At 49.0% G+C, this 65,736-nt stretch overlaps 1 protein-coding gene across 8 annotated transcripts; it reads right to left on the reverse strand.

Annotated features, from left to right (window-relative positions):
- Positions 1-241: 241 nt before the first annotated feature.
- On the reverse strand, positions 242-35,997 carry CEP72 (centrosomal protein 72). 8 transcript variants are annotated; one of them, XM_043887760.1, is made up of 12 exons: positions 35,887-35,997; positions 28,941-29,068; positions 27,930-28,122; positions 25,306-25,414; positions 17,815-17,993; positions 16,289-16,450; positions 11,646-11,920; positions 9,730-9,868; positions 9,078-9,274; positions 2,360-2,486; positions 1,501-1,612; positions 242-647 (listed from the first exon to the last, which is right to left on the reverse strand). In XM_043887760.1, exons 1-12 carry the CDS (start codon positions 35,963-35,965, stop codon positions 473-475), a joined length of 1,875 nt encoding a protein of 624 aa, XP_043743695.1. In that variant the 5' UTR covers positions 35,966-35,997; the 3' UTR covers positions 242-472. The 8 variants fall into 8 exon arrangements, with proteins under 8 accessions (XP_043743695.1, XP_043743691.1, XP_043743689.1 ...); XM_043887756.1 differs by having other exon boundaries at positions 1,442-1,612; XM_043887754.1 differs by having other exon boundaries at positions 1,442-1,612; positions 16,289-16,453.
- Between the last annotated feature and the right edge of the window lie 29,739 nt (positions 35,998-65,736).

The following is a 65,736-nucleotide window of genomic DNA, read 5'->3' on the forward strand; positions in this document are numbered from 1 at the left end:
GTTTCCATACTCAAAATCTAACTCTGCTCTGTTAGGACGCAATTCTCAGAAATGCCCCGCAAGTAAGAGCCAGCGCTCACGCAGGCATTCCCCCCGTGGGACGCCAGCTCTGCAGACAAGTCTCCACAGCCCTAAGGGCGCCTTGTATTCAGTCTGGGTTCTGACAGTTCCTGCTCATCAACCGTGGAGCACAGCTTATTTCATAACAGAATTCATTGTGAAACTCAGTTACAATTAGAGCCATTTTCTAGAACAACGTGTTTATTAAATAAGATTGTCTGTTACACAATAAATTATATTCTTTAATCCTAAAGACCTACTTTCTTACATGTTAGGCAGAAAAATGCAACATTTTCTTTACCTCAAGATAGTTGATGAAAAAGTAAAGATCTGACTGTCTGACACATGAAAGGCGTGGATGAATCTATCTTTTTAGGACGCTTCAGGCCCTGAAGACATGGCGGAGAGGGGCTCATAGGGCGCGCGGCTGGGAGGCAGGCCTCGCGTCTCGGGGGCTGCTGGGGAACAGCGCAAGGGTCTTCTTGAGCTCCTTGTAGCTCCAGTGCAGCTGCTCCACCTCGGCCTGGTGCTGACCGCGCATCTGGTCCAGCTCCTGCAGCAGGCGCGCGTTGGTGCTGACCAGGGAGCTGGAGGGGCATGGACAGCACTCAGCCCGGAGCCCGTGTGCCCTCGGGCCCCCTGCCTCCCCTGCCTCCGCCCAGTGCCCCTCGGGGCTGGGTCTCCTTGGCCCTGGGCTGGCGGGGGCCCACTGGCCTGTGGGCTGAAGGGGTAGGGAGGGCCCTCAGCACTGACAACTGTTTCACTTCTGAAAAAGGCTCAAAGATGGAGACTCTTCTAATTCCTGGTCACACACAATCCTGATGTGGACACAGTAAACTGGAAGTCCTGATTCTGGGTCACTGGGGCTGTCTAACTCTGGAGGGATCTCAGGAGGAGGGTGGGGGTGGACACTGCCGACCAGGGCCGTCACTGACTGAGGGCCTTCATGGCATCACTAGCAACTGATGGCGCAGGGCCATGTTCTCCACAGAGCTGCCCCCAGGGACAAACCCTGCCTGCCAGGACAGCAGAGAGCCAGGTGGATGCCCAGCGCTGCCCGTGGCTCCCAGAGGCACCGCAGCCCCACCTGCCCACACTAGGCTGTGGTGCTCCGTGGCCAGGACCTGCCTGGCCCTCCCCTCTGGGCAGGGGCTGGGGTGGGCAGGGGCCGTGGCCCTCCATCCCCACAGGGTCACGGCCTGGCTCCACTGGCCACCCCCTGGCCGGTGTCCCCTCTGCAGACCTCACCCCATCTCCCCACAGGTCTCGTCACGAAAACTGGGCCAGGGAGTGAGGTGGGATCTCCATGTTCCAGGAGAACAGTCGAGAACCACACTAGGGGCCACGTGCAGGCCACCAGGCGGCACACTCCCCCCCGCACCCAGGAGGCTGCAGCAGGAAGGGCCTCGTTGCTCGGGGGCCGGGGGCCGCCGGCGGCACCTGTGGCTCTCCTGCAGCATCTGCGTGAGCTCCTGGATCTTGTCGTAGTGCTCCAGGTGCTGCTTGAGCTCCACGAGCTCGCCTGAGAGCCGCTTCACGCTCGCCTGGAGTCCTGACGAGACAAGGGTGGCCGTGCTCAGGGAAACCACTGCTGTGCTGGGAGACTAGACGGTTCTAGGGCGTCAGTGAGCCCGGGGAGCGCGGGGCGAGGTCATCGGGGTGGACAGCGTGGCCCCTCCTCCTCCTCGTCCTACCAGGCTCAGGGCCAGCCCTGCTGGGGCGAAGCCCCGGACCCCACCCCCCTGGACACCCCTGAGGGGTACGTGTGGCAGGAGCAGGGAAGGGCAGAGCGGGCTGGATCAGTTGGACGGGATGGCCTTCAGGGAGAGCCCAGAGCCAACATAGCTGGGGTGAAGGTCGGAGGGGTCAGTCACCGAGCAGGCAGGCCCGGCAGAGCCTCCGCTGTGGCCGTGCTCATGCCGGGGATGCATCTGCCTGGCCCTTCAGGGAAATGCTTCGGGCCTCTGAGAGGTCAGAACGGAGCAGGTGCTCAGGCTGAAGCCCCCCAGGGGACCCTGCGATACCTCACCTACCCCAGGGCAGGCCACACCCCAACTCCAAGTCCCAAGGGCACACCTGCAAAACTGGCAAAACAGAGTCCAAGAGAGGGAAGAGAAGAAAACAACATTGACCTGGGTACGGACAGAGCCATGAGCAAGGAGCGCTGGGCAGGGTCCTGCAGCCTCTCGGGGTCAGTGGGCTGGCCCTGCACACGCCCGCCCAGACGCGCTCATAGCTCCTGCCGAGCCTGGGCCCAGTGACACGGGGCTGCACACACGGAAGAGAGCCTCGAGCTCACCGGAGATCTGCAGGTTCAGCGCGGACGGAGCATCAGCGGTCCTCACGTCTTTCTTCATGCTGAACAAAAGCGACTTCAAGCTACTGCTCTCCTCCAGAGATCTGTCCAGATGCTGCCTCAGGTAATCCTGGACGGAGCAACACATGCAAACAGGTCAAACTCTGCCCACCACACGGCTACAAGGCCGGCACCCCGGTCGGTCTGCCTGGATGCAAACGGTCCCAAACTGCACAGGGTGAGGAGGGGTGCCAGCTGCTCATCCGCCCAAGCCTCCAGGTCCACGGTCCTGCTTCCAGGCCGCTCTGCCCCAGGGACGGCGCGGGAGCCGCTGGTGTGCAGACACCCAGCGGCTGCCGGTACCACGTCACTGCTTTCACGTGTCCCTCTAAAAGAGGCTCTGTGTGGGGTCTCTGTCTTGATACAACAATGAGCACCAGACGTTTCTGACACTTGTCTCCAGCAACCTCCTGGCTACTGTCCCTCCTGTTCCACAAACGAGGGGACGGAGCAGAGGGTGCTCTCGCCCTGGGAGCAGCCCCTCTAAGCGGGCCATCCCCACCGCACACACAACACGCACCCTCAGGGTGGTCTTCCGCCTCAGCATCCTTGTCAGCAGCTGTTGCGCTGTGACTCCCAGGACTGCCTGGAGTTAAGTGCAGCGGACCCACACTCCCTTGAGCCTTCGGAGGTGACCATAGCCCCAAGTTACAGCCTGATGGCAACTTCAGGAGACCCTGAGTCAGACACAGAGCTCAACTGTGTTGGGCCCTGACCAGAGACCACACGGGGAAGCATGTGCTGTCTGAGGTGTGACCAGGGGGTAACTCACTGGGCAGCAGCAGACAACCTGACACAGAGGGTTCGGCGCCTGCTGCCTGCCCCACGGCCCATCCTCTCGACCACGGGGCAGAAACCGAAAGCTCTGCACAGCCAAGGACACCAGCAACAAAATGCAAAGCCAGCTTGCAAACTGGAAGAAAGATATCTGCAAACCATTTATCTAATAAGAGGTTAACATAAAAAATACATAAAGAACTCACACAACTCAACAGTGAAAAAACATCTGATTTAAAAATGGGCAGAGGATCTGAACAGACATCTTTCCAAAGCATACAGATGGCCAACAGGAACATGAAAAGACGCTCAGCATCACTGATCACCAGGGAGATGCAGATCAAAACCTCAGTGAGGTACCCCCATCCTTGTCAGGATGATCATCATCAAAAAGACAAAGGATAGCAAGTGTTGGTGAGGGTGTGGGGAAAGGAGAACCCTCCTCTGCTGCTGGGGGGGATGTAAATTGGTACAGCCACTATGTAAAATTGTATGGAGAGTCCTCAAAAAGTTAAAAACAGAGCTACCAGCTAAAGTAATTTCATTTCTGGGTATTCATCTGAAGAAAACAAAAACACTAATTTGAAAATATATGTGGACCTCCATCTTCACAGAAGCATTACTTAATTCCCAAGATATGGAGCAACCTAAGTGCCCATTAACAGATGAATAGATAAAGATGTGGTATAAATACAATGAAGAAAACAAATACCACACGATCTCACTCCTACATGGAATCTAAAAGAACAAACAAAAGAAGTGAAGTTCGTGGATGTAGAGAACTTGGTAACTGCCAGAGAAAGAGGACAGGGGTGGGAGAAATGGGTCAATTGTTTTGGTTTTCTAGTTTAAATCAACTGAATTTTTAAAAAATGCTACTGCAAAGAAAAGGCAGAGGTTGTTAATTAGATAAAAACAAAAGACCCAAGTGTATGCTGCCTAAAAGGAACCCACCTTAAATATAAGCACTATGGCAACACGAAGGTGGCAATGCTAACTAACATCAGACAAAGCGGAATAAGACAGCAAGCACGTGCGGGCACAAAGGGGAAAGCGTGAGGGGGAGGACGGCACTCTCAGGGCGCTGACGGGAGTGATAGCAGGTGGGAGTCAGGTGACAGCGCCGCACCGAGGGAGAGGCAGAGAGGGGCCTGCAGGGGCACACACGGGGCGGCAGCTCCCAGAGGACTCTCACTGCAGACACCAGGCTGAGCACAGGGGTGGCCACGGCAGCTCGCCCGCAGACGGGGGCACAGTCGTGGGCCTGGCCGCACGGCACAGGGTAGCCAGACTCACACCACCAGGCAGCCTAACTCCAGCGCCCACACACTCAACCGGACGACACCCGAGCCTGACCACAACAGCAATTATAGTGTGTGAGTCGAATCTACTTTCTTGTTATAAACTATAAATAAAACTGAAATAACAGAACACTCTAAATAGTTCCCACACCATTAGCCTGAGCCCTAGTGATCGGAGGTGAAAGCCTCTCGCACTGAGCGCATGATGGTCTCCCTTCCAAACCGCACGCAGTCGAGGCGACCCGATGACATCACGTGATCTGCACGTGCAGTGACGCAATCACCACAGACAAGCCAGCGCACACGTCTCCTCACAGAGCAAACATATTTTGGAGATGAGAGCACCAGGACTCTGTTCTCAACAGAGCTCCAGGGTCAATGTGGCCTGGCTAACATGACTGTCAGCCACGCGTTAGAGCCCCGGACTAACCCCTACAGAACTGCCGCTCTGCCTGGGCCCACAGCTCCCCCACCTCCCACTGAGGGTGACCATCGGTCTACCGGCTGCTTCTATAAACTCAACTCTTAGATCCCAGGTATGAGATCACGGAGGTTTTTCTTTCCATGTCTGACTAACTTCACTTAGACAATGCCCTCAAGGTCCATCCAACATGACCAACTCAAGGGACACAAGTTTGAGCAAGCTCTGGGAGATGGTGAAGGACAAGGAAGCCTGGCGTGCTGTAGTCCATGGGGTCGCAAAGAGTCGGACATGACTGAGTAACTGAACAACAACAAAAGCTGAATAACTGCAGTAGGAAACGGCAACCCACTCTGGTATTCTAAGCTGGAAAATTCCGAGGACAGAGGAGCCTGGCACATTACAATGCATGGGGTTGCAAAGAGTCAGACATGACTGAGCATGCACACACAACAACACAGCTGAATAATATCCCATTGTATACACACATCACCTTTATCTATTTATTCATCAAAGGCCTCAGGTTGTTTCACACTCAGGCTACTGTGAATATGCCGCATGAACATGGCAGCGCATTTCTCTCTCTGAGATCCTGATTTCACCTCCTTTGGATAAACACACAGAAGTGGGATTGCTAGAGCATATGGTAGATAAATCCTGAATATTCACTGGAAGGACTGATGTTGAAGCTGAGGCTCCAATATTCTGGCCACCTGATGTGAAGAGCTGACTCGATGGAAAAGACCCTGATGCTGGGAAAAATTGAGGGCAGGAGAAGGGGATGGATGACAGAGGATGAGATGGCTGGACGGCATCACCGACTCGACGGATACGACTTTGAGCAAACTCTGGGAGACAGTGAAGGAAAGAGAAGCCTGGCGTGCTGCAGTCCATGGGGTCGCAAACAGTAGGACACGACTTAGTGACTGAACACCATGATGGTTCTACTGTAGGTTTTTTGAGGAATCCCCACACTGTTTTCCACAGTGTCTGTATCAAGTCACATTCCCGCCCACAGAGCAGGAGCGCTCCCGTCTCCACACCCCCACTTGCTGCCTCCTGTCTCCTGACGAAAGCCACTCTGCAGCTGTGCAGTGGCATCTCGCTTTGGTTTTGACCTGCGTTTCCTGATGATTAGTAATACTGAGCATCCTTTTCATATGTCTGTCTGGCCACACCATGTGGCTTGTGGGATCATAGTTCCCGGCTGGGGATGGAACCCACACCCCCACAGGGGAAGCAGAGTCCTAACCACAGGACTGCCAGGGACTCCCTTCCAGGAGTTTGACAGTTTCAGGTCTTATCCTTAAATCTTTAGTCCGTTCTGAGTTGGATTTTGTGTGTGCTGTTTAGACAAGGGTACAAGTTCATCTTCTGCATGAGAACATCAAGTTTTCTCAACACCATTTACCAAAGAGATTACTCTTTCACCATGGTGTGTTCCTGGTGCCTTTGCCAAAAATTAGTTGACATCTATGTGAGGGTTTATTTCTGCGCCCTCTATTCTCTTCCAGCAATCTATGCCTTTTTTTATGCCAGCACCATATTGTTTGATTACCACAGCTCTGTAACATAATTTTAAACCAGAAGTGTGATGCCTGAAAAATGATCTTTGGTGATTTGGGGTCTTTGTAGAACTAGAAAACGAAAAATACAAATGATAAAAAAAATACAAATTTTAGAATTGTTTTTTTCTGTTTCTGTGGAAAATGCCATTGGAATTTTTACAGGGATTACACTACATCTGTAGATGTCTTTAAGATCTTTAACCTTCTAGGTTAAGTTTATTCCTGTTTTATTCTTTTTGACACTATAAATGGAATTGTTCTGGAATGCTCATTGGTATAAAGAAATAAGAATGATCTCTGTTATGCTTTGTAATCTATAACTTCACTGAATTTATTCTAATTTTCTCTCATGGTATCTTTAATGCTTTATACATCATTTACAAGCAGAGGTAACTTTACTTCTCCCTTTCCAATCTGGATGCCTTATATTTCCTTTCCTTGTCCGCTTGCTCTTGTTAGTATACCTGACCCCTGAACAATGGCGGGTGGAGAGGGTAGGGGTGCCAACTCTCCTTGCGGCTGAAAATCCACAAATAATTTCTAGTCAATTTATAGTCAACTGCCCAAATCTGCAGTGCTGTATCCAAAGATGCAACCAACTTCCAATTGTACAGTATTACTGTATTTACTGGGCCTCCCAGGTAGTGCAGTGGTGAGAAGTCCGCCTGCCAATGCAGGAGACATAGGAGGCACAGGTACTATACCCCGAGTTCAGACGATCCCCTGGAGGAAGAAATGGCAACCCTCTCCAGTATTCTTGCCTGGACAGAGGAGCCTGGCAGGCTATAGTCCATGGGGTCACAGAGTCGGGACACAACTGAGTGAGGGAGCACAGCACATATACCATTTACTAATAAAAACCCTGCACATAAATGTATCCATGTAGCTCAAACCCACATTGCTCAAGGGCCAACTGTCCTTCCAGTAGAAGAGACGATACAAGAGTGGACATCCTTGTCTCATACTAGATCTTACAGGAAAAACTTTCAGTTTTCTCCACTGATTGTGAGGTTGGCTGAGGGCTTCTCATAAACAGCCTTTATCATGCTGAGGAAATTTTCTTTTACACCTATTTTGTTGAGTTTTTTAAAAAATCATGAATGGATGTTGAACTTGGTCAGATACTACACCTGCGTGAATTGGGCCGACAGTGTTTTATCTCTCCATGTGTTAATGCATCTGTGTATACAGCTCCCTCAGGGGTGTGTACAGTCTTCTTGATGTGCTGCTGGACCTGGGATGCTAGTCTTCTGCTGAGTCTCAGACCCATTAACACGGTGTGTCTGTGATGGTAACCCACTGTGCTCCCCAGGGGACAACCCCTCGGGGCTGGGTACAGCCTTGTCCATGCGCTGCTGCACTTGGGATGCCAGTCTTCTCTTGAGTCTCAGATAGCGTCTGTAGTTTCTCTTCTTGTGAGTCTTTGCTTTGGTGTCCAGGTAATGCTGGCTTCATAAAACAGTGTGAAAGTAGGCTCCCTACTTCTATTTTTTGGAAAAGTTTGAGAAGGATAAGTATTAATTTTTCTTTGAGTATCTGGCAGAATTCAGCCATGAAGCCGTCTGGCCCTTGCTTTTGGGGCTTGTTTTCTTAAGAGGTTGATTACTGTTCCATCTTATCTGTTATTGACCCATTAGGCTTTATTTCTTCTTAACACAGCCTTAGTAGGTTATATGTTTCGAGGAATTTATCCATTTCTTCTAGGTTCTCCAAAATGCTTGTAAATAATCATTCCTTGACCTCATTTCTGAGGCATCCATTCTAATGTATCCTCTTTCAATTCTGATTTTGAGTCCTCTCTTAGTCTACCTAAGAGTTTGTCAGTTGTGTGTATCTTCAAAATCCAACTCAGTTTTGCTAATTTTTTCCTGTCCTCTCCTACTCTCTACTTATTTCTGCTCTGATCTTTATTATTTCCTTCCGCTTACTTTGGGTTTAGCTTCTCTCTAGTTCCTCGAGTTGTAAAGTCAGGTTGTTTATTTGATATTTCGCGTAGGCATTCATGAAGACGGTCTCATGCTGACATTACAGAGGATGAGGGTGGCCTGCCCGGCTGGAGTCGGGCCCCACTGCCAGGTCCGTGCCACGCTGGCTCTGGCTGCCCAATGGTGCCACCTGGTGGTGGAGCCCTCGCAGGTCCAACAGGACACCCCAGCCGCGCGCTGGCCAGGGCAGGCAGGACAGCAGCAGGGACCCAGGTCACCCAGGTCCCTGCAACCTCCTTACCAGTCGTCCCAGAGCCTGGGCCAGGGAACACCGGGACCAGAGAATCTCCCCCACAAGCCCAGCCTCGCCCTCTCGCCTCTCTCAGAACAGAACGAAGCTGCCCGGGACAGGCAGAGCTGGGATTGGCGGCAATGCAGACGTCTACAGCCACTGCCATGAGGGGTCCTGGAGCGAGAGCCAGGCTGCGCGCCTCAAGGGCAGCTGGCGTCCTGGACGGGGAAGCCGGGTAGAAGAGGGGACTCCTGTTCTGCACAGGCAGCAGGGGCCCCAGGGTGCCCGACAGCTGCCAGGGGAAGCAGAGCTGAGAAGCTGCTCTCACTCTGTGAGGTCAAGGCCGCCTTGGCCCTACTGGGAATAACGGAACTGACCATCTCCTTCCGCGTGTCGCTGAGTTCCAGCACCACCTCAGTCATCTTCATGCCGTACTGTTGCTGCAGCTCAGCAAGGCGACTGTGCAGAGACTTATTTTCCAGAGTCAGGGAGCTAATTTCTTCATTCACAGTTGTTGAAGTGTCCTGAGTGGTTGTAAACTCTTGAACAGATGACAAAATGTGTCTCGCCTGAGCTAGAAGATAGATTGTTGAGAGGATGAGTGTAGACAAAACGTGTTCAATGCATTTTGAAAAACACAGGCTGCACACCTCAAAAACACTGACAGGTATGAAGACTAGAAAAGGGACATGTATGCCATTGAAATGACCTTGTCAGGTCTGTTTACCCCCAGGAGTGGATGGGGACGACAGGCAGACAGCAACAGCTCTAGGGACCCAGAGGAAGGAGCCAGCATTGCTGGCTGCCGATGCCTTCCAGGAAGCTGGGCGCCAGCAGGTGCGGAGCAGCAGCCACTGGCCACTGGCGCCTCGTCTGCCCCTCCCGACACCCAGATACCCTGAGCAGGGCCCTCGGGACACCACCACAGCCCAGAGGGCAGTGAGGCCAGGGATGGGGCCAGCAAGGCCAAGGGACCAGGGCCCAGCAGCGGGCACAGGCGCCAGCCTGCGGAACCCTGGGCCAACTCACCAAGGAAGACTTCACTGCTGTGCAGGGACCCGCGGCCGTTCCAGTGCATGTCCACCAGGTCGAGGAGCGCTTCCAGGAGCAGCATCTCCAGGGTGGCCTTCTTCCTGGGCAGCACGGCGGAGTGCAGTTTGGGACATGCCTGCCCGGAGACAAACCCACCCTTGGCTCCTATGCCCGACCCAGCAGGTGCGATGCAGTGTCAGACTGCCACCTCGTCCGCTGCCTACGCCACGGTGGAGGGTCACACCGCACACACCTGAAGGCGTGGTACATGGGACTTGCCTCCCTACCCTCCGCATGCCTGTCCATGTCTGTGGGGCGGGAAAACCATCCCACAGCGGGAGGAACGGCTGAGCTGTGGCCTGTGTAACAGTCAGGAAACCAGGTGGTTCTGAGCAACGGCATCCTGGGCCCTCCTGACCAGCCCCCGCCACTCTTGCGGGGTGGGGAGGAGGCAGTCTCAGCCCAAACGCTCACTCAGAGTGAGCTCACTGGAAGGCCCGAAGTGTGACCAGCGCACACAGACCCAGAGGGAGGGCTGGCTGGGCAGGTGCCGCACCAGGCTGCCAGGCAGAACCCTCACGGGCCCACCTGGGCCCGACCATGCTGGGCCCACAGTCACCGAAATTTCCATCAGTGCTCACTTATCTTCCCTTTAGAAATCATGTCATCAATTTTAAGGGATTACTGCAGAAAGGGAACTGGCTTCTGCCCTCCGGCCCACTTTCTGAGTGTCCAGGGAACATTTCCTGAGAAGCGGGGATTTAGTGAGTAAACGCCAGCAGGGCCAGAGCTGGGATGAGGCCCGGTGCCCTCACTGTTAGACAAAGCAAGGGTTTCCTCATAAAGAGCCTCTGGGACAGCCAGCCAGACCCGGAAGGGGGTGTGGGAGCCACCGGACCCCTCACTCCCGCCACCCCCCACCCGCGGGAACCCAGGGTATGGGGACGCACAGGCCCATGAGGGGTCATCGGGGCTGGGCAGCTGTCCCCTGGGGCTGGTCGGTGTGGAGACGCTGAGGCCAATAGCTGGCCACAAGCAGCGGAGGGTGAGAGCGTCCAAGGGCACCAGCATCAGCACTTCCGTCAGAAGCTGCACCGACGCAGCCTCAGGCGCGGGAGCAGAGCCCAGTGGGGTCAGGCTTCTGCCTCCCAACTGAGGAGCGGGGGCCAAGTCCTCTCCAGGACAACCACTCGGGGCCACAGTGCTGGAAGGAGGGGCACTGCAGGCAGCATCCCCTCGTGCAAAGTCCCAACCCCATAGTGAGCGGGGTCCGTCAGGGCGGCTCTGCCCACGGTTAATGTCCATTCGGGGATAGGAAAGCCCCAGCACGGTCCCAACTCACACAAACCTCTATTTTCTCTCCTTCCCTCAGTCCAGTGAGTGACTGAAGACGCAGCCAGACCAGCCGCGGAAGCAGACCTCAGCCCACGGCCTGTGGCAGCCACCCAGGAGTCACCCAGCATCTACAACCCAGCGTCCTCTTAGCTGGGTGCTCTCCCCTCCTCTGCCCACGTGGGGGTGCTGTGGCAGGGCTGCCCGCCCCCCGTCCGCATGGCGGTCTTCACTCGAGCCTCAAGGCTTTGAGAACATCTCAGTCTCCAACTTGGCCATAACAGTGGCAGCGAGCCACCGTCTAAGACTACTCTGGGACAATCTGGGGAGAACCTCCTCTCGTGTACCAGAACCACAGAATGCACAGCCGGGACTGCGTTCACGACAGCCCCGGTGGGGCACCAACCGCGGGACGAGAGGCCGTGCGGCCGGCAGACCCAGACAACACCTCGTGGCGCCCCGCACCCGAGGACAGCCCGGAAGTGCACTTTCTAATGACAGCGGTGATGACACGACGGAGGCGTCCACGTGAGGGCCGTGTCCACCCCGGGGGCTCGGCGCCTCGCCCCACACCGGCTCACCTCGCTTGCGCTGGGCGGCCTTGGGGTCTCGGGCCCCGGGGTAGCCGAGAGGGAAGAGGCGGCCTGGCCCCAGCCCTCCGAGCCGCTCCTCCGGCTCACATTCAGGCTCCCCTCCAGAGAGCTGAGACACGCCTCGTCCATGGGCACCTGGAACCTCCCGCCAGGCATCCTCCGCTTCCTGTACTTCTCAGGAGCAGGTAAGGGGTTTAACATCTTTTGTGTCGACACACTGGACTTCTGAGAAGAAGCGCCTGAGTCCTCAGTCTCCGTGGAGTCTGTAACAGAGAAGTGGGCAGAGCCCTCCCCATCAGGCTCCCGGGGCTCAGGGACCAGCACTGCAGTTGTGTGCACACAAATACGGGAAATTAACCAGAAAGGGACAAAACTGACCAATTACTGTGTCTTCCTGCCAAAACTATGTATTACAAACTCGGTCAACTGGGTCTGTAAGTGGATGAACCACTGTGGTCCGGCTGCCCGGGTCAGAGACCACCTGGACACCAATGCCCCTCGGTTCCATGTCCGTCACCAAGTCCACCTGACCAGTGTCAGCAGGCCACCACCGCCGCCCTGCCGGGACTGGTCTGACTCACCCCAGAGGGACCCAGCACCCGCCTTCCACGCCCCAAATGCACACCAGTCACCATCCATGCGGCACCCCCACCACATGACACTGCCCCATTTCCCCCTGACCTGCGGCAGCCCGGGGCTTCTGCACGAGCCCACCCCCCACAGCAGCGCAGCCGAGCCTGGCCACGAGCAGCCCGCAGGGCAAGCCGCCTGGCACTGAGGGCGACCCCACAGAAGCACAGTCTGAACGCTTCAAAAATCCAGAACAGACTCGACGGGAACTGAGGACGTGTTCCTGCTCGGTAAGCATCTGAGACGTGACAGGAAGAAACTCCACATGCACTGGATGGATCCTGGACCAGAACACGCACACAGGCACCCCCCACATGAATCCGTGTGAAGGAACACGTGTGAGAGCTCACAACACAAAGTAAATGAAGCTGGCGCAAGAGGCCTTGACTGTAGTCCACAGGCACCAGGCAGCCACCACCACGACCTACCCTGCCTCCAAGGTCCCCACAAGCTCACCTGGATAAAACTCAGGAAGGGACTAGGTTTGCTCACACTTGGGAGGTTTTGATGCTTTTTCCACATTCACGCAAACAACACTCTCAATTAACTTATTTAGCTTCCCTTGTCTTTGTGTTATTCAGTTGCAAAGTTGTATCTGACTCTTTGTGACCCAAAGGATTGCAGCATGCCAGGTTCTTCTGTCCTCCAGAGCAATCTCCGAGAGGTTGCTCAAATTCATGTCCATTGAGTCAGTGATGCTATCTAACCATCTCATCCTCTGCTGCCCCCTTCTCCTTGTGTCTTCAATTTTCCCAGCATCAGGGTCTTCTCCAATGACTCAGTTCTTCACATCAGGTGGCCAAAGTATTGGAGCTTCAGCTTCAGCATCAGTCCTTCCAATGAATATTCAGGGTTGATTTCCTTTAGGATGGACTGGTTTGATCTCCAGGCAGTCCAAGGGACTCTCAAGGGTCTTCTCCAGCACCACCATTCAAAGGCATCAGTTCTTTGCACTCAGACTGCTTTACGGGTCATACCTGAATGGTCTAGCGGTTTTCCCTACTTTCTTCAATTTAAGTCTGAATTTGGCAATAAGAAGTTCATGATCTGAGCCACAGTCAGCTCCAGGTCTTGTTTTTGCTGACTGTATAAGGCTTCTCCATCTTTGGCTGCAAAAAATACAATCCATCTGATTTCGGTGTTGACTATCTGGTGATGTCCATGTGTGGAGTCTTCTCTTCTGCTGTTGGAAGAGGGTGTTTGCTATGACCAGTGTGTTCTCTTGGCAAAACTCTATTAACCTTTGCCCTGCTTCATTCTGTATTCCAAGGCAAAATTTGCCTGTTACTCCAGATATTTCTTGACTTCCTACTTTTGCATTCCAGTCCCCTATAATGAAAAGGACATCTTTTTGGGTGTTAGTTCTAGAAGGTCTTGTAGGTCTTCATAGAACCGTTCAACTTTAGCTTCTTCAGTGTTACTGGTCAGGGCATAGATTTGGATTACCTGATATTGAATGGTCTGCCTTGGAAACAGAGATCATTCTGTCGTTTTTGAGTTTGCATCCAAGTACTGCATTTTGTACTCTTTTGTTGACTATGAGGGCTACTCCATTTCTTCTAAGGGATTCTTGCCCACAGCAGTAGATATAATGGTCATCTGAGTTAAATTCACCCATTCCAGCCCATTTTAGTTCACTGATTCCTAAAACGTAGACATTCACTCTTGCCATCTCCTGTTTGACCACTTCCAATTTGCCTTGATTCATAGACCTAACATTCCAGGTTCCTATGCAATATTGCTCTTTACAGCATCGGACCTTGCTTCTATCACCAGTTACATCCACAACTGGGTATTGTTTTTGCTTTGGCTCCATCTCTTCATTCTTTCTGGAGTTATTTCTCCACTGATCTCCAGTAGCAAATTGGGCACCTACCGACCTAGGGAGTCCATCTTTCAGTGTCATATCTTTTTGCCTTTTCATACTGTTCATGGGGTTCTCAAGGCAAGAATATTGAAGTGGTTTGCCATTCCCTTTAGTGGACCATGGTTTGTCAGAACTCTCCACCATGACCCATCTGTCTTGGGTGGCCCTACACAGCATGGCTCATAGTTTCATTGAGTTAGACAAGGCTGTGGTCCATGTGATCAGATTGGTTAGTTTTCTGTGACTGTGGTTTTCAGTCTGTCTGCCCTCTGATGGAGAAGGATAAGAGGCTTATGGAAGGTTCCTGATGGGAGAGACTGACTGAGAGGGAAACTAGGTCTTGTTCTGATGGGCAGGGCCATGCTCAGGAAATCTTTAACATAATTTTCTGTTGATGGGTGGGGCTGTGTTCCCTTCCTGTTGTTTACCTGGGGCCAAACTATGGTGGAGGCAATGAAGATAGTGGCAGCCTCCTCCTATGCACACACTGCTGCACTCAGTGCCCCCAGCCCTGCAGCAGGCCACCGCAGACCCACGCCTCTGCTGGAGACTCCCAGACACTCACGGGCAAGTCTGGGTCAGTCTCTTGTGGGGTCACTGCTCCCTTCTCCTGGGTCCTGGTATGCACAAGGCTCTGTTTGTGCCTCCAAGAGTCTGTTTCCTCAGTCCTCTCTGTGGTGGGGTTAATGGTGACCTCCTCCAAGAGGGCCTGTGCCATACCCAAGTCTGCTGCACCCAGAGCCCTCGCCCCTGCGGCAGTTCCCTGCTGACCCGCACCTCCACAGGAGACGCTCAGACACAGCTCTGCCTCAGTCTCTGAAGGGCCTCTGGGTCCTAGTGTGCACAAGGTTTGCTTGAGCCCTCTGAGCTTCTCTGGTGGTGGGTGTGGGGTTTGATTCTAAATGTGATTTCACCCCTTCTACCGTCTTGCTGGGGCTTCTCCTTTGTTTCTCCTTTGTGTAAAGTTACCTCCTGGATTATTGGAAAAGGATGTTTGCTATGACCAGCATGTTCTCTTGACAAAACTGTTAGCCTTTCCCCTGCTTCATTTTGTGCTCCAAGGCCAAACTTGCCTGTTACTCCAGGTATCTCTTGACTTCCTACTTTGCATTCTAATCCCTTATGAGGAAAAGAATGTCTTTTTTCAGAGTTAGTCCTAGAAGGTCTTGTAACTTCAGCATCTTCAACGTTAGTGGTTGGGGCATAGACTTGGATTACTATGATAGTGAATGGTTGGCCTTGGAAATGAACAGAGATCATTCTGTCATTTTTGAGACCACACCTAAGTACTGGATTTTTTATTCTTTTGTTGGCTATGAGGGCTCCTCCATTTCTGCTAAGGGATTCTTGCCCAGAGTAATAGATAAGATGGTCATCTGATTTAAATTTTCCCATTCCCATCCATTGTGGTTCACTGATTCCTAAGATGTTAATGTTCAGTGTTGCCATTTCCTGCTGACCACATCCAATTTACCTTGATTCATGGACCTAACATTCCAGGTTGCAATGCAATACTGTTCTTTACAGCATCGGACTTTACTTTCATGACCAGACACATCCACAGCTGAGCGCTGCTTCCAGTTTTGCCCGGCTGCTTCATTCTTTGTAGGGCTATTAGTAATTGCCCCCCAGCCTTCCCCGTAGCAGACTGGATATCTTCCAACCTGCAGGGCTCATCTTCCAGGGTCATGTATTTTTGCCTTTTCATATTGTTCGTCCATGGGGTTCTTGCAGCAAGAATACTGGGGTGGGTTGCCACTTCCTCTTCCGGTAGACCATGTTTTTTCACAACTCTTCACTATGACCTGTTCATTTTGGTTGACTCTGCATGGCATGGCTCATAGCTTCATTGAATTATACAAGTCCCTTTGCCACGACAAGGCTGTGATCCATGAAGGGATTTCTAATTGTAGCTATTGTCATAGGCCCATGATATATTTACAAAAGAAAGTGCATGTGAGTTCTAAGTGTGTTGAGAAAGTACCAAAGTACTCACAGAGCAGGAACCTAAACCACAGATGTTTTACAAATGTCAGCTTCCATTTGTAAAGGAGCTTCTTCCCTTAACACATCTCAGGGCCACACACACACACAGCCGAGAGAAGAGGACCACAGCACACCCGGGGGGGGTCACCTGGGGCGAAGTGCCGCGGGGGGAGCTCGCCGCAGCGCTGGTCCTGCAGCCTCGGCTCCACGCAGCCGGCCCTGGGGCTGCTCCTGCGCCTCTCGGGGCCCTTCCACAGGGCGTCCCCGCACTGGTGCTGGGCTGACTGCGGGCTCAGTCGGTGCCGCGACTCTGCTGTATTAAAGAACAGTTAAAAAGTTTATTCCATTAAAACTTACACGTCAGGTTTCTGACAGTGTAGCATACGTGTCAAGCACACTCCTATGTGGGGTAAACAGGGAAAAAAGCTGAGTGGATAACACAGCACCAGCCACCCTATGAGGAACCTGCAAGCGTCACTCCCACAGCACCCAGGCGAGGTGACCCAGCCCCACATCCAGCGGGAAACCGCATCCAGCCGAGGAGTCAGGACAGACACAACAGTCGCCGGATCCAGAGACTCAGGCCACTGAACAAACAACACTGCAAGGTTGTCTTTGCAATAAATGTCACTGGTACAGCTGGATACACACTGGGACAGACGGACAACCTGAGCCACGACCTCACACCACACCCAGAAATTCACTTGAGAGAGCAGCTCTCAGATCTAAGTGCAGGTCCCCAGGACGTGGACAGGTCTGTGGGAGGAACCCTCCGCAAGCACAGTCAGCACACTGAAAAGCACAGCCATGAAGGGAACAGGGTGAAGTGATTTCACTCAAATAAAACCACTCCTGGAAGCACTGTTTAGAAAATGAAAGGCAAGCCACAGGGTGGGCAGAAATCTGAGACAGGCTATGTTCTACCAGTATAATGGAGTCTGGGGCATCAATATCAAGAAAGGAATAGGGGAGAGGGCCAGCGGGAACAGAAACGGCTCAAAGATGACATGAGCGCACGAGCAGGCTGCTGGGACTCGTCTCTAGGAAATGCGAACTAAAGCCCTCAGTAGACACCACCACGCACCCAGGACGGGCACCACACTGGAGAGCCCGACGGGCCCAGGAGGTGGTGGGGAGGCTGAGGCAGGGTGCTACTGCAGCAGGAAGACCCAGCTGCTGTGACTTCACGAAAAGCTCCTGGGACCCACAAGAGGAGCAGCAGCAAAGCAGCTGAAGCTCACACACGAGCCCTGGTGGAGAAGCCGGCATGGGTGTGAGGAGCTCACACACCTGTCCTCGTCAGGTCTCAGCCCCTCACCCACATGCAGCCGGAGTCAGAGAGGAGCCCCCTCCCGGCCGGCGGGAACTCAGCCCCTGCAGCACAGGACACCTCCTCCTCGTCTGCTCAGATGCCTCACATGTTCGCTACCCCTACAACTGACCCGAGAGGGACTTGAAGTAAAAGACTTGCAATATGACTACATCCACCTAAATATACTGACTTCTCTGCCTGTAATTCCATGATCAAATTACTGATATTTACAGGTGCACAAGACTTCCTGAAGATTCTACATTTAAAGGTAAGTTCTCTTAAAAAGACAGCGTGGATCCTGAGGCAGCAGTCAGCCTCCCAGCCGGGCTGTGTGCCCACCCTCTTGGCGAGGAGCAGCCTACCTTGGGAGCTCTGGAGGCTGGCCTCTGATTCCTTCTGACTGGAACTCATGCTCCCAGGAGGGTTGCTGAGGTCCCACTCGCACTCGGCAATGAGGTTCAGGACCGCCTCATCATCAGCGTCCATGACCAAGCACTTTTTGGCGGAGGGGTCAGTGCACTTGACCCTGGAGTGATGAGGTCTACAAAAAAAAGCAAACCTGGTCTGGTCCTCCTGCCTGCACCTGAGTGTGCAGACCTGGGACACAGATGCCTGCACCCCTGACAACTGCTTCAAGGTCTCTGAGGAGGAGAAGCAGGGGCTTCTGCCACAGGGAAGGTGGAGTGAACTCAGCCAGGACGACTGGTCACCACACCCGGCTTCATTAAAGTGTGACAGTTCCAGGAAGCCCCCCGTGCGAGGATCTCCTAGCACTGCGGTACATGTGACCAACAAAATTCAAGGAGGGACTTGCCCGGCAGTCCAGTGGTTAAGACCCCATGCTTCCAATGCAGGGGGCACGAACTCTATCCCTGGTCAGGGAAGCTAAGATCCATATGGACCCACCAAAAAACAAAACAGAAAGTTCAAGAACGTGGTGTTTCAAATTTCTATTTTCACATTAAGTGAATATATTTCTCTAGTAACTGAAATGTGAGGTTGTAGAATAGGATGTCGTTCCACACAAAGGTAAACATTCACAGCGGACCTAATTTCTAACAAAGGCAGCTTAAGAATCACTCTTCAAAACAGAATTCAATCACACACTACGGATGTTTGCCTTATGACCCTGATCACACTTTGAGAAGTCAATGACATTCTATTTTCTACAGCCAAGAGTCTTCCAGGTCCCTGTAGAAAGAAGGGTCTGGGTTCTCCTTCGAGGTCTGCCCACAGACACCTGACGGTGGACACATACAGCCTGTTCGGGTCTCTACTGTCACCTCTGGATAATAAGGTCATTGCACCAGACCATTTAAACTCTGTGATAACTTAGGTCTTGAGATAATCAAGGACAGGTCAACTGAAAATACGCTCCCCAGGTGGCTCAGTGGTAAAGAATCCATCTACTAATGCAGGAGATGCAGGAGACAGGGTTTGATGCTTCGGTTGGGAAGATCCCCTAGAGGAGGAAATGGCAACCCACTCCAGGATTCTAGCCAGGATAATCCCATGGAGAGAGGAGCCTGGCAGGCTACAGTCCATGGGGTCACAAAGCATTGGACACGACTGAGCACACACACAGACTGCAAAACATTGCTGAAACAAAGTAAAGATGACATAAGTAAGTGGAAACACACTACATGTGCATGGATTGGAAGACTCAACACTGTTAAAATGTCCACTGCCCAAAGAAATCTACAGAATCAGTGGAATCCTATCAAAGTCCCAATGGTATTTTCCCCGGAAATAGAAAAACCCATTCTAAAATGCATCTGGAATCTCAGGGGGCTCCAAATAGCTATAACATCATCGAGAAGAGCAAGCATTAGAACCAGGTTCAGAAACGCTGGATGAAATCAGGCTCTGATTTTAAACAACTATGAGTGATAATGCTGTAAGATCTAATGGAAAAAAGAGACAATGTGGAAGAATGGATGGGAAATGCAAGCAGAGAGAGGGAAATTCTAAGAACGAACTTAACAGAAATGTTAGTTAGAAACACTGCCAGAAATGAGAGGTGCCTCTAACTAGCTTAACAGTAAACTGGACACGGCTGAGGAAAGAATCTCTGAACTTGAGAATGTAACAATAGAAACTCTAACATTCAAAAGCAAAGATTAAAAAAGACTGAAAAAAAAGAAAAGCCAGAATAAAATACCTAGAATCGTGGGACAACACCAAAGGTATAACATTCACATGTGAGAATACCAGCGGGAGGAGAGAGGGGAGCTGACACCAGATTACAAAGCCTCTCAGCTAAGTGACACCTGTTCTTTCTAATGCTGTCTAGGTTATCCAACCAGTGCATCCTGAAGGAGATCAGTCCTGGGTGTTCACTGGAAGGACTGATGCTGAAGCTGAAACTCCAGTACTCTGGCTACCTCATGCGAAGAGTTGACTCACTGGAAAAGACCCTGATGCTGGGAGGGATTGGGGGCAGGAGGAGAAGGGGACGACAGAGGATGAGATGGCTGGATGCCATCACTGACTCGATGGACATGGGTTTGGGTAAACCCCGGGAGTTGGTGATGGACAGGGAGGCCTGGCGTGCTGAGATTCATGGGGTCGCAAAGAGTCGGACACGACTGAGCGAGTGAACTGAACTGAACTGAGGTTTGTCATAGCTTTTCCTACAAGGAGCAAGCAACTTTTAATTTTATGGCTGCAGTCAATGTCCACAGTGATTTTGGAGCCCAAGGTAAGAAAAATCTGTCACTGCTTTCACTTTTCCCCCTTCTATCTGCCATGAAATGACAGGACCAGATGCCATGATCTTAGTTTTCTTACTGTTTTCACTGTACTTAGTTTAATTAAGTGAGCAACAACATTATGTTAAAAAACAATGTATACACTTTGATTTTAAAATGTTTTATTGCTAAAAGTGCTAACCATCATCTGAGCCTTTCACAAGTCATGGCAGAAATGAGATCACTGATCACAGATAACCATAATATAAAAAGCTGAAGAAGTCTGAAATACTGTAAGAATCACCAAAATGTGACACAGAGACATAAAGTGAATAAACAACAAATGCCACTGGGAAAATGGCAAAACAGACTTGCCTGACTCGAGGTTAAACAAACCTTCAATCTATGAAAACACAGAATCTGCAAAGCACAGAAATGAGGTCTGCCTGCCCTGTGTCCTCAGGGCGACCACCAAAGTGAAACGATAAGCATAACTGACGTGCTGAGGGGGAAAACGGAATCATTGAAAGATCACGTAAAGCCATGAAAGGAAAGGAAAGATCAGAAGACAAAGTAAGAACAAGGGCATCAGAGAGGAACAGTGAACACAGCAGCTGTTAACCCAGCTGCATCAAGAATCACTTCACACATCAGGGGTCTAAATGCATCACGTGAAGGGCAGAAACGGTCATCGCGGATCAAAACACAAGGCCAACTGCATGTTACCTACAGAAGCCCCCTTCAAATATAAAGATACATAGGTTAAAAGTAAATGGATAAAGAAAGAAAAACAGAGTATGCTAACACCAATCAGGACAAAGTGGAAGTAGCTACATCACTCTCAGACAGAGCTGACTTTGGACAGAGAGCAACCTGGGATAAACAGGGCTAAGGACTCAGGGCAGCTCTGCCAGAAGACGCAGGAGCCTGGACACGCTTGCACCAATAAGACAGCATCAGGTTACACAACAGAGACGCTGAGGGAGCTCAGGAGGATGGCTCCACTTCCCCACCACTGCATCGGAAGGGGCAGATCCCGCAGGCAGACAGTCACCAAGGACACAGCTGGCCCGAGGCCACCACCGGGAGATGCCGGCATGCCCCTCTTCCAGATAGCAGGACGGGCTGCTGCCAGTCACACGGAATACCCACCAACACAGATCCATCCTGGGCCACAGAACACACCTCCACACGTTAGAAAGAAAACAAATCACGTGATGTTTGTTCTCAGGGCACAATGGAATTACATTTGTAATAAGTAACAGCAAGATAACTGGAAAATCTCAAAAAATAGGAGCTTAAACAACATATTCCCAAATAGCACAAGTCAAAGAAATCTCAAAGTATTTTGAACTAAAGTACTTCAAAATAAAAATATTTTCAACTAAATTAAAAAGAATATACACCTCACCAAAATCTGTGGGATGCAGTGAAAGCAATGTGTAGAAGGAGATACATAATATTGAATGCATAGCAGACACAGTACAATCCAACATCAATAACCCTAGCTTCCACTTTAGGGAGCTAAGAAAATAAATTAGATCCAAAGCAGGAAGAACAAAAGTAGTAGTAAAATTTAGAGCAAAAATCAATAAAGTTAAAAACAGGAAAAAAGAAAATCAACAAATCCAAAAGCTAGTTCTTTAAAAAGATAAATAAAATTGAAAAGCCTCTATCTATACCAGGTTAACTAAGAAAAAAAAAGACACATCACTAACACAGGAATTAAAAGCAGCAGCTCCACTAAAGACCCCAAGGACATCAAGAGGGTAACAGAGAACACCAGGACACTCTGCGCACAGATGTGATGACCTGGATGAGATGGAGTCACTCCTGGAAACACACAGTCTTCCAAAACCCACACCAGGAAAAGTGGGAAATAAGAACAGATTTGTACAGATTACAGACCTTGAATCAACAATTGACAGCATCCTAAAATACCAGGTCCAGATGGGTTCACTGGTAAATTCTACCAACATTTAAGGAAGAAATTATACCATTTCTCTAAAATCTTTTCCAGAAGACAGAAGAGGAAACAGAGGGAATACATGCTAACTTATTCTGTGGGACCAGCATCACCTTAATGCCAGAGCCAACAAGACAACGCAAGGAAACTACAGACCCTTCATCTCCCATGAACACGGATGCAAAAAAATCCCCAACAAATACCAGCAACTTGAGGCCAACAATGTATGAAAAGTCTACACCACAACCGAGCAGGATTTATTCCAGGTATGCATAGCTGGTTCAACATTTGGAAAAAAGTCAGTGTATTCCATCACATCAACAGGCTCAAGAAGAAGAGTCACATGACAATATCAGTAAATACAGAAAAAGTATTTGACAAAGTCTAATACCCATCCATGATAAAATGGTCAGTAAACGAGGCATCGATGGGAACCTGCTCCACTCAATAAAGAGCACCAATGAAAGCCTGCGGGTGACGTCACACCGGTGGTGAAAGACCAGCTGCCATCCCGCCAAGACCAGGAACAAGGTGAGCACGTCCTGCTACTCACTGCCTTGACCTCATACTGGAAGTCCCAGCTAAGGCAGTAAGATGAGAAAAGGAACTTAAAGGTATACAGACTGGGAAGGAAGATATATAGAACTATAGATGGTATGTTCAAAGATGACATACCATCTACAGGAAATCAAAGAATCAATTTTACAGCAAGCTCCTAAGATTCAAGGGTTACACTGTGTCCCTAAAAAGGGATGCTGAAGTCCCAACACCCCACACCTCAGAGCACGACCTTATTTGGAAGTAAGAGTCTTTACAGAGGTAATCGAGTTAAAATGAGGAAATTATGGGGAGCCCTAACCAATATGACTGATGTCCTTAAGAAAGGGGAAATCTGGACATAGGACAGATGAGCACAATGGGAAGCTCCGTGAAAAGACGCAGGGAGAAGACTGCCACGTGGAGAGAAGGAAGGACTGGAGAGAACGCTGGAGATGGCCAGCAAACCATCAGAAGCTAGAGTCACGGAATGGATTCCCTCTCAGAGCCTCCAGGAGGAAGCAGGGCTGACAACACCTTGATTTCAGACTTCCAGCCTAAGAACTGTAAGGCAATAAATTTCTGTTATTTTAAGCCACCCTGTTTGTGGTACTTCATCACCAGTAGCTGCATACAAGTTAAATGCTTTCATATATTATCAGCAATGAACTGGAATTTTAAATTAAAAAGCCTAAATTAGCCTCAAAAAACCAACATACCAAGGCATAAGCCTAACAAAATATGTACAGCATCAAATCAGGAAAACTACAAACCTCTGACAAATGAAAGCAAAGAAGAACTAAATAAATGGATAGTCCATGTCCATGGATGTGAAGACTCAATAGTGTTAAGATGTCAGTTCCTTCTCATCTGTAATTCAACACAATCTCAATCAAAATTCCAGCAAGGTATTTTGTGGATATTGACAGGTTAATTCTAACAGTTATATGGAAAGTAAAAAGACCCAGAACTGGCAACTCAATGTTAAGGAGGGCAAAGTCACAAGACTGACACTGCGTGACTTGCAAACACACGTGGATGTGGACGGGGCTAGAGAGCTCTGCGGGGTCTCTTTTGTAGGAGGGCTCCACCCGCGGGACCTCATCGCCTCTAACAGGCCCTATCCCCTAAAGCCACTGTGTTGGGGGTCGGGACTCCAGCGTGTAAATCTGAGGCACACAACACTCAGACCATTCTGCAGGGTCAGTTAGCCGGGTTTGGAATAGGGACGTGAGGGGAGGGGAACTCCAAGTGAGGCAGCTGAGGGAAGAGGAGATTCCAGGAATTTGGAATTGATCTTAAGACATTAGAACAGAAGTTGGCAAAGTATGGCCCACAAGTCAAATCCGACCCACCGCCTGTGTTGTAAATAAAGTTTTATTGGAACACAGTCATTAGTTTATGTATTGCCTATAACTGCTTTCATCTACAAAGTCAGGGTTTAGAAGTTAAAACACAGATCTTACTGTCCACGAAGCTGAAAATATTCTCCCCAGCCCTTTACAAAAAAAGTCAGCTGACCTCTACATTAGAGAAACTTACAGATGAACTAAGGTGTATGATGCAAGAGAAAGAAACTATTAAAAGCTTCAGACAAAACAAAATGGTATCTAAGAAGGAATATATAATCCTCACACATTACAAGCTAGGTAAACACCACTGACTGACTTACACCTTTAGAATCAACCAAACACATGAAGACTATGCTTTCAGAACACACATGCTACCACCCTGACAATCTCAAGTCAGACATAAAAATGCAGACGACAGGCGCTGGGAGGTGGTGAGAAGCCAGGCACAGGCGGCAGAGGCTCCCACGGCCCGTCACAGCCAAGTGGGAGCCCTGGCCGCAGAGCACAGAAAGGAAGGGGGACGCCGGAGAACTAACACCACCGGGGTGGGAAGAGGCGGCTCCAGCAGCTGCCAGGTCTGTCAAAGTGCTCCCACCCACAAGCGGCAGTGTCTGCACTGTCTGAGATCAGAAAGGAACAAACAGAACCTGGAAGCAGCAACGATTAGAGAAGGGCAAGCGGCTGCCTCTGAGGAGTGGGCGGGAGCTGGGAGGCGGGACTGCGGCTTCTCGCCACAGGCCTTTCGTGCTGTGTCTCTGACATCAATTACTTACAACGTTTTCAGTACTGGGTTGGCCAAAACGTTCACTCAGGTTTTTCATACCATTACAGAAAAACTCAAACAAACATTCTGGCCAACTTAAGATTGAAAAGTAACCTACAGAAAACGTGGTCGACAGGAAGAGAGACTGTCCCACAGTATCCTTTATCCAGCTGATATGGGGCGTTTCTTCCACCCCCCACCACGTCCCCTGCATGTCTGCCCTCTAAGTGGCAATCCGCAAGCAAAGTTTACATCTTCCGTTAATACAGAAGTTGCAATTTTTCTATCAACAATAAACACTTCTCAAGATGTTCAAACACCACTTCTATTCAAGGGCTTCCCTGATAGCTCAGCTGGTAAAGAATCCACTGGCAATGTGGGAGACCTGGGTTTGATCCCTGGGTCAAGAAGATCCCCTGGAGAAGGGCAAGGCTACCCACTCCAGTACTCTGACCTACAGAATTGGAGTGTATAGTTCATAGGGTCACAAAGAGTAGGACATGACTGAGCGACTTTCACTCTCACTTTTTCTAAAAAGTTCATACCTTTCTTCTCTGAAAACAGACGGGAAGCTCTGCTTTGAGTCCAGCGATTCCTCTGAACCAAAATGTAGCCGGGACGCTCTCCGCTCACTCTCCCTCACGGGGCGGTCATCTATAGAAAAGACACCATGGGAAAGTAGCAGACCACGAGGCAGGTGCCAGGCCCCTCCATGGCGCGCCTGCCGGCCTCCCCTCAGGAGTAAAGGTGTCCTGCTGCCCACTTAGCCTCACACGCACATGACCAGGGGCACTGCCCTGTTCTGGGGCCCTTCCCTCCCCTGAGGGCTGACCCACCACAAAAGCTCGTGGAGATGCTGAGCGTGATCCTCGGAGGCGGCAGCTCACACCTGGCTTGAGCCTCAGACAGGAAGCGAAACACACACACAAGTTGACATGCAGGCATGTCCTTCGCGTCTCCTCTTTACACATATCCTGGGTGCTGGGCAAGGACCCAAACCACACTGAGCACCCCTAACAAGTGTCCACGGGCGAGGAGCCCAACACATTGGAGAGAAGACGCCCAGGCCATATGCTGGCACCCAGGGCTTACCTCCTAAGATTCTAGGGACTGGAACAGGAGACAGAGCCAAGCTTAACTGTCTGCGCATGTGCCCTGGACCCAAGAAGACCTCACGTATCTACAGCCACACCTCCTCAGGAGTACCCGAGGGAGGCTGCCCTCCCAAATGCTGGAGGTCGGCCCCCAGGATCTTGTCGGGACCGTCCCAGAATTGCTCAAGAAGCCGAGTCCACAGCACCCAGAGGTGCACGTCCCAGTGAGAAACAAGGACTGAGCTGTGGACTCTGCACGGCAGCCCGGGCCCCACGCGGGGTGCTCCCAGGAGCCCCCTCCACACACTGCGCCTCTGGCCCTGCCGCCGCCTCCCCGCAGGGACCCCATCCAGCACACGCCAGTCTGAGGCCTCCTGGACTCTGCGCTCTCACAGCCTGGACGCGGCCTTCATGCCAACAACTCACGACCCTACTTGCTCAGCCTGAACTTCACTGAGTCAGCGCCATGCCCCTCACCCTGAACTCAAGCTCCAAGTGGCTATGACCAGCGCAAACCCGTCTCACCCAGACCACACCCTCTCCACACAGCAGCGGCCCCCAGGCCCGGTGAGGGCCTCCTCTGCTCCCGGCCAGAGCGCTTGGGTTACTCCCTCGGAGCTCCCATGGCGCCCAGCGGGATAGAGGACCTTCTAAGAGCTCCACAGCTCCGGCAACACGGACTCCAATGACTCTCCTTTCTCATGTCTGAGTACCTTTCAGACTGGAACAACTCTGTAAGACCGAATATAAAACTTTTATCACAAGTGGAAACTGATCATTTAAGACTGAAGACTGCACAACTTTCAAGGATTGTAATGCTTCAATTGTTGACAGAATACTTACACAGTCAACTAAGGACACAAGCCCCCAAATATCTAAAAACCAACATAACGTTGAAACCCTAAGTAGGTCTGAACAAACAGTGTGCCTCTGGGGGTCAGCGCCCCAGGCCCAGGCCAGTGTCGCCTAACCATGCAGCCAGGCTCCCCAGAGCCGGGGCCATCAGCCCGGGGACAAGGAGGTGAGCCAAGGCAGGTACAGCTGGGGTGCTTGTGAGAGACGTTCTGTGCAGCCGAGGGGACAGAACCCAGAATGTCTGCAGGTCCTGTGGACACTGAACAGGCAGGAGCCATGGTCTGCCCGCTGCCCAGGGTCCACCTGCAAGCGCTGCTGTGTGGGTCTCACTTCATTATCTCAGCACCTGGGAGGTAGAGACACCCTGGAATCCCTCCAGCCTCCCCAAGCAGTCAAAGGCTCTCTGAATGGAGAACACGCCGTGATCACTGGGGGCACAGAAGGACCACCACCCTGCAATCAGACAGTCCTAACTGCCCCCATGTGGCACGTCCACAGGAGGACCAGGTCTGAGACCCTAAGCTCCCCTTCCCCAGGGCCTCCCGGCCAGCACACCCTCATCTCCAGCTATAGCTCCCTCCTCTGAAGAAGGATGCGGGGCGGGGCAGGGTGCGGTCACAGTGCCTGGGCCACAGTGCTCACAGAACAGCAGCTCCCGAGAGCCAGGTCAGCAGGTGAGGGCTCTGGCCTCCCTGAGCATAATGCTCCTGACGGGGCATGGCTGGTGGGCACCCTGGTCACTCGGCCCGCAAGCCCAAGAGATTCGGTTCTTCTCGGGCCACAAGCCACCAAGCCAAGGTGGCAGCTACACCTGCCAAGAGGACTTCCTGCTCTCACGCTGTCGCCTGGGGAGTGTGCGGCACAGTAACCTCTCGTTCCTGTGTGTGTGTGTGGACGGCACAGAAACATCTTGTTTCAGGCAGACGCAAACCCAGGCTGAATCCAGCCGTCCGGCTGAGCCTGGGACAATGCCCAGGAGGCCATGTGAGGAAATAGACAGCAGAGCTTGAGAACAGCTGGAGAGCCAAGCCAGCCCACACCTGCGCCCGGGCCAGCCCGGCAGGCACTCGTGGCCTCAGGAAGTGGCTCCCTGCCTCCTTCCCAGGGGGCTCTCCTGTGACAGGAGGAAACCAGCTCTCCTCTCCAGAAGGGCCAGCAGCGTGATTGCCCCAAGAACACGAGCGGGGCGCCGAGCGAGGCCGGGAGCGCAGCCGGCCTACCCAGCTGCTGGAGTCCCGGGAGCATGTGCACCACGAAGAGGCGGTAGTCAGACTCGCTCTTCACCACGGGGTTCAGCCGCAAGTCCACGTCGGAGAGCGCTGCCAGGGAGTGGAGCCGGAAGACTTCCGCCAGCGAGGAGATGCGGTTGTAGTAAAGGTTGAGGCTCTCCAGCACCGTCAGGCACTCAATGCCCTGCTGGGACAAACGCAGGGTGAGACGGGTGTCAACACACACACCCCTCATCACCGGAGAGCAGAGCAAAGATGAGCTCCACCACGAGCTCTGCTCCGGGGCCGTGAGGGGGCCGAGTGGGTCAATCCCTCCCTGCAGGGCCTCACACGCCAGCTGAGCAATGCATCAACCATCATGCTTCCGCACCCAGCACTGTCAGCGGAACCACCGCTGCCCCCATTTCACAGATGGGAGGATTGAGTGCAGCCTGGACGAGAGAACTTGCACCAGACTCTGACTCGAGGCTGAGGGCTCCTAACCCCGGTCAGGGGCAGTGACGTCCTGCCTCCCTTTCTCCCCACCGCAGGCCCTGGCAGTTCACACCGCGTTCCCACTCGCCATCGCCTGGTGACTTCTTGCATTCTCTCCACCACCAGCGCCTGCCGTGTCAGGCACACAAGCCATTCAAGGGCCCAAGGCCACTAACAGCCAGACACACACACATGAGAAGTGCAGCGTGGATGCAGAGAACAGCTGAGCAGGATGGAGGACGGGCACGCACACGCTCATCTTTCAGGCCTTTTCTCCTTTACAGACACAACCATCTTCAGAGTGCGGTGGCTTCACGTTATAGTTGGAACACAATGTGATGCAGAAGAAATCCAGCTCACAGCAAACACAAGGAAAGCAGCACAGCACTTATGGTCACTTACATGTACAGTTTACACGTTTCAGAAGCAGCCATAAGAGATTGCTTTTGTTTTTTTTTTACCATAAATGTACTTCCCACTGCTATGATAGCAATAAATTTTCTTTTAAGAAACAAACCTAAAACTTACCTCTAGACTAACCAAGGAGTTTCGTGAGAGATCTAGAGATTTTAGACCTGTTAAATTCATCAAAGAATTTCCTAGGTGAGTAATCTTTTCTTGGTAAGTTCCAGGAATAGATAATGACCGAAGTTCAGCTAAGAATAGAAAATTAAGAGATTTTAACTTTATTATTTTACTGAAAATAAATTATTACAGTAATTTATTCTCCCTCCAAAACTCACTCACCAGGAAGCCCTTCTAAGGGGGCTGCCACTACCACACTGCTCAGCCCACTGCCTCTGAGCCTCCACGCAGGGATCACATCTGAAACCCTCTCAGGAGCTGATCTGAGGTAGCGCCGTTACAGGTGAAGGCAGCGGCACCTGAGGGGCACCACACGCTTCTCTGGGACATACCCAGTGAGCGCTCATGAGACAAACATCACTACAAAAGTAAGTTTCCCTAATGAATAGACACTCTGTGTTTGGATACACCAAATATTTTCCTGTGAACTTCTGTTTTAAAACACATTTTGATTAAATATGAAACTGGTTTTTGGGCTTCCAGTTTCAGACAAAACAGAGTGGACACGTTTCACCCTATTCCTCCCCATTTATTAGATCTAAAAACCCTGGACAACAACATGGGAAAAGTGCCTGGCAACTGCAGCATGGGGGCAGAAGGCCAACTGTCTAGGGACCTAAAAAAATGGTCAAGCACCAAGGGTTGGTTTTGTTGTCTCCTATACATCCCAATCTGAATGCAAGAGAAGCTGGCCACCCAGAAACACCCATGGACATCCACCAAAAGATATGGGAAAGCCTGCTGTCCACTGTCAAAGATGAACAGTGATGGCCTTGCAGGAGAGATGGCCTTGCAGGACAGACTCCTGACAACCCCAGCCCGACTCCCACCCAATACCGAGGGAAAATCATGGACCTTGCACAGTGGCCAGCACTGGGGCCATGACAGCGGGCCTGACTACTGCCCTGGGCTGCCTGTAACGAGGTGTCTGTGGAGGCTGTGTGTGTGACAAGGGCCTGGCCACCGCCTCAGCAATAAGGCAGCATCCAGGCAGTGACAGAACTGAGCAACGAGATTTAAACAGGAAGCAGAATCCCAATCAAAGTGATCAATCAAAAATGATGAAGAACTAGGAAAATCTCAACCTGAATGAGAGAAAACAATAGACACCAATAATGAGATGAGAGAAACCAGAACTATCTAACAAGGATTTTAAAGCAACTGATACACAAATACTTCAAAGAGCAATTATGAACATGCTTTAAAAAATGAGAAAGTAGGGATTCTTGGCAAAAAACCAAAAGATGTAAAGAAAAAACAAATAGAAATTTCAGAAATGAAAAATACAATAACTGAAAGAAACAAACAAAACCATGGGAGCAGCTTAATAACAGAATGGAGATGAAAGGAAAAAATTCAAAGAGAGTAAATGCAAAGATAAACAAAATTGTCCTATCTGACCAAGAGAGAAAACAGACTAAAAAATGAACAGAGCTTCAGGGTCCTGGGAAAAAGAAAAAGCAATCTAACATTCATGTCCTTGGGAACGCATGGAGTTCCAATTAGTTTCAAGAAGAGAAAAACTGCATGGCCTAAACAAACAAAAAAAAAAATTAAAGAAGTAACAGCTGAAAACTTTCTAAATTTGGCAAAAAAAAAAAAAAAACACATAAACCGACACATTCAAGAAGTTGAAAAAACACCAAACAGAATAAAGGCAAAAGCTAACATATCAGAATCAAAAACACTAACGGCAATGAAAAAATCTCGAGAGCAACCAGAGAGAAAGGCATCACCCAGAGAGAGAAACAACTCCCATGGTAGGGAGTTACTCTTCAGAAACCACGGTGGCATAAAGGAAGTACTCTCACATTTTTCAATTGCTGAAAATAAGAACTTTCATCCTAGAAATCTATATTCTTCAGTAACAGTCTTTATGACTGAAGGTGAAATACAGATATTCTTAAATGAAGAAACACTAAGAGAACTTTTCACCAGCACGCCTTCCCGAAGACAACTGCTTAAGAAAGATCTTTAAACATTAAGGAAAGATAAAAGAAGGAAATCTGGGACATTAGGCATGAAGAAAGAAAAATGAAACAGATAAACATGTGGGTTAATGCTTCCTCCTAAGCTATTTAAACTGTTAGATGGTTGTAAAAGGAAAAAAATCTTATCATTACTGTGGTTCTCAGGTATGCAGATGAAATATCTAGACAAATCATATAGTGGAAGAATAATGAAACCTAAATGGTGGTACATGTGCAGAGTATATCATGTGAAATGCTGGGCTGGATGAAGCACAAGTTGGAATCAAGATAGCCAGGAGAAATATCAATAACCTCAGATATGCAGATGATACCTGCATATATCATGCAGGGTGGCTGCATTCCCTGGTGGCTCAGAGGGTAAAGCATCTGCCTGCAATGCGGAAGACCCGGGTTTGATCGCTAGGATGGGAAGATCCCCTGGAGAAGGAAATGGCAACCCACTCTAGTATTCTTGGCTGGAAAATCCGATGGACGGAGAAGCCTGGTGGGCTAAAGTCCATGGGGTCGCTAAGAGTCGGACATGACTGAGCGACTTCACTTTCACACAGATGACACTACCCTAATGAAAGAAAGTGAAGAGGACCTAAAGAGACTCTTGATGAAGGTGAAAAAGGAGAGTGAAAAGGCTGGCTTAAAACTCAACATTCAAAAAACAAAGATCATGACATCTGGTCCTACCACTTCACAGTAAATAGATGGGGGGAAAATGCAAACAGTGAGAGACTTTATTTTCTTGGGCTCCAAAATCACTGAGGATGTTGACTGTAGCCGTGAAATTAAAAAAGACACTTGCTCCTTGGAAGAAAAGCAATGACAAACTTAGCATATTAAAAAGCAGAGGCATCGATTTGCCGACAAAGGTTCATATAGTCAGGCTATGGTTTTTCTAGTAGTCATGTAGAGATGTGAGAATTGAACCATAAAGGCGGCTGAGCACCAAAGAACTGATGCTTTTGAACTGCGGTGCTGGAGGAGACTCTTGAGAGTCCCTTGGACTGCAAAGAGATCAAACCAGTCAATCCTAAAGGAAATCAACCCTGGATATTCATTGGAAGGATCGATGCTAAAGCTCCAATACTTTGGCCACCTGATGCGAAGAGCTGACTCGTTGGAAAAGACCCCAATGCTGGGAAAGACTGAAGGCAGGAGGAGAAGGGGGCAGCAGAGGATGAGATGGTTGGATGGCATCATGGACTCAATGGACATGATTGTGAGCAAACTCCAGGAGATAGTGAAGGACAGGGAAGCCTGGTGTGCTGCAGTCCATTGGATCTCAAAGAGTCGGACACGACTGAGCAACTGAACGAAAAAAAAAAAAATGGTGGTAAAATTTCTATTTTCACTTGACATGGTAAACCATCCACACAAGTGAAGTGTGTTAAATCACATAAACACTGTATGCTGTAATATGTAGAGCAATGACTAAAAGAGCTATATGATGAGATATGCTCAGAAATATAATAGGTAAATCAAAATGAAATAATAAAAAAATACTCAAGTAAGGAAGGAAGGGGCTTCCCTTGTGGCTCACCTGGTAAAGAATCTGCCTGCAGTGCAGGAGACCTGGGTTCGATCCCTGGGTGGGGAAGATCCCCTGGAGACAGGAAAGGCTACCCACTCCAGTATTCTGGCCTGTAGAATTTCATGGACTGTATAGTCCATGGGGTCGCAAAGAGTCAGACATGACTAAGGAAAAGGAAGGAAAGAGGAAACACAGAAAGGAAGGAAATAGGAAACAAAAGAAAAAACAAAGGGAATAAACAGAAAAATAATAAATGGCACACAGAAGCCATATTAATATTAATAAATGGTCTAAATATACTATAAAAGGGAAGCTTCCCTGATGACTCAGACGGTAAAGAACCTGCGTGCAATGCAGGAGATGAGGAACCAATGCAGGGTTCGATCCCTGGGTCAGGAATATCCCCTGGAGAAGGAAATGGCTACCCACTCCAGCATTCTTGCCTGGAGAATTCCATGGACAGAGGAGACTAGCAGACTACAGTCCACCGGGTCACAAAGAGTCAGACACAACTGAGCAACTAACACTTTCACACTGTAAAAGACAGAGGTTAGCAGACTAGATTAGAAATTATATATAGTATATACTGATTCCCTTGTTAATTCAGTCAGTAAAGAATCTGCCTGCTATGCAGGAGACCCGGGTTCGATTCCTGGGTGGGAAAGATCCCCTGGAGAAGGAAATGGCAACCCACTACAGTATGCTTGCCTGGAGAAATCCATGGACAGAGGAGCCCAACAGGCTACAATCCATGGGGTCACAAGAGTTGGACACAACTTAGCGACTAAACCAACATATACTGCCTACAAGAAACTCATTTAAAATATTATGATACATGTAAGCCTACAGATGAAATAGTAAACAGACAGATAAAGACATGCCCTGCGAACACAAGACTAAAGAAAGCTGGAGAGGCTACACTCAGTCAGTTCAGTCGCTCAGTCATGTCCAACTCTTTGCAACCCCATGGACTGCAGCACGCCAGCCCTCCCTGTCCATCACCAATGCCTGGAGCTTGCTCAAACTCAGGTCCATTGAGTCATTGATGCTATTCAACCATCTCATCCTCTATCATCCCCTTCTCTTCCTGCCTTCAATCTTTCCCAGCTTCAGGGTCTTGTCCAGGGAGTCAGCTCTTCGCATCAGGTGGCCAAAGTATTGGAGTTTCAACTTCAGCATCAGTCCTTCCAATGAATATTCAGGACTGATTTCCTTTAGGATGGACTGGTTGGATCTCCTTGCAGTCCAAGGGACTCTCAAGAGTCTTCTCCAACACCACAGTTCAAAAGCATCAATTCTTTGGCACTCAGCTTTCTTTATAGTCCAACTCTCACATCCATACATGACTACACTAATATTAGATAAAGTAGATGTCTCACTGTAGAAAATTATCAGGGATAAGGAGGAATGGACTGTAGCCTAACAGGATCCTCCATCCATGGGATTCTCCAGGCAAGAGTACTGGAGTGGGTTGCCATTTCCTTCTCCAGGGGATCTGCCTGACCCAGGGATCGACCCCGGGTCTCCTGCATTGTAAGCAGACGCTTTACCCTCTGAGCCACCAGGGAAGTCCAATATTAGATAAAGTAGATGTCTCACTGTAGAAAATTATCAGGGATAAGGAGGAATATTACATATGTTACAAAGGTCACTCCAATATGAAGACATAAAAATCCTAAATATGTATGCACCAAATAGCACAGCTTCAAGACACATGAAGTGGAAAGAGACAAATTCACAATTTCAGTTAGTGATCTCAATACCTATCTCCTGGTAATTAAGAGACTCACTGGACAGAAAATCAGCAAGGATAAAAAAGAACTGAGCAACATAAGTCAACAGAATCAAACTGATGTTTATACAACGCTCCAGTCAGTGACAGAGTACACATTCCTTCTAACTGCACTTGGTACATATAGGCCAGATCTTGGGCCATAAAACAAACCTCAACAAATTGAAAACAATTAAGATCATACAGAGTATGTTTTCTGACCATAATGGAATCACATCAGAATCAATAACAGAAATAAAAAAATACCAAGCTAGGAAAACCTCCAATCACAGAAAAATGAAAAACACATTTCTGAACAACAGGTCTAAGAGAAAGTCAAGGGAAATTTAAAAAACACAGTGAAATGAAAATGAAAATACAACAAAACTTTTGGATGTAGCTAGAGTTGTGCTTAAAGGGAAACTTACAGCACTAAAATGAAAGTCTCAAATCAAAAATCTAAATTTTCATCTCAAGAATCAAGAAAAAGAGCAAAATAAATGGAAAGCAGCAGGAAGAAGACAATAATACAGAATCAATGAAATTCGAAACCAAAAAATCTATGACTAAAACCCAAAAGCTGGCTCATTGACAAGTGTAATAAAATCCATAAACCTCAAGAAAGACCAAAAAAGAGAAGACAGAAATGACCAATATCACGAATGGAAGAAGGGTATCACTACAGACCACACAGACATTGACAAGCTAATAAGGAAATACCACAAACTCTATACACATAAATTTAACATGTTAGATGAAATCAGTTTTGCAAAACCCCACATAACCATAACTCACTTAAGATGAAGTCGATAATATGAATAGTTCTATAACAACTGCAGACACTGTAATTTAAAAGCTTCAAATACAGAAATTTCCAGGCGCATAAGGTTTCGCTGGAAAGTTCTATCAAGAAAAAAAGAACTGGCATCAATTTTACAGAATCTCTTCTAGAAAACCGAAGAGGCACTTTACCCACGATGTCATGAGTTCGGTATTACCTTGATACCAGAACCAGACCAAAAAAAAAAAAAAAAGAAAACTAGCGCGCAACATCCATCTTGAACACGAGATCCTCGGCCTGGGAGGAGCGAACGAGTCCTACCACAGGACAGGTCGCCCCTTCTCCAGAAACGAAGGTGCTTCAAGCTTTCGCAGAAAACCAACCTAATCCAGGTGACTAACGGGTGAAAGAAAACCCAAGTGATCTTACCAATTAACTCAAAAATCAGCGCCGCAAAGGCTCCACAAACGCGCCCCGGAGGGGCTCCCCTCAGACGGAGCGAGGGCCGGGCGGCCCCCGCCCCTCAAGGGCCTCCGCTCGGGACCCCAGCTCGCCCGGGCCCCTGCTCTTCGAGGGCCCCAGGCCCGCGCTCTCAGCGCCACCGCTGCCCCGCCCCTCTTCGCGCTCCCCGCGCCCTCGGGGCCCACCACCCCCAGCCCACCCCTCTCCCCCGCCCCTCAGGCTGGGGCGGCTCGGAACCGAGCGGTCTCTTTCGGCACCTCTGGCCTGACCGGTCCTCCGACACCGCAGCGGGAAGCTCGCGCCCTCGGCCAGCGCCGCCCGCCCGCCGCCCGCCCGCCGCCCGCCCGCCGCCCGCCGCGCACCCAGGTCGCAGTGAGGCGCCAGGCCGCTCTTCTCCCGGATCTTCTCCTCACACAGCAACACCCGCCCGCCCGGCGCCATACTTTCAAACGGCGCTCACCTGCCCGCGCCTGCGCGCCGGGGCCTCGAAGGGCCGCGAAGGGCCGCGGGGAGGGGCGGTGCCAAGGGGCGGGATAGAGGCGGGGCTGGAGGGGAAGGGAGGGGTCAAGAGCGAAGTGGGCGGAGCAAAGTCCTGTAAGGTGTGGGGGTGTGGGTGTGGGTGTGGAGTCTGAAGGGAGGGGCGGGGCCGAGGGCGGGATCGGGGCAGGGCTGGAGGCAGGGGCGGGGGTGGGGGGAGGGTCAAGGGAGAAGTGGGCGGGGCCAAGGCTTGTAAGGTGCGGGGGCGTGGGTGAAGGGGCTGGAGGGTGGGGCGGGGGCAAGGGCTGGTGGGCGGGGCCAAGGCTCTTAAGGCGCGGGGTGTGGGTGTGGGGCTTGAATGAAGGGGCGGGGGCGGGGGCGGAGGGCGGGTGGGCGGAGCCAAGGCCTGTAAGGCGCGGGGATGTGGGTGTGGCTGAGGTAGCCTGGAGGCGGGGTTTGGGTAAATTGGGGCCCGCCCCAGGGCATACCTGAGTTCCGGTCCCACATGGGGACCTCGCCTCACCAGGGCACCTGCCCCAGCTGGTCTGCATCCCCAGATTGGTCTGCATCCTGGGCTGCGGCCCCGCGGGTTCTGCCCGGGGTTGCGGGGGCTTACGTTGGGTCTCGGGGCTCTCCCGCCCGCCACGGTCAGGTCACTCGGCAACAGCGGGTCCGGCTCTGCCCGCGTCCGCATTTCCTAAGTGACAAGCCGGGAGTCTGAACCGCGGGGTTCACGGTGTGTCGGGCTCCCTGGGCCTTTTGTGGAGCGCCGCCAGGGAAGACCTGCATTCCCGTCTGTCTGACTCTGCCCCAGGCAGCCCGCGTCCTGGGGGTGCCCTTTCCCGGGTCTCCTGGTGCCTGGGGTGCCCCTGCAGCCACTCAGCCCAGATTTGCCTGGCTTGTTGGTAGCCTCCCCTGGCATGTCACAGCCTGGGTAGTGGCACCGGGGGTGTAGGTAAGACTGTAGGGGCAGGTATAGGCGCTGGTGTGCGGCAGTATGGCAGAGTGTAGGAGAGGTGTAGACAGAGGGTGTAGGGCAGGGTGTAGACAGGGGCTGTGCTCAGGGGGCCGGGGTGTGGTTCCTCTGCAGGGTACTAGAATCTCTCTTGAGCAGGGCAGGGCTTCACACCTGCTGGGCCAGGCCCCGTGGGGCCCTGTGCCAAGTCATCTATGGAGACCAGCAAACACTCAGTGATACTTCGTAACTGCCCAGTGTCCCACTTCCCACAAGACCATGGAGGGACTCTGGCACAGCCAAGGGCATGTGGTCACCAGCCGGGGCTGCCTGAGCAAAGCTGGTGCAGCAAGGATGCTAGAAACAGAGCAAATATCCCGGATTTCAGAAGTAAACAGGGGCAAACAAGAGGCTTCTGTCACTGACCAACCTCCCCCCGCCCCACCCCGAAAAGCAGCTTGTCAGTCAGAGCACAGCCCACACTCCAAACACCACTGCTTCCTCCTGCTGCCAGTCACTTCAGGTCGGGCAGCCCAATCCTGAGTCCTTTACAGCTTTCTAGAACATTCCAGGGAGGCTTCCAGGGCCCTCAGCCTTGAGCCCCAGACCAGAGGGTCAGTCCATCCCAGGGAGAAGCTGGCCACAGAGATGGAGACCTGAGGATGAGCCCTAACAGTCATGCGCTGGACAGTGAGAGGGGTCCTCCAGGGCGCTGGCGGCCTGGGACATCTTGGACTTTTCCTGCACTTTATCTGTCCTTGGCTGGGCGGTGTGGGGGAGGGAGGAGACAAGGCGAGCAGCTGTGGCACTGGCCGTGGGCCCTGGGAACTGTGACCTGTTGTATCGGTCTCTCCACCCTGGGGTGGACGCCAGCGTGGTCACTTCACCTCCAAGAAAACACCGGTCAGCTGGGGGCACCTGGACCGAGAATCAGACTTGAGCTTAGCCCAGGGGTGCTTCTGCACCAGGCCCTCCAAACGGGAGACACCCGAGTCGCCCAACCCTGCCTCCACTCCACTGAACACCTCTGGCAGCCCGAGCTCCAACTCAGGCGGCCATTCCCCTGCCAGATGGCAGGGAACCCCCTGTCACATTCGAGGCACTGCCCAGCGGCCGGGGCTCTGGGGCCTCACCCATCAAGACGCAGGCATCTGGTCAAGGACAGCTGCTCACTGGTTCTTGTGCTCATTCGTTCATAAATGTTGAAGGAAAGAGCCCTTTCCCAGTGGTTTTTATACACAAGGTCAACACCAATATGTGTGAATTGTCAATGCATCATTTTGCCAACTAGCCTGTATCCAAAGTGTGGCATACAATGGGGTGTGATGATGCCCGCAGCTGTTTGGAAGGTGAACAGGATTGAGAGTGGGCAGGGGCTCATGGGAACATCTTACTATCATGACTACCTCAACTGAACACAGAACGGAGTCTGTGTTCACGTGTGTGTAAATGCTTGTATCCAGCTGAGCTTTCAGTTAAGATGCAAGTAAAACCCACTATACCCAGGAGCTAGCAGGGGGACCTGACGTACAGACAGCCGGCTAGAGTCCCTAAAGTGGGCTGGGCTCAGCTTGGCTGGCTGGCAACCAAACCTCTCTCCTGGACACTTGGCCACGCAGCTCGGTTCACAGAGGCAGGGCTCCTTCCTGGCTTCATCCAGCTGGAGATCCTGCCCTCCCCACAGAGTCCACAGCCTCAAGAGTCCCCTGTCCTGCTGGCCTGGGTGGACTGTCCCCAGAGCTCCTGATCTGCCTCTGTGCCCACCAAGGTGTCAGCTAGGTGAGGAGGTAGTTGAAGCCAGCTTCTCCCTACAGTTGCTGGCACCCAAAAGCCTGAGTGCAGTTCAGTCACTCAGTCATGTCCAGCTCTTTGTGAGCCCATGGACTACAGCACTCCAGGCTTCCCTGTCCATCACCAACTCCCAGAGCTTACTCAAACTCCTGTCCATCGAGTCAGAGATGCCATCCAACCATCTCATCCTTTATTGTCCCCTTCTTCTCCTGCCTTCAATCTTTCCCAGCATCAGGGTCTTTTCCAATGAGTCAGTTCTCCACGTCAGGTGGCCAAAGTATTGGAGTTTCAGCTTTAGCATCAGTCCTTCCAATGAATATTCAGGACTGTTTTCCTTTCAGATTGTCTGGTTTGATCTCCTTGCAGTCCAAGGGACTCTCAAGAGTCTTCTCCAACACCACAGTTCAAAAGCATCAATTCTTCAGTGCTCAGCTTTCTTTGTGGTTCAAAGAACCACGTCCATACTGGAAAAACCATAGCCTTGACTATACAGACCTTTGTAGGCAAAGGAATATCTCTGCTTTTTAATATGCTGTCTAGGTTGGTCATAGTTTTTCTTCCAAGGAGCAAGTGTGTTTTAGTTTCATGGCTGCAGTCACCATCCACAGTGATTTTGTAGCCCAAGAAAATAAAGGCTGTCACTGTTTCCATTGTTCCCCCATCTATTTGCATGAAGTGATGGAACCGGATGCCATGATCTTAGTTTTCTGAATGTTGAGTTTTAAGCCAGCTTTTTCGCTCTCCTCTTTCACTTTCATGAAAAGACTCTTTAGTTCCTCTTCACTTTCTGCCATTAGGGTGGTGTCCTCTGCATATATGAGGTTATTGATATTTCTCCAGGCAATCTTGATTCTACCTTGTGCTTCATCCAGTCCAGCATTTCACATGATGTACTCTGCATGTAAGTTAAATAAGCAGAGTGACAATATACAGCCTTGACATACTCCTTTCCCAATTTGTAACCAGGCTGTTGTTCCATGTCCAGTTCTAACTGTTGCTTCTTGACCTGCATACAGATTTCTCAGGAGGCAGGTAAGGAGGTCTGGTAGTCCCATCTCTTGAAGAATTTTCCACAGTTGGTTGTGATCCACAAAGTCAAAGGCTTTGGCGTAATCAATAAAGCAGAAGTAGATGTTTTTCTGGGATTATCTTCCTTTTTCAATGATCCAGGGGATGTTGGCAATTTGATCTCTGGTTCCTCTGCCTTTTCTAAATCCACCTTGAACATTTGGAAGTTCTCAGTGCACGTATTGTTGAAGCCTGGCTTGAGTATTATTTTGCTAGCATATAAGATGAATGTAATTGTGTGGTAGTTTGAATATTCTTTGGCATTGTCTTTCTTTGGGATTGGAATAAAAACTGACCTTTTCCAGTCCTGTGGCCACTGCTGAGTTTTCCAAATTTGCTGGCATATTGAGTGCAGCACTTTAACAGCATCATCTTTTAGGATTTGAAATAGTTCAGCTGGAATTCCATCACCTCCACTAGTTTTGTTCATGAGTAATCATTCCTAAGGCCCACTTGCCTTCACATTCCAGGATGTCTGGCTCTAGGTGAGTGATCACACCATTGTGATTATGGGTCGTGAAGATCTTTTTGTATAGTTCTGTGTACTCTTGTCACCTCTGCTTAATATCTTCTGCTTTAGGTCCATACCATTTCTGTCCTTTATTGTGCCCATCTTTGCATGAAATGTTCCGTTGTTATCTCTAATTTTCTTGAAGAGATCTCTAGTCTTTCCCGTTCTTTCATTTTCTTCTATTTCTTTGCATTGATCACTGAGGAAGGCTTTCTTATCTCTCCTTGCTATTCTTTGGAACTCTGCCTTCAAATGGGTATATCTTTCCTTTTCCCCTTTGCTTTTCGCTTCCCTTCTTTTCACAGCTATTTGTAAGGCCTTACAAAAGCCTGAGACTTCTCAGGAAAATCAAAACTTCCAGCTCTTTCTGAAAGTACGGAGACAGGACAACTGGAGGTGAATTTCTGCATGGCGGCAGTGTGGGTGTGAGCAGCGGCCACCCCACAGGCAGGCCGTGGCTCCGTCTGGACAGCCCCTCAGGCCTCTCACCCAGAGAAGCGGGACTGGGTGCCCCTAGCCTCTTCCAGGTGGGAGCTGCCCTGCCTGCCCCTCCCCGCAGCACACACCTGCTCATCCCACCAGGGGAGACACAGGGATGAGGGCAGACCTCAGCTGAGACAGCAGGGGCCATGGCCCTCCCGAGGACCATGGCACCTCAGTCCTGTCTGGAGCCCTGCAGCCTTCTCCCCACCTCTAAGGCTCCAGTGAGGAGCCTTTGGACCGGGCAGAGTATGGCCTGGGGTCGGCAAGCATCATCTAGTCCCTCACCACCAGCCTTGGTTAGCTGCCTTCACTCCCCTCCGAGAACCTGCCTGCGCTGACCCTGTAGATTCCAGTATCACCCTGCCTGCCCTGGATGTGCTGGTTCCCAGTGGGCTTGGAGCCCTCACGTGGCAGAGCTTGGTGAGCGCCCAGCAAGGGGCCAGGTGCTGCCATGCTTTTGAGGGTCATTGGTTACGTCTCCTTTACAGCGGGCAGTGAGGAGGGCAGCAGGGCTGAGAGCCAGGCACTCAGGTTGAACAGTACAGCTGGAGGAGGGGCCTGTTGGGGGGCACGGGGGAGCCAGCCTATGACCAGACAGGAGTGCCCTGGGCTGGCTTTCTGGCCTGTGTGGCTTGGGCAAGCTCCTCTCCAAACACAGTCTTCTCATCTCTATAAAAAAAATTAACAAGTTTCTCCAGGGGAGCAGTGGTTCCAAGCCCTCTTCAACCTTGTCTATTTACAATGTAGGGGGTGGAGACCCTCTCTATATCTCTTACAGCTGTGGTTGGCCACTTCTGACTGATAAGAACTATGCAGGAGGCTGCAATGGCACTTGGGAATAACGTTTTGATTTTCTGGAAAAAGGAATAAGTCTAGGCGACATATGCCAGGACCTTCTCTTTTGCCTTGATACAGTTGTGATGCCTGGAGCTGCAGCAGCCATCTTGGCACAACGAAGGAGGAAAGAAATTGACTTCACAGAGGTGGCCAGCCTGTGCTCCAAACCAACGCCAGTCCCTGGACTCCAGCCTCCTGGCTCAGTGAGAAGAGACTAATGTGGAGTGACCGGTGCTGCAGCTGAAGGCATTCCCACCTGATCCTGGAGTCTGTTGAGGTGAGAGATGAAACGTGTGTGGTACAGACTAGACCACACAGTCAAGCATGTTTGAAGCACGTGCAGCTGTAAGGCAGACGTGTAGAGGCAACTGTGCCAAAGGAGGGCTCCCTTTCCACTTGGGGGAGACAAGACATGGTCCCTGAGGAGGAAGGGGAGGGGGTATGGGGGTGGGTGCTCCTAGCAGAGGAGTGGGGAGTGAGAGGCCCCAGGCTCAGTCAAGGAAGAGGAGACGGACCGGGTGGACCTGTCACTCCCTCTTCTCAGGGGCCCAGTGTGACTCTGAGTGTGGGTCCAGCCTGACCCAGTCCAAGCTTCTTGATGATGATGGAGCAGATCAGGGCGAAGTACAAACAGAAGCTGAAACTTAGCTGACTGGTTTCCCAGCTACAGAGTGAGTGTGAATTCTGAAGCCATGCCTTCTGCCCTTTGTCGCTTATAATGACCAACAGTTGAAATGAATAGTCCATGATGAAGCTTCCAGAGACGCAAACAAACGTAGCGGGAAATCTTTGCTCCGGGAGGCTTACAGTTTCCTGGATGGTGTGTTTTGTGAAACTGAAAAATGCCCCTTTCCCCCCAAAGAACCCATGTGGAGCCTGTGGAGCTCCTGAGTGTGGCCTTGTGTGTCAGAAGATGAGATTAACGTCAGGGTACCTGGGTGGGCCCAGGCACCGTCACAGGTGTCCTGGTAAGAGGAGAGCGGACGCAGACACACACACACCAAGGACCGCACGCTGATGGAGGCAGAGTGGGTGTGATGCAGCCACAGGCCCAGGGTGTCCGGAGCCCCCAGGAGCTGGGGGAGGCAGGCAGCCCCTCCCTGAGGCCCTGTGCAGGCGGGCACAGCTCTGTGACACAGGTATCTGTATGTGTGAGCCTCTGCAAAGAGGCTCCCTGGGGTTCTGCACCTTCTCACGTCTCAGGGGCACCTGGAGGGACCTGGGGGCCCAGGCAGGTGTCCTGAGAGGGGCTTCGCCAGCCACGGAGTCTCAACCGACAGCCACAGGATCCCCGGGGTCAGGGGCATCGCTCGGCACTCACCTGGCCTCAGCTCTCCAGCAGTGACAGAGACCACCCACCGTGAGACCCCGGGGCGCCAGAAAGGAGGGGAGGTCACGTAGCCAGCCTGCCACAGAGGGCCCAGGCACAGGCTTTCTGGGGGTGGGTCCTCCTGGAGTCGGGTCACCTGAGGTGTGCACCTTCCCTGGGGCGCCAAGGCAAAGACCAAGGCGTCTCCTGTCCTCTGTGCTGGTGTGCGCGCCCGGTCGTGTCTGACTCTTGGTGACCCAGTGGACTGCAGCCTCCCAGGCGTCCCCGGGATTTCCCAGGCGAGAACACTGGAGTGGGTTGCCATTTCCTCCTCCAGGGGACCTTCCACCTGGGAAGCCCCTTTCTGCACTTACTGAACCTCAAACAACCGTTTTCAGAACTCAGTCTCTGTTAATGGGTTCGTTCAAAGGGCTCTTTTCACTCTCAGGGAGCAGGAAACAATATCCTTTCAAAAACCAATTAGCTCCGTATTTTGGCTCATTAAATAAAGAGTTTTCCTTTGGACTCCATTGATTTTTGAGATAGTGAACAATGGGCTGACTCACTTGTTTGCAGCCCCTTTCCTCTGGGACCTTTGAAGTCCCGGGAGGCACCTGCTCCGCACAGGGTGGGGCCCAGTCACGTCCCACAGACACACACCTGAATTCTCACCAGCTTCACGGAAGTGAAAAAGTGGGCTTTGATTTGCTGGCATCTCCCTGCAGGGAAAACGCCAAGAGGATTCAAAGGGCCTCGAAGGGGCACGGCAGAGACGTGGCGCTGGGCCAGGTCCAGCTCTCAATGTGGGTGTTTGAGCTGATGGCGAGGTCAGCTGTGACTCCCTGCGTGAGGGCACGGGGCAGAGAAAAGCCAGTGGCGGTCACCTTGATGTGGAAACAAGACAGCCCCATCACCCGAAAACTTCCTTTGAGCTTCCCTTTTGTAGTCAAACCCTTCCTCCAGCCCAAACCCCTGGAAAACATTCATCTGTTTCCCCATCTCTGAAGTTTTGTCTTTTTCAGAAGGTCATGTAAATTTACCTTTTGAGACCGGTGTCTTCACTCAGCAGCATGTGTTTGGAGTCACCCAAGTTGCCATGGGATTCAGTCATTTGTTCCTTTTAACTGCTCCCTGGTATTCCATCCACAGATATCCACTCACCTGTTGAGAGACATGAAGTTGTTTCCAGTTTTTGATTGTGGACTAAAATTGCTAAATAAAGTCAGGTGTAGATTCTACTATGAATCAGGCTTTCATTTCTCCAGGGTAAATGTCTAGGGATGACACAGCCGAATCATACGGTAAAGAATGTTGAGCTTTGAAAGAAACGGTTGGAAACACCCTTTGCCCGAGTGGCTGCGCCACGTCCTCTCCCACCAGCAGCGCGGGCTCGTTCCGGTTGCTCTGCGTCCTCATCAGCGCTTGATCCTGTCGAGTGTTGCAGTTTTCCTTTCTTTTCTTTTTCCTCTTGTGCAGCTCTAATAAATGCAGGGTAGCATCACATTGTGATTTTATTTTTTATTTTTCATAACGCACACATAGACAAACATTGTGGTTTTAATTTGCACTTCCCTCATAACTAACAATGTTGACCATCTTCTTATGTGCTTATATGCCATCTAAAATTCTTTAGTGAAGTGTCTGATAAAACCTTTTACCTTTATTAACACAGTTGTCTGGTTGTCTGTTTGACACCTGCTTCCCAAGCGGCACAGTGGTAAATAGTCTGCCTGCCAAAGCAGGAGATGCAAGAGATGCCAGTTCCCTTGTTGGGTTAGGAAGCTCCTCTGGAAGAGGAAACTGGCAACCCACTCCAGTATCCTTGCCTGGAAAATTCCATGGACAGAGGAGCCTGGTTGTCTATAGTCCGTGGGGTCGCAAAGAGCCGTGCATGACCGAATGACTAACACTTTATCTAGAAAAATTTGCTGAGATTTTTATTGGAATTGCATTAAATACATAGATCAATTTGGGGAGAACTGACCTTTTACCGTGTTAAATCTACAGTCCACACACACTTTATGCCTTCTTTGATTTCTTTCATCAGCTTGTTGTCATTTTCAGCTTACAGACTGTTGCGCTTTGTTAAATGTGTGTACTGGGTCCCTTCAGTCATGTCCGACTCTTTGCAACCCTGTGGACTGCGCCCGCCAGGCTCCTCTGTCCATGAAGCTCTTCAAGCAAGAACACTGGAGTGGGTAGCCATTCCCTTCTCCAGGGGATCTTCCCGACCCAGGGATCGAACCTGCGTCTCCTTGCCCCTCCTGTGTTGCAGGCAGATTCTTTACTGCTGAGCCACCAGGGAATGTATATGTTATTTATACATATGTATCCATTAAAACTGTACACATTTTATTTTGAACCAATTATGAATGGCTCAGAGCTGTAAATTTTGGTCTCCGTGTGTCTGTTGTTAGGATATAAAAATGTGATTGATTTTTGTGTGTTGAGCTTATATTCTGTGACATTGCCGAATTTGTCAGCCCTAGGTGTTCTTTTTTGTAAATTCCTTAATTTTTTACATAAACAGTTGTAACACCTACCAATAGATATGGTTTTATTCCTTCCTTTCCGATCTGTAAGCCTTTGTGCCTTTATCTTCTTTTGCACTGGGACTTCTAGCATGATGTTGAAAGGAGTGGTGAGAGCAGACACACTTTCCTTAATCCAGATTTTGAGAAGAAAGTATTCAGTTTTTAGCCATTGAGTGTGATGTTAGGTGTACATTTTTAAATAGACGATGTTCATCAGGTTAAGGGTACTCCCTTCTATTCCTAGTTTGCTGAGACATTTTGTCATGGATGGATCTTACATTTTGTCTTTTTTTTTGCATCATCTGAAATGACCACATAATTTTGCTTCTTCATCTGTTAAATATGGTAGATTATACTGGTTGAATTTTAAGTGTTTATCCAACCTTAACATCCTACTTAGTCACAGTGCATTATCATTTTTATATCTTGTTTAGTTCAACTTTCTAATATACTGTTGGGCATTTTTGCATCTAGGTTTATGAAGTGTATTTCCATGCAGTTTTACTTTTATGCTGTCACTTGTCTAGTTTCGCTATCAGGGCAATGCTGGCCTCGGAACGTCAGATAGGAAGAATTGTTCTTCTGTCTTCTGGGGGAGATTGTGTAGAGTTGGTTGCTTCTTCTTTAAATATTTATAAAATTCACTAATGGAACCATCTGTATCTGGAATTTCCATTTTCAGGTTTTTCACTATGAATTCAATTACTTTAATACAAGAAGGATTATTTGAGCTGTTTATTTCTTCTTGGATGAGGTTTGGCAGTCTGTGTTTCAAGTAATTGGTCTGTTGCCTCTGAGTTGCCAAGCGCACGCACTGGAGCTGCTCTCGGTGGTCCGTAAGATGCCTTAACATCTGTGGGGTCACCAGGCACCTCTCCTCCACTTACTTTGTGTCTCCTGTCTCCCTCTCTCATCCGTTTGGTTAGAGGTTTGTTAGTCTTGTTGATGTTTTTAGAGAAGCAGCTTTTAGCTTCATTGATTTTTTTCTGGATTGTCTTTCTGCTTCCAGTCTCATTGATTCCTCTTATCTTTATTATTTCTTTCCTTCTGCTTGCTTTCAGTTTGACTTGGTCTTCATTTTCTAATTTCTTGGTGGAAGCTTACATTGTTAATTTCCATTTTTATTCTGTTTTTAATATTTCTTTATTCCTTCTGGTTAAATGCTTCTAATACAAGCAGTTATTTCTGTAAATTTCCCTCTAAACCCTCTTTAGTTTTGATATAGTGCATCTTTATTTTCACTCAATTCAAATAATTTCCAGTTTTGCTGAAATATCCTCCCAGACACATAGATTATCCAGAAGCATGCTTTTTAATTTCCACATACTCTGGGAATTTTTCAGATGTCTGTTATTGATTTCTTTGTTAATTCCTTTGAGGATTTTTTTTTAAGTTTATTAAGTGTGTTCTGAAGGCAGAAGGAGAAGAGGGCATCAGACGATGAGATGGTTGGATGGTATCACTGATGCAATGGACATGAACGTGGGCAAACTTCAGGAGATGGTGAGGGACAGAGAGGCCTGGTGTGCTGCAATCCATGGGGTCACAAAGAGTTGGACACGGCAGCAGCCAAGTGTGTTTTATGACCAAAGATATGTCTATCATGGTGACTGTTCCATTGGTGCTTAAAGAGAATGCATGTTTTGGCCTTTTTTGGTGTATTCAATAAATGTCGATTAGATCCAGTTGGTTAATGGTCCTGGTGGGTTCTTATATAACCTTGCTAATTTTCTGCCAACTGTTTTGTCAATTACTGAGAGAGGAGTTGTTATGGACTGAATTGTACTTCCCCCAAACAGATTTTGAAGCCCTAACCTCCAGTGTTTCTGTACTTGGAGAGGGGGTCACTAGGTGGTGATTAAGGTTACATGAGGTCATGAGGATAGGGCCCTAAGCCACAGAACCAGAGAGGGAGACGTCAGATCTCTCTCTGTGTCTCTGTCCATCTCTCTCTGTGTCTCTGTCTCTCTGTCTGTCTCTATGTCTCTGTCTCTCTCAGAGTCTCTCTCCCCCAGCCCTCTCAGCATCCACCCCCTCTCTGTCTCTCTCCATCTCTCTCCCCCACAAGCACAGAGGAAGGTCACGTGGGGACCCAGCAGGAAGGTGACTGTCCATCTGCCTTGGAGAGGACTCTGGCTGGGACCAGCCCTGCCAGCCCCGTGATCTTAGATTTGCAGCTCCAGGATGTGGGAAGGTCCTGTGGCTCCGGCAGCCCAGGCCCCACAGTGCCATGCAGGCCGCGGGCTGGCTGAGACTGCCGGGTGGGGCCCCATTTACAGCGCTGGGCCATCCTCCCTCTCAAATCCATTGCGATGGGCTTGTGTGATTTGAAGCTCTGCTGTCCGATGCCCACGATTGTTAAGTCTTGGTGACTTGGTTATTTTGTCATTATGTAACCTTCTTTACTCCGAAGTTTGCTATGTCACCTCAGTTTTTTAAGTTGGTGTTTGCTCAGTGTCTTTTTCTATCTTTTTATTTTCAACGTCTGTATCATCATATCACAGCAGGTTCTGTAGATGGCTGTGGAGAGGTCTTGTTCCCTGTATCCGGCTGATCGTTTCTGTCTTCTTTGGAGTCTTAGGTCATTTGCCCTTATTCGCTGACATGCTGAATTCAGAGCGACTGCTGTGATACATGTTCTCTGTTTGTCTCCACCTCTGCTCTCCCATTTCCTGTCTTCTCTTGGATTACTGGAATATTTTTCAGTATTTCATTTTGATCTGCCTGCTGGTTTTTAAATAAATCCATTTGCATAGGGATTACTATATACACACAAACTTCTCCCTCTACTTACCAGTCTAGTAGAATTGGCATCTCACCATCTCAAGCCGGACGTGAGAAGCTCATCCGTCACTCCCTTACCCGGTATGTTGTGGTGGTTGTGTGTGTCGCATCAGCATCCACTGAAACGCCACTGTCAAGTTATCATTGCTGCTCGCAACAGCCATGTCTTAAAGACACATCTACAAGCTACCTGCAACTTAAAATATTATAGTGTAGGTAGGTTATAAAGGAATGGAAGAGGTTATATCAGACAAACATCAATTAAATAAAAATCCTCCAATGGCCCTGTCAGTGTCAGCAGACGGACTTCAGGACCAGGAACACCGCAGACGTGATGAGGAAGGACACATGCTGAGCTGCCCCCGCTCCTCCCCCCCTCCTCTCCCCCTCCCCCCCCCTCCTCTCCCCCTCCCCCCTCCCTCCCCCCTCCTCTCCCCCTCCCTCCCCCCTCCCTCCCCACTCCCCTCATTTTGATGATGCTGATGAACACACAACTCTGACTAGGTGGCCCTTTGGGTTTGCCTTAAGTGTTTGTTTTTTTAAGTATAATTGATTTGCAATGTTGTGGTGGTTTCAGGCTCACAGCACAGTGATTTAATTTTATGTACGTACATATCTATATTCTTTTTCAGATTCTTTTCCCATCTGGGTTATTATAAAATATTGAGTATAGTCCCCTGTGCTCCACAGTAGGACCTTGCTGTTTCTCTATTTTACATATAATAGTGTGCATATCTCTTGACTTCCTACTTTTGCATTCCAGTCCTCTGTGATGAACATCTATTTTGGTGTTAGTTCTAGAAGGTCTTGTAGAAGGTCTAGAAGGTCTTCAAAGAACCATTCAACTTCAGCTTCTTTGGCATTAGTGGTTGGGGCATAGACTTGGATTACTGTGATATTGAACAGTTTGTCTTGAAAATGAACTGAGGTCATTCTTCCATTGGTGAAATTGCACCCAAGTACCAAATTTTGGACTCTTTTGTTGACTATGAGGGCTACTCCATTTCTTTGAAGGGATTCTTGCCCACAGTAGCAGATATAATGGTCATCTGAGTTAAATTTGCTGATTCCCATCCATTTTAGTTCACTCTTTCCTAAAATGCTGATGTTCACTCTTGCCATCTCCCATTTGACCACTTCCAATTTACCTTGATTCATGGACCTAACATTCCAGGTTCCTATGCAATATTGTTCTTCACAGCATTGGCCACCTGATAAGAGCCAACTCACTGGAAAAGACCTGATGCTGGGAAAGATTGAAAGCAAGAGGAGAAGAGGACAACAGAGGACGAGATGGTTGGAAGGTATCACCAACTCAGTGCGCATGAGTTTGAACAAGCTCCAGGAGACGGTAAAGGGCAAGGAAGGCTGGCGTGCTGCAGTCCCTGGGGTCGCAAAGAGCTGGACGCGACTGAACTGAACTGAGTGTGAATATATTTATCCCAAACTTCTAGTTTATCCCTCCCTCCCCTTCCTCGCTGGGAACCGAAAGTTGTTTTTTTTACCACTGTATTTTGTAACTTTTTGTTGAAGTTTAGTCGATTTCCAATATTATATCAGTTTCAGGTGTACAGCATAGCGATTCAATATTTTTACAGTTTATTTAAATGTGATTACAAGACAATGGCTACAACTCACTGTTCTGTTCGCATCATGTGGCCCAAATATTGGAGTTTCAGCTTCAGCATCAGTCGTTTCAGTGAATATTCAGGACTGAGCTCCTTTAGGATGGACTGGTTGGATCTCCTTGCAGTCCAAGGGACTCTCAAGAGTCTTCTCCAAGACCACAGTTCAAAAGCATCATTTCTTTGGCACTCAGCCTTCTTTATGGTCCAAATCTCACATGCATACATGACTACTGGAAGAACCACAGCCTTGACTATACAGGCCTTTGTCAGCAAAGTGATGTCTCTGCTTTTTAGTCTGGGTTTGTCATAGCTTTTCTTCCAAGGAGCAAGTATCTTTTAATCTCATGGCTGTGGTCAGCATCCTCAGTGATTTTGGAACCAAGAAAATAGTCTTTGGATGGTGGCGCTCACTGAACTCGAGAAGACAGATGTAAGAATGAAATTTCAACAGAAGATTGGAAACTATCAAATAGTGATACAGCAGATTTGAACAAGAGCCAAATAGAAATTCTAGGACTTTACTACAATAAATAAAAATTAAGAACACACAAAAAATAAGTTTAACACAAGATTAGCAAGACTCAAAGAGCAATTCAGGAACTTGGAAGATGGTTCAGAAGAAATTATCCAGAGTGAAGTCAGGAAAACCAAAGAGAGGCGGACAAAGAGGAGAGGGCGCGTCACAGTGAGATATCCGACACGTGCATGGTTAGAGCTGCTCAAGAAAAGAGGGAGAATCTACATGGAAGGAGATGGCAGTTGAGATGTTTTCAAAAGTGGGTGAAGACGCCAATCTGCATGTTCAGAAATTCCAAAGAACTCCAAACGAAATGAATTAGAAATGAATCCAGGAGTTCCGTGGTGGTTGCCAGTGGTTAGGACTCTGTGCTTCCACCAGCAGGGTCCCGGTTCAATTCCTGGTCAGGGCACTAAGACCTTGCAAGCTGCATAACACAGTCAAAAGAAATTTATAAATATTTTAGAAAGCCACAGCTTAGGCACATCATAGTAAAGCTGCAGAAAATAAAAAGGAAAAGCATAAAAGCAGCTGGAAGGCAAAGTAAGTTTACTTTAAAAAGAGCAACACTTCCCTGGTGGTCCAGTGGTTAAGAATCCGCCTGTCAACGCAGGGGAGCTGGGTTAAGTCCCTGGTCTGGGAGGATCCCACATGCTTCGGGCAACCAAGCCTGTACGCCACAAATACTGAGCACAGGCTCTAGTGCCTGCAAGCCTCAATTACTGAAGCGTGCATGCTCTGGAACCTGTGCCCTGCAACAAGAGAAGCCTGCGTACGACAAGAGAGAGTAGCCCCACTCACTGCAGCCAGAGAAAGCCCTCGTGCAGCAGTGAGGAACCAGTGCAGCCAGTAACAAATGCAATAATTAATAATTAATTAAAAAATAAAGACAAAAAAAAAAGGAGTGACACTTTGATAGACATCTAACTTCTCAACAAAAGTAATGAAAGCTGGGGACTTCCCTGGTGGCGCAGTGGATAATAATCTGCCTGCCAGTGCAGGAGACATGCGTTCGAGCCCTGATCCAGGAACATTCCACACGCTGTGGAGCAACTGAGCCCATGATCTGCAACCACGGAGCCTGCGTGCTACAGCTACTGAAGCCTGCAGAACCTATGTTCTGCACCAAGAGAAGCCACTGCAACGAGAAGCCCTCGAACCACAAGGAGGTTAGTCCCTGGTCCCTGGAACTAGAGAAGCCCATGCAAAGCAATGAAGATGCAGCACAGTCAGAAATAAAAATTAATTGGTTTTAAAATAATGAAACCCAAGGGCAGTGGAATCATGTCTTTAATGCTCTAAAAAAGAAAAAATAACTCCCAACCTAGAATATTGTATCCAGTAAAGATGTTATTCAAGAATGAAGTTAAAATAAAACTATTTTCACACTAAAGATAAAAGAAAACAACAAAGTGTGGGAGAACAACAAAGGTACTGCAAAGCAGTCTGTATAACATGATCTTTTCAATGAAGAGCATGGGATCAATTTCATGTCTTCATGGGAAACGCTGAGATGTGCCTGACACAGGGCATCTCCTCTGAGTCCTGAGATGCCAGTCCCGGCAGTAGGGGCCCCTCTCAGAAGTCTGAGCTTTAAAATTTTAATAATTGTAATAATTTAAAATTTTAATAGCTCCAATCTTCCCCCCTCCCCCTCATCCACAAACTCGGTACCTGCTTTTGGAATTTTCTACCTATGGATACAAGATACCCTTCAGGGAATTCCCTAGTGGTCCAGTGGCTAAGACCTTGAGCTCCCCATGCAGGGGCTGGGGTTCGATCCCTGGTTGGGGAATTAGATCCCACATGCCACAACTAAGACCCAGTGCAGCCAAACAATTAAATAAATAAAAAATTTTTAAAAAGATACCCTTCAGTTACCTGATAAACATCATATCCAGCTAACAACACTTTCTATTCAAGTCTCTGTGTAAATGTGACTGTGGGAAATTTTAGAATAAAATCTGCACCTCTAGTGTGACAGTTGGACTGTAAAGAAAGCTGAGTGCTGAAAAACTGATGCTTTTGAACTGTGGTGATGGAGAAGACTCTTGAGAGTCCTTGGACTGCAAGGAGATCCAACCAGTCCATCCTAAAGGAAATCAGTCCTGAATATTCACTGAAACGACTGATGCTGAAGCTGAAACTCCAATACTTGGGCCACATGATGCAAAGAACTGACTCATTGGAAAAGACCCTGATGCTGGGAAAGATTGAGGGCAGGAGAAGAAGAAGGGGATGGCAGAGGATGAGATGGTTGGATGGCATCTCTGACTCAATGGAAATGAGTTTGAAGAAGCTCCAGGAGTTGGTGATTGACAGGGAGACCTGGCGTGCTGCAGTCCATGGGGTCACAAAGAGTTGGACACGACTGAGTGACTAAACTGAATATCTTCAAAAATTGAGGTTCTACTTCCTGCCTGTACCCTCATTCACTGATACACAAGGTATATGACTAGTTATCATTGACTAAAATATTATTGACTATTTTCAAATAGTGAAACTTCATTATAATACATCATTGACAGTGCATATTCTTAATAAGAAAATTATACTTTTAAGATGTCAAGGGAACCCATCTAATTATGCCTAATGCCTTCTTTCTGGTCTCGAGAGACCCTGATGCAGTCTTTCTTCTACCCTGGCTGCTGTGTTTCCATTTGTACCCCTGAATCAACTTTATTTCTTGATTATTCCAAATTGTGCCTTCACATGCTGAGATCCCCCATTTTTCTCTTACTTTCACTGTGGACCAATAACTTCATCTATAGTTTATGGAAAATATTGTGTCTGTGGTTATTCATTCATTCATTAGAATGCATATATCTTCCAAGAAATTTTTTTCCAGATTCTTCCTCAAGGCAAAAGTTGTGCTTTTCTCTTAGAAATTGTGTGTAGTAGAATAGATATGGAAATTATCTCTATCACCAGCTAATTATGCTTTGTATCTGGGGCAGTTTCTGCATCTCTCTGCAAGGCCAGTTCCTTCTGCAGAAAAACATGAAAATTAAACAGTGTGACTGTTAAGTTCTTGTCAGATATATGATCTTTTGCTACAAAATGCAGCACAACATTAGAGACACACCAAGCAGCCAATAAATGTTCATTTAAAATAAGGGAGACCCACCTCAATGTGTTCCCGTGCTGTGGCCGCCCCACAGAGCCCGTGATCCTCCCCGCAGAGCCCGTGATCCTCCCCGCTTCGTGATCCTCCCCCATTCACACCTTGTGCAGTCGCCTCCCTCACACACCAGGGAGGCCTGGGGAAATGGCGGGTGTGAAGGGGTGTCACTGTCAGCTGGGCTGTGTTCCTACCTGAGAGCTGTCTCATGAGGCTCTGGCTCTGGGAGTCACCTCAGTAGCCTCTGGGGTGAAACTGACACCGCCTGCCAACCCATGTGCATGAGCTTGGGTGCACATCCACCAACCCCCAGTGAGTCTCCAGGTGGGAGTGCAGCTCCCCTGAGACCCCCTGACTCAGAGCCATCAGCCAACCCCCAAATCTTCACCCAGGAGCCAGGGCAGCAGTGTTTGTTCTTTCTGGCTGCTGAAGTCTTTGGGCAGTTAGTTATGGAACAACAGATAACTGACTCCTCTGTAGACAGTTTGGGTGGAGCTCAGGGGTTTGGACTCTGGATGGTGTTCCCTTCAAGTATGAGCGATGACTTGGTAGTTATCTTTCTTCAGAGAAAAGACCAACATGTTCCCAATCACATCATTTGTGACTAAGCAAAGCAGTGGCGTGACTGCAAAACAAGGATATAGATCACAGTGTCCTAAGGATTAGTTGTCAAAGTGCCTGGGTCAGCAGGCTCAGCCCCAGCTTTTGGAGAGGCTTCCTGCAGGACCATGTGGCACCAAAAAACACCTCTCTTCTGAAGGTGGGAACCTCTGAGCAAGGTGGCCCCCAGGCCCTGGCACCTTGACTGGGGTCCCAGGGGGTGCCCAGAACAGCACAGACCTCCCCCTTCCGTCCTGGTAGAGCGCTGCCTCTGTGGTGGCTCCTGCGGGTGTTGCTGAGAGCTAAGCCCCCGCGCTCAGGGAAAATCTCACTGGGAAAATGCAAATATACAGGAAAGATACGAAACCAACCACATATACTATACATTCCCACTAGTTAGTAGGAAGATTAAATGACAAAAGTAGTCAAATCTTCTATATCCATGATAAGTAGTTAAGGTACACCACAAAACAAAAAAATATAAGGTCAAAACAGTATTCGTGAAAGAGGGAGAAAATTGTAGAGTTGTTAAAATGCATTGAGTTTAAGAGATCAAGTTAAAAGCAACTTAAAATAATCACATGTAAATACAGATTGCTATATAAAAACCTCATAATAGCTGCCAACCAAAAATTTATAATAGGTGCACAAAAAAGAGAAATGAATCCAAACATAACACTAAAGCTAGTCATCAAATCACAAGGGAAGAGCAAAAAAGAAAATGAAAGGAACAAAAACGACCTACAAAAACAGCCCCCAAACAATTAACAAAATGGCAATAAGGGGACCTCCCTGGTGGTCCAATGTTTAGGGCTTTGCCTTCCAATGAGGGGGTGTGGGTTTGATCCCTGGTTGGGGAGCTAAAGAACCCATATACCTTGTGGCCAAAAAAATCAAAGCATAAAACAGAAGCAATATTGTAACAAATTCAATAAAGATTTTAAAAATGGTCCACATAAAAAAAATTCTTTAAAGAATGGCAATAAGCCCATACCTATCAATAATTACTTTAAATGTAAATAGACTAAATGCTCCATTCAGAGTAGCTGAATGGATATAAAAATAATACTCATATATATACTATCTACAAGAGACTCACTTCAGAGCTAAAGACACACAAACTGAAATTGAGGGGATGAAAAAATACATTCCATGCAAATAGAAATCAAAAGAAAGCTGGAGTTGCAATACTCATATCAGGTTAAATAGACTTAAGACAAGGACTGTTATCAGAGACAAAAGACTCTACGTATGATCAAGGGATCAATCCAAGAGAAGATATAACAGTTGTAAATGTATATGCACCCAACGCAGGAGCACCTCAGCACGCGAGGCAAGAACTGACAACTGTCAGACAGGAGTTCAGCAGTATCACAATAATAGTAGGGAACTTTAACACCCCCCCCCTTACACCAATGGACAGATAACCCCAAAATCAATAAGGAAACACTGACATTAAGTGACACAATAGATCAGAAGGACTTACATGATTTTTCACTGAACTTTCCATCCAAAAACAGCAGGATACACATTCTTTTCAACTGCACATGGAACACTCTCCAGTATAGACCACATGCTAGGCCACAAAACAAGTCTCAGTGAATTTAAGAAAATATTTAAAAATAAAATATAAAATGCCTAAATGTGTTTCAGCCCGATGCCACCCACTGCCCTGAAGCACTTTGCTGTCTCAACAGCTTAGTTATTTCTTGGAGCCAATTCATGTCCCCTGTGCCACATGCAGTGATCCTGCTTTTTTTTTTTTTAATGACCAAAAAAATCCTTGAATCTGTAAACAGGAATCCTCAACAGACACAGAATGTTCTGTGTGGGGGCATACAGGTAGGGTTTAAATGCATTTATCATCTCAATGATTAAGCTGATGCAGTAAAGACTATTTTGTTATCTCTTTATCTTCACATCCTATTAAATACAGTGTGGTATCTGTGACAGGCTTTCTGTTTCATGATATGTCTGAAGACTGTTTGAGTTATTGCCTCTATAAAAAGAGAAATAATTTTTCAAAGTTGAGAAAACAATGATTATCATTAGGAGGCATTAGAAGGTAGTGGGAACACCTAACGCCCAGCTTTGAACTTGATGCACCGCAACCTGATCTTGGGTGAATTACCCAAATATATAATGTTCATATAGTGTTCACCCTTGCTTTTCACAGATCTGGGATTAGGTGAGATCAAAACCAGTCTGCCAGCTGTGCGATAATGCCTCCTCTCCTTTCACAACGCAGGCAACCTCGGAGGTACTGTGGGTTTGGTTCCAGATACCAGTAAAGCTGGAGAAGGAAATGGCAACCCACTCTAGCATTCTTGTCTGGAGAACCCCATGGACAGAGGAGCCTGGTGGGCTACAGTCTATGGGGTCGCAAGAGTTGGACACGACTCAGCACACAGCACACACCAATAAAGCAAGCATCACAATAAAGAGTCACAGAAACTTCTGGGTTTCCAACATGAAAATGTGTGTTAAAGTTATGTTTACTTTGTACTACAGTCTATTAAGTGTGCGAAAGCATTATATCCAAAAAAAAATGTATACAGCTTAATTAAAAGTAGTTTACCTCTAAAACGTAGTAACCATCTTCTGGGCCTTTGTGAGTCATACTCTTTTTGCTGGTGAAGAACTTAAAATATTTCAAGAATCACCAAAATGTGACAGAGACAGTAAGTGAGCAAATGCTATTGGGAAAATGATGCTGATGGGCTTGTTCAACACAGGGTTGTCCCAAACCTCCAATCTGTAAAAAAAAAAGAAAAAAAAACCTCAGTGGCTGTGAAGTGCAATAAAGCGAGATCTGCCTTGAGTGGCCCACTGTGTGAGGTCAGTGGATCTCTCCACTTGGTGAGGATGGGGCTGGTGCTGGTCGGGAGACAGGAAGTGCATTCCATGAGTCAGTCCCAGCGGGTCCTGATCAGTCATGAAACAAATGTGCACCCCTCCTCCACAGCATGGAAACCCAGTGTTGGGGTCCTGCCCCGTGATCCCTGTTTTACAGATGAGGAAGCCAAGACGGGGTCAGGCCTTCTGAGGGGCTCTTTAAGCCGGGATTCAGGACCAAGCTCTCTCCCTTTAGCCTCCAACCTCTCAGTTCACTCCCTCATCTGTCCACCAGCCACCCATCCTCTGTCTATCCATTCAGTCTTGAGAGTTCATGGGTGCCATGCTTTGCATCAACTCTGATATTACAAACCCAGGCAGCCAGAGTGGCCTCCCTGATACCTAGGGGGCCACGCCCCATGTGAACCCTGCATGGGTTCCCATCGTTGGCTGCAGGGGAGGACCCAGCCCTCCTTCCTACCTGGCACTCAGGCCCCGCCCCACCACTCCTGCCTGCAGAGTCCTGCCCTCTGCCTGTCCCACGATGGAGCACGCATCTTCTCCACTAGCTTCACCAATGAATCTTCTACGGCTACAGCTTCAGCTTCCCTTCTTTGATTTCGAAGTCTAGGTTTTCCTCTGGGGCTGCCTCTGCCACTTTCAGTCCACATGTTTCCAAGGCACCAGGGCAGGACCCCAACTCAAGGTGATTGAGGGAGAGCCTGAATCAAGACTTGCTGACTCTTAGGAAAGAGGTGGTTGGTGTTTGTACCAGACTTTGGAGCTGGGATCTAATTGCTGCTACTCAGGACAGCACACCCCTCTGTGAGAACATGACCACAGAGAAGAAAACGCCTAAGAGATGGACTTTAACAGCTTTGTGAAGTTATCACTTAAGCACCTGGATCCAGCCATGCCTGAAGGAGTTGGGGTTGCCCCGGGGTTAGAGCAGAATGTCATCGTGGCTCCTCTGCAGCATCTGCCGAAGAGGCAGTGTCTGGAGCTGCAGCTTGCTTTCTGTACAAGTTGAAAACAGCTGAGTTCTGTCCTATGATTCCATCTGTGGCTTCAACCACAAAATGTCAAAATGAGTTCTGTCCACGACTTGAAAAATTACCCTAAAAACAAGCATGCTGTTCCAAGAGGAAACATGTTGCTAATTCACACAGTAATTTTAGGTTGTAAATCTGCTTTGAAAGTACAATTATAAGTGGTGCACACTTGGTTTCCTCAAGCCCCTCCCATCTCCCCTCCGCCCAACCACTTTAGCACAGTTTCGAAAGGCCTGGTGGTGTGACGCCTTCCACACCTGCCCAGGTGGCTAGGCTGCTGGGCAGCCGCCCTAACAGGAATTCCAGGGGTAAGGGCCACGGGAGTTTGCCACGCAAAAGGCATTGCTTTGTTTATTCTCCTCCTGCCTTTAATTCTGTAGCAAACAAGAGCATAATACCCGTGTGAAGGCTCAGGAGTTGGAAATATTAAGTATCAGCAGAAATCGAAGGATTAAGAGCAGAGAAGGGAACGCCTTATACTGGTTGTCACGTGATGCCCTAAGTAGGGCAGAGCAGATGTGAAGAAATCTTTAAAACACACGTGTTCTGAGACTGGGTGACATTCAAAACAACGCCAAGCTTATCAGAGGAGGAAGCTTGCTGCCAGTTTAGGGATTAGGATGGAGGAGGTGCTGCCCACGTACTCCCTTAGCTCCGCGCTGCTCCCAGGCCTGCAGAGAAACCCCGACGGCCCTCTCAGTGGTCCTGGGGCTTCATCAAGGTCCTCATCCCGCCAAGGGAAGCGAGAGCTCCCCGTGGGCCTCGCTCACACCTGGGGTTCTCAGGGCCAAGGAGGGTCCACCCGATGCCCAGTGGTGGGCAGGGCAGGATGAGGCATCCGAGGGCAGGATGGCCTCAGAGGCCAGGGTCCCACGTCCTCATCACAGGAGGCCCCGTGATGTCCCCAAGCTTGCTTGATGCGGGGAGGCTGCGAGTCCCGGGCCCTGGTCCCAGGGAGCCCACCTCTGGGGTGCCATCACCACCTCCCCTGACCCCAGTGCTTTAGGGCAAAGGCACAGTCTGGGGTTAGCCTGTCTTTCTCAACCCTGAGAATGAAGATAGATAGAAATCCCCAAAGAGTGGTCTACAAGTACTATTTTAGGCCTCCTCAACTCCGCTGAGGGACAGGATGGAGATAAGGAGGTAAAAGCGTGACCATGGGTGCCCCTTGAGCCCGTGCAGTGAGACACTGGGGCCCAGCACGGTCTCTGCCATCTGTGTGACTCTGGCCAGGCCAGCAGCCTCTCTGTGCCTCATAGGGCTGCCTCCTCCCCTCCCGTGGGGTGAGGGCCCAGTGGCCCCCTGTGTCCCATCCCAGGCCGAGCCACGAGGGGAGAACAGAGCCGGCACTGGGGCCGTTAACGCTGAGGCTGCTTTGGGGATCAGGGCGCCCCCGCCCCGCCCCCACCCCACATCCGCCTAACCCGCCTGGAGTCTACAGTCCAGCTGGCGGACAGCTGGCGGCCCATCGACAACAAATGTCTCAACCCGCGAGAGCCATCTCCCCAGGTCTCCTGATCTTTCATTTCCTCTCGGGGGTCTCAGAGACACCCTGTAAAACTTTTGTTAAATTTAGTCCTAAGTATTTTACAGTTTTGATTCTATTAAAAACTGAGTAATTCAACATTTTTGTTTTCAAGTTGTTCACTGCCACTGTATAGAGACTTAACTGGCCTTGTATTCTGAGACACAGCTAAGCTCTTAACAATACTAATTGTTGTTTTAAAGATTCCTTAACATTTTCTATGTTAACGTTTGCATCATCAGTGGATAGTTAGAGGGGATTTTACCTTTCCTTGGCCAACCTTTACTCCCATTTCTTTCTTGCGTTTCTGCTCCAAGACCTGCAGTCAAGTGTGAACTAGACGTGGTCAGAATGGACTTGCTTCCCTCGTTCCTGGGCTCAGAGAAGCACTGGGAACCTGGCCGCTAAGCACACTGCTAGAGACTGGTTTTACCCTGACGCCTTTGTTGCTGAGCCCTTTGATCTTGCAAGGGTTTTGAATTTTGGTAAATGCCCTTTCTGCTTGTACTTTGATGTTTATATGATTTTCTCCTTTATTTTGCCAATATGATGGATTCCATTGATTTGATTTTCAATACTAACCTAGTTTTGCATCCATTCCTGGAAAAACACTACTTTGTCATGCTATATTGCCTTTTGCAGAGCTTCCCAGGGGACCCAGTGGTAAAGAATCTGCCTGCAGTGCAGGTGATGCAAGAGACAAGGGTTCAATCCCTGGGTCAGGAAGATCCCCTGGAGGAGGAAATGGCAACCTGCTCCAGTATTGTTGCCTGGAGAATCCCCATGGACAGAGGAGCCTGGTGGGCCACGGTCCGTGGGGTCACAGAGAGTTGGGCACAACTGAAGAGGCTTAGCACAGCACACAGGCCAGGGGCTTGTAACAAACTCAGTTTCTCCAGTAAATAAGGTGCCGTCTGTGATAGTACTCAGCTCATCAAAGTTCTCACCCAGGAAGCAGGGCGTTCTGTCTGTCACCTGTCTCACAGTCTTGGTAAGTTATGTTTTTAACAGAACTTGTATACTATATAAATGGTCAAATGTATCAGAGTAAGATTGTTTATAGTGTTCTGATATTGTCCAGTTAAAGTCCATAGAATCTGTAGTGATATCCTCTCTTGTATTCCTGATCTTACTAATTTATGAGCATTTTTTCCTTTGACCATCACTTTCTTCTTTCTACTGGTTTTGGATTTAATTTACTCAGTTTTCTGAAACTTTCTAAAGTGAATTCTTAGATATTTCTTGGAATTGTTTTTCTAACGTGAGCATTTGAAGGTATAATTTTCCCGTTAGGCTCATTTTTGCTTAGTTTACAGATTTGACACATTATATACTCATTATCTCCTGGAGAAGGGAATGGTGACCCACTCCAGTATTCTTGCCTGGAGAATTCCATGGACAAAGGAGCCTGGCAGGCTAGTCTGTGGGGCTGCAAAGGACCAGACACGACTGAGCAGCTAACACACACTCACATACTCTTTATCGGGCTTCCCCGTGGGTCAGTGATAAAGAATTTGCCTGCAATGCAGGAGGCGCTGGAGACGCGGGATTGATCCCTGGGTGGGGAAGATCCCCTGGAGGAGGAAATGGCAACCCACTCCAGTGTTGTTGCCTTTAGAATCCCATGGATGGAGGAGTCTGGTGGGCTATATGGTCCATAGGGTAGCAAAGACTCGGACACGACAGAAGCAACTGAGCATGCACACGTGCGTACTCATTATCACTCAGTCCCAAATGTTTTCTAATTTCCTTGGTAATTTTTTTGACCCATGAATTGTTTCAAAGTGTGTTCTCTAATTTACAAATATTTGTGTCCAATCCTTACTGACTTCTAATTTAACTTCATTGTGATTAGGGAATATCCTAAGATTCCACACACTGGAAGTATTTGAGATTTATTTTATGACCCAGCACATAATCCATAGCACTTTTAAGTCCTGGAATTTCTGTTTGGTTCTTTTTAAATAACCATTTCCATCTCTCTGCCGAGACTCCCTATTTATTCGTTACTGCTATGTTTTTCTTGAATTCCTTGAACGGATTGAAGTTTGCCATTTGTCTCTACCTGCCTACCAGGTAGGCTTCTACTGAATGCTCTTTACTGGACTGACACCTCCCATCTCCTGTCTCTGCGCACACCTGGTAACTTTCATTATAAACTGGTGCACACTTGTTACTGGTCCATTTGTTGTAGTGACTCTGGATCATGTGATCTTCATGTGATGAGGGTTCACCTTCATCCTAGCCAGACGCTTGCCCAGCTGAACTCAATGCCAGCTCTGTCCCTGCCTCGTGGGTGGCAGTCCCCCCGCTCGGATCTTTCCTCGTGGGACCCTTGGCATCTTCCCTACACAAGTCAGCTGAGGACTTGGGTGGATTTGCACACAGATGTGAGCTCCTTCCGCTTTGTGACTTAGCCTTCATTTCCTGGTGCCTGACTCTCCCAGCTGTCAAGGCTGCAGCGTTCTCTTGGGTTACAGCTGCCCACACCACACAGCCGTGTCTCCTTGGGCAAAAAGCTGTAGCGTGTGAATCTCACCTGTTGCAGGGCCTCCTCTCAAGGACTGTCTGTGTCTAAGTCACTCTCCGGTGCCTTCAACCAGTGTTTCATATTTTTCCTGGAGTGCATGATTGTTATCTGTGGATGAGCTCCTCTGAGCCAAGCCACTCTGCCATCTACAAAGCTTAGTTTCCATTTTTGTTTTTATTCACTCCAAAGTTTTCTTTCTTTGATACTGTATACTATTAAATAGATACTGTATACTATTTACATTTACTAAGAGGACTTCCCTGTAGCTCAAAAGGTAAAGAATCTGCCTGCAATGCAGGAGACCAGAGTTCGATCCCTGGGTCAGGAAGATCCTCTGGAGAAGGGAATGGCAACCCCCTCCAGTACTCTTGCCTGGAGAATCCCATGGACAGAGGAGCCTGGTGGGCTACAGTTCGTGGGGTTGCAAAGAGTCGGACACGACCGAGCGACTGACACAGAGAACAGTGCCTTACAACGTTGTGCTGGTTTCCGCTGCACAGTCGCAACAGCAAAGAGGGCCTGCAGCTTCCGCCTCCGCCCGCCTCCTCCTCCCTCAGGAAGCCTGCACTTGGTGCTGGCTTCAGGGACACTCAGAGCTGCACACAGACGGTGCGTTCTGGGAATGACAATTTCGGATGACAGCTCAACCGACATTACATCTATTTTTGAGTCCCTCAGTGAGACGTGATACCAGGAGGGATGGCACGGGCCTCCCAGTCCCTTCATTCTCTGTCCAAGATGGTGTCGCGTCCATGCTCCCACCACAGACGGAGGTGAGAAGTCTGAGTGTGCGGTGTGGCAGGCGGAGCAGAGGAGGCCCCGCAGTCTGGAGCCAAGCTTGCGTGACGGGCTAGGCATCTGTCCCTGAGTGGGGAACTGTTCTGGCTGCTCCAAGCATCCTCCTCGGGGACTGGCGACAGAGCCCTCTGTCTTCATCTGGGACCGTCAGGAGCTGGGCTCTTCTTGCTTCCCTTTGAGATATGTGTGGTGAGGGTACTGTTGCAGGAGCCCCACAGTCAAGGGCAGAGGGGCCTCCCTGGACCCAGGAGGCCACGTCGTGCAGACCCCCTCAGCTCCCAGCCACACAAGCCCACAGGGTGTGGTCTCCACTGTTCATTACCACCTGCAAACAAATCTGGTCTGTTAGGGGCATGCCATCTGTTCACAAGACTACACACCAGATAACATTAGGTATTGGTTCAATTCATTTCAGTCAATCAGTCAGGTCCGACTCTTTGCTACCCCATGGACTGCAACATGCCAGGCCTCCCTGTCCATCACCAGTTCCCAGAACTTGCTCAGACTCATGTCCATCGAGTCAGTGATGCCATCCAACCGTCTCATCCTCTGCTGTCCCCTTCTCCTCCCGCCCTCAGTCTTTCCCAGCATCAGGGTCTTTTCCAATGAGTCAGAGCCCGCCTAATATTTCTGGTCACCACGTCCCAGCTGAACTGGGACAATGGCTCATCTGGGAGGAGGAAATAAAGGTGATTTGAGGCAGGTTAACGCCACGATCTTCAGGGTGCAGGAAACAGTGCAGCAGGGGGAATGCTTCTTTTAAAAGTGGTTGAGAGAAGATTCCAAGAGACAGAGGAGGAGGAAGCAGGACTCTGTCTCCCCAGCCTCCTGGAGCAGCAGCGCAGAGCATGTGCACTTAAAGGGCTACTGCATTTCCCCCTTCAGAGCTATAGAATACACACACAAGCAAATGAGAAAGAAAGGTAAAAGGTATATTACAAAAAATCAACTAAACACAAAAGAAGACAGGGAATGGTGGACTAAAACCTATTAGGCACATAGAAAACAAATAGCATAATGACAGAGTAAGTCCTTACTACTCAGTGATTACTTTAAATGTAAATGGATTAAACTCTCCAGTCAAAAAGCAGAGATTTGCAGAATGGATAAAAACTTATGATTCAATGAAATGTGGCCTGCAAAAGACTCACTAGAGATCCAAAGACTCAAATAAAGTGAAAGGCTGAAAAAATCTACTCCATGCAAACGGTAACCAAGAAAGAGCAAGGGTGGCTATACTAATATCAGACAAAACAGACCTGAAGTAAGAAAATGTTACAAGAGATGAAGAAGGATATTATATATTAATGAAAGATGCAATACAGCAAGTAGCTATAACAATTGTAAATATGCACCTAAAATCAGACCATCAAAATTTATGAAGCAAACACCTACAGAGTTGTAAAAACAGACGATTCTACAATAATAGTTGGAGACTTTAACATGCCACTCACAACAATGAACACAACAGCCAGACAGACGATCAGTAGGGAAATAGGACTTGAACCCCATGACAAACTAACTAGGTCTAACAGAACACTTCACCCAACACAACAGCACAGAAAATCCTCTCACATGCACACCAGACATTTTCCAGGACAGACCATACATTAGGCAAAGAATTAAGTCTCGATAAATTTTAAAAGATAAATATCATACAAAGTATCTTCTCTGACTATCATGGATAAAGTTAGAAATCTGTAACAGATGAAGAATTCATACATCTGTGGAAATTAAACAATGCAATCAAATGGGTCAAAGAAGAAATTACTAGGGAAATTAGAAAATATTTAAAGATGAATGAAAATGAAAGCACAGTGTACCAGAACTTAAAGGATGCAAGCAAAGCGGTTGAGAAATGGAATGGTTCCTGCCACATCAGCAAAGGAAGCATGTCACAGTCATTACAAGTTGCAGCCACCCGCGGTGGGGAGCTGCTGAGCCCTGAGGGAATTCATGAAGGAAAGAATACCTGCCATCTAGCAGCCATCAGCCTGCCCAGCCACCTCCAGTGGTACAGCCCGAGGAAGCTCAGGATGTGAAAACACAGCACCCTGGTCCCAGGTAGCTGAGGTGCATGTCAAAGGAATGGCTTCAGTGAGCCCAAACTGTTGCAACTGTCAATAAGTGCTAAATTCCTAGACTTTTTTGGCTGCACAGCATGGGGGATCTTTGTTCCCTGACTGGGGATGAATCCATGTCACCTGCACTGGAAGTCCGGCGCCTTAACCACTGGGCCACCAGGGAAGTTCCTAGTCTTCTTTTGTTAGCAGTAATGTTTTGTTTGAACATTCTTTGGCAATGCCTTTTTTTGGGATTGGAAAGAAAACTGACCTTTTCCAGTGCTGTGGCCACTGCTGAATTTTCCAAATTTGCTGACATATTGAGTGCAGCACTTTCATAGCATCATCTTTTAGGATTTGAAATAGTTCAACTGGAATTCCATCACCTTCACTAGCTTTGTTTATAGTGATGGCCACTTGACTTCACATTCCAGGATATCTGGCTCTAGGTGAGTGCTCACACCATTGTGGTTATCTAGGTCATTAATATATTTTTTGTACAGTTCTTCTGTGTATTCTTGCCACTTCTTCTTAATATCTTCTGCTTCTGTTAGGTCCATACCATTTCTGTCCTTTATTGTGCCCATCTTTGCATGAAGTGTTCCCTTGATATCTCTAATTTTCTTGAAGAGATCTCTAGTCTTTCTCATTCTATTGGTTTCCTCTATTTCTTTGCACTGATCACTGAGGAAGGCTTTCTTATCTCTCCCGCTATTCCTTGGAACTCTGCATTCAAATGGGTATATCTTTCCTTTTCTCCTTTGCCTTTCACTTCTCTTCTCTTTTTTTTTTTT

Source organism: Cervus elaphus, chromosome 25 (assembly GCF_910594005.1).
Source record: "Cervus elaphus chromosome 25, mCerEla1.1, whole genome shotgun sequence".
NCBI classification, from domain to species: domain Eukaryota; kingdom Metazoa; phylum Chordata; class Mammalia; order Artiodactyla; family Cervidae; genus Cervus; species Cervus elaphus.

Coding starts and splice junctions, on each gene's coding strand:
- CEP72 (XM_043887753.1), bottom strand. CDS start 35,965: ATGGCGCCGGGCGGGCGGGTGTTGCTGTGTGAGGAGAAGATCCGGGAG. Junction 29,069..35,886: donor GGCGCCTCACTGCGACCTGG/GTGCGCGGCGGG, acceptor TTCTATTCTTAG/CTGAACTTCGGTCATTATCT. Junction 1,613..2,359: donor GCTGAACCTGCAGATCTCCG/GTGAGCTCGAGG, acceptor TTGTCTCGTCAG/GACTCCAGGCGAGCGTGAAG.